The sequence below is a fragment of the Protomyctophum bolini genome (genome assembly GCF_963924005.1).
Source record: "Protomyctophum bolini genome assembly, chromosome: 7".
Taxonomy (NCBI): domain Eukaryota; kingdom Metazoa; phylum Chordata; class Actinopteri; order Myctophiformes; family Myctophidae; genus Protomyctophum; species Protomyctophum bolini.
In genome coordinates, this window is record NC_137868.1 from 30,662,413 (window position 1) to 30,734,501 (window position 72,089).

At 40.3% G+C, this 72,089-nt stretch overlaps 3 protein-coding genes across 6 annotated transcripts in view; 2 read left to right on the forward strand and 1 right to left on the reverse strand.

Moving 5' to 3' along the window:
* Window positions 1-8,805: 8,805 nt before the first annotated feature.
* LOC308318647 (aromatic-L-amino-acid decarboxylase-like) lies at window positions 8,806-29,172 on the forward strand (the record flags this gene model as incomplete). Its single annotated transcript, XM_080768272.1, has 14 exons — window positions 8,806-9,006; window positions 11,036-11,149; window positions 11,570-11,689; window positions 15,678-15,812; window positions 16,435-16,578; window positions 21,008-21,074; window positions 21,232-21,326; window positions 21,854-21,921; window positions 23,830-23,906; window positions 25,894-25,913; window positions 26,003-26,101; window positions 28,338-28,439; window positions 28,677-28,861; window positions 29,043-29,172. The coding sequence occupies 14 exons, from the start codon at window positions 8,806-8,808 to the stop codon at window positions 29,170-29,172; spliced, it is 1,557 nt and encodes a 518-aa protein (XP_080624398.1).
* Window positions 29,173-42,767: 13,595 nt separating this feature from the next.
* On the forward strand, window positions 42,768-60,110 carry entpd3 (ectonucleoside triphosphate diphosphohydrolase 3). 2 transcript variants are annotated; one of them, XM_080767651.1, is made up of 10 exons: window positions 42,768-42,910; window positions 48,621-48,756; window positions 50,556-50,673; window positions 50,859-51,018; window positions 51,167-51,326; window positions 51,678-51,905; window positions 53,400-53,663; window positions 55,874-55,990; window positions 57,432-57,569; window positions 59,832-60,110. In XM_080767651.1, the coding sequence occupies exons 2-10, from the start codon at window positions 48,646-48,648 to the stop codon at window positions 60,018-60,020; spliced, it is 1,485 nt and encodes a 494-aa protein (XP_080623777.1). In that variant the 5' UTR covers window positions 42,768-42,910; window positions 48,621-48,645; the 3' UTR covers window positions 60,021-60,110. The 2 variants fall into 2 exon arrangements, with proteins under 2 accessions (XP_080623777.1, XP_080623778.1); XM_080767652.1 differs by having other exon boundaries at window positions 57,438-57,569.
* A 5,782-nt stretch (window positions 60,111-65,892) lies between these two features.
* The window catches only part of rbms3 (RNA binding motif, single stranded interacting protein), a 142,434-nt gene continuing 136,237 nt past the window's right edge, over window positions 65,893-72,089 (reverse strand). For 2 of the 3 annotated variants that reach the window (XM_080768912.1, XM_080768913.1), the window contains exons 11-14: window positions 70,841-70,948; window positions 70,439-70,525; window positions 69,831-69,955; window positions 65,893-69,516 (exon numbers count right to left, since the gene is read on the reverse strand). In XM_080768912.1, the coding sequence (XP_080625038.1) occupies window positions 69,513-69,516; window positions 69,831-69,955; window positions 70,439-70,525; window positions 70,841-70,948 (324 nt within the window). In that variant the 3' untranslated portion in view covers window positions 65,893-69,512. Of the gene's footprint in view, window positions 69,517-69,830; window positions 69,956-70,438; window positions 70,526-70,840; window positions 70,973-72,089 lie in introns of all 3 variants that reach the window. The other variant, XM_080768911.1, reaches the window with a different exon arrangement.

The following is a 72,089-nucleotide window of genomic DNA, read 5'->3' on the forward strand; positions in this document are numbered from 1 at the left end:
GATGAAAAACGGCGTGCTATAGTATGCCGTACGATATGGGCTATAGCCCATGGTCCAAAATGATGAGAAACGAGGATAAAAAATAAATAAATTCAGTGAGTGTCCAATAATTAAGTACTCCTGTATAATGTTACTTGACATGTCATACAATTATGCCATATTATAAATAGATTATTGTGCATTATAGTTTTGATGTATTATAGGCATGGGCTTCAGAGAAAGCGTTAGCCGATTTCTCTCTGAATTTTGACAGCCTAGTCTTTGCTCTAAAGCTTTATTTTTATGAAACAGGAAATAAAGAAAATATCTAGTTAATGAATAATATTCAAATTAATAGTTTATTTAAATATAAACATGATTTATTTAAAAATATAGTCTGACATTATTAAATTATCATTACCAAATCAGACGTTCTCTCTACCGCAACTATATAGCGGTGTATGAGAATGGGTGTTGCGGAGGATGAGAAACTTAAACGCCCATTCTCTATGGCAATAGCACAAACTTTGGCATGCTACTAGTCCTACATACTTAAACCTACCAACCCAAGTCAGAGTGAGCGAACACATTTTCTTTCAATCTAACTCGATCTAACACACTGTTTTTTTACTATGGATAATCCAATAGCTATAATCAACAATATTGATCTAGGATCCAAAAGGTGTGTGTGTGTGTGTGTGTGTGTGTGTGTGTGTGTGTGTGTGTGTGTGTGTGTGTGTGACAAGTCTTTGTCACAGACACATAATGTCCATGTAGGGTCATATTGATGACCCATGGTATAGTCAGCTGCTCTTTGAAGCACTTCTACGCAGTTTTCTGTGATTTCTTGTATGTTCATGTTATTCATGTAACTTTCTTCCTCTACCCCGGATTCCATTGAACTTTGTTTCCTGCTCGAGTGCTGATTTTGATCTTACCATGATGCTTGCTCAGGGGATACATTGAATCTTGACAATCAGGTCACAATTCGTGCCAGATCCTATAGTCTCTCTGGGTGAGCCATGACCTTTGACACCATCTAAACGTCTCAATAGAAGTGCAGGATATTGCTTTCACTTAAAAAGTCCTTTAAATTTAGAATTAGCTTACCTTTTATTTCATTGAAGTACTTTACTGGGTGTTTTAATTGTGGTGCATACTATACTATAATGTATTGTCTTGTCTTTAATGTATGCTGGCCTGATCAAATGATTTTCCCGTGGATAATAAAAACACCTATAATCTAATATTCTAAATTCCTATCACACAAAGATTTGGCAGCCCGCTTCCTGTTGTAACTCTGAGGACCTCACCCTTATATGGGTCCCGGAACCCCAACGGACCCCAATGTTGAAAACATGCTGGAGAGCATCGTCAGAAGACGAGGAATGTGTGTCGTGTCCGTGGAGAGAAGGTCTCGTGTGTGTCCACATATCCTGCAGGTAACGACACATGATCGCTATCACATACAATATACGGTATGGTATAGCTGTTGTGAAATACACAACAACACACAACAACTAAACAAGTCCATGCTGAAGCTATAAAACACTGGTGTGGTCCAGGAGAACACACAGCTAAGGGAGGATTATCCAACGGGCCTGTTGGGCCCAGGCCCAGGGGCCCCTGACTAGGGGGGCCCCTGAGCTTGAGCGTCCGCATGACCGCGAAGAGGCTCAAGCTCAGGGGGCCCCCCAAAAAAGGGGTAACAGTGAATAACAGTGTCACACACGGTCCTTGTCACTGTTATTAACCCTAGAGGGGGAGTTGGTTTGGCCCAAATTGGCCGGTTAGTGTTCAGCTGAGCTGTCCCCACTTAAAGTGACAGGACCCATATTGCAGAAATATGATGAGAGCTGTTGCGATCTGTTTGCAGTTGTTTTCCATATTGTACTGAAAGGCATGTCAATTAGCAAACAGACAGTGATAGGGTGGGGTCACACTGTCACAGGCTTATTCATTTGTGTCAATAAAATAACTAAACCATCATGATACGGTACATTACTGCAAGTGTTTAAACCCTCAGTTTATGCACCTATGCACACAGCGATCTCTCAACACTCAGACACACTCTTCACCTTCCTCTAGTCTAGAATAGATCACACAACAACCCTCGCTGGCACAGCTGGCCTTTCAAGTCTTAATTCAATTTCTTCATAGACGGCGTAAGGTAAGTAATAAATGTTGACGTTTTGTGTTATAGTGCTGGAATATCACTATCTACCCTTCCATTTCTCAGCCAAGAATCTCGGAAGAAGATCAAAATAAATAATATATGGGTTAAACATATACATTAAAAATCTGGGTTTTAGTACAAAAACAGCTAAAGATAGCCACGGCCTGTATTCCTTCTATATGGGACGGAGCATACAAAAGATGGGCAGAAAGAGGTTTAATTACAATCAAGATTCAAGATTCAATAATTGATTTGCCATGTCAACAAGTTGATAGGAATTTGTCTTGGTTCATACTCAACATATACAGACAACCATAGATACACAAACAAGAAGGACACAATACAAAAACCAGCAGCATAGGAGATTACATTCAGTTTTTTAAAGTGCTATATGCATATTGCTACAAGTTCAGATGTCTAATGGCTACAGGGTAATCAACCAATTGTTTGATGGGAATGTATTTAAATCTCCAAGAGAGGTATGCTCTGCCACCAACCGATTTATGTAGATATTTACAAATTAGAAACTATATTATAAGAAATAAAGACTGGGACGCAATTAAAATAATACAATATGGAGCAACATTTGATTGAAATCTCTGAACACCAACAAAAAAACAAGTATCACTTATATATAAAAAATTAAGGTTAGATATGTCTGATAATACTCTTCATGTTAAGGGACAATGGGAAATGGAGTTGAACATTATAATAGAGGATGACATATGGGAAGATATATGTTCTGGCTGTCATGGAGGACTACAGAGCCAAATATGGAAAGAATTTGACTGGAAAGCGAAAATGAGGTTCTTTAGGACCCCTTTGACAGCCAGTACATATACCAACTCCACTGACAAATGTTGGCGAAACTGTGACATGATTGGTGACCATACCCATATATTTTGGGACTGTCCAAAAATTCAGACTGTTTGGAAAACAGAATTATATAAAATCTTTAAAAAACATATTTCACTGAACTCAAGGCCATCATTATTAGATATATATTAACAAGTATTCACGAAGGACCAGTGCTATAATACATATTCTGTTAATAGTGGTAAGAAAGATTGTGACACTTAATTGGATGAAACCCAACCCCCCTACTATGGATCAGTGGCAACAAAAAGTTAAAACAAATATATAAGATGGAATACATGACAGCCCAGTTTCAAATGAAGCTTCCTTACTTCAAAAGGAGATGGGAGTTAGTGGCAGAATATTTGGAAGCAGATTATACAAATGACGCTGCCCAGATACCCTAAATTAAAAACTAAAAATATAGATATCCTAAATTTAAAACCTCCCATATCACAGTGAAAAGTAAATGTGCATGTAATTATCCCCAAGGCACTCGCAAGGCAAACAATTTAGCCAGCCCCACTAAGGTGGGCAGACAGAATTTGGGGTGTCAAACCCCCGAAATGCAGCTTGAGCGTCCGCATGACCGCGAAGAGGCTCAAGCTCAGGGGGCCCCCCAAAAAAGGGGTAACAGTGAATAACAAGTGTCACACACAGTCCTTGTCACTTTTATTAACCCTAGAGGGGGAGTTGGTTTGGCCCAAATTGGCCGGTTAGTGTTCAGCTGAGCTGTCCCCACTTAAAGTGACAGGACCCATATTGCAGAAATATGATGAGAGCTGTTGCGATCTGTTTGCAGTTGTTTTCCATATTGTACTGAAAGGCATGTCAATTAGCAAACAGACAGTGATAGGGTGGGGTCACACTGTCACAGGCTTATTCATTTGTGTCAATAAAATAACTAAACCATCATGATACGGTACATTACTGCAAGTGTTTAAACCCTCAGTTTGCATTTATTTGGCTTAGTTTTTGTCTGTTTATTATTTTTAAGCAATCTCTTGCTGTAATTTCTGAATATCGAGGCCTATATGTCATAATTGTTATGCGTACACATGTGCAGACAGTATGCGCCATGTTGGACAAAAATATATATTATATAATATGCCATATGGCATACAGTAGGCGGATCATTTCTATATCCGCCTATGCACACAGCGATCTCTCAACACTCAGACACACTCTTCACCTTCCTCTAGTCTAGAATAGATCACACAACAACCCTCGCTGGCACAGCTGGCCTTTCAAGTCTTAATTCACTTTCTTCATAGACGGCGTAAGGTAAGTAATAAATGTTGACGTTTTGTGTTATAGTGCTGGAATATCACTATCTACCCTTCCATTTCTCAGCCAAGAATCTCGGAAGAAGATCAAAATAAATAATATATGGGTTAAACATATACATTAAAAATCTGGGTTTTAGTACAAAAACAGCTAAAGATAGCCACGGCCTGTATTCCTTCTATATGGGACGGAGCATACAAAAGATGGGCAGAAAGAGGTTTAATTACAATCAAGATTCAAGATTCAATAATTGATTTGCCATGTCAACAAGTTGATAGGAATTTGTCTTGGTTCATACTCAACATATACAGACAACCATAGATACACAAACAAGAAGGACACAATACAAAAACCAGCAGCATAGGAGATTACATTCAGTTTTTTAAAGTGCTATATGCATATTGCTACAAGTTCAGATGTCTAATGGCTACAGGGTAATCAACCAATTGTTTGATGGGAATGTATTTAAATCTCCAAGAGAGGTATGCTCTGCCACCAACCGATTTATGTAGATATTTACAAATTAGAAACTATATTATAAGAAATAAAGACTGGGACGCAATTAAAATAATACAATATGGAGCAACATTTGATTGAAATCTCTGAACACCAACAAAAAAACAAGTATCACTTATATATAAAAAATTAAGGTTAGATATGTCTGATAATACTCTTCATGTTAAGGGACAATGGGAAATGGAGTTGAACATTATAATAGAGGATGACATATGGGAAGATAATGTTCTGGCTGTCATGGAGGACTACAGAGCCAAATATGGAAAGAATTTGACTGGAAAGCGAAAATGAGGTTCTTTAGGACCCCTTTGACAGCCAGTACATATACCAACTCCACTGACAAATGTTGGCGAAACTGTGACATGATTGGTGACCATACCCATATATTTTGGGACTGTCCAAAAATTCAGACTGTTTGGAAAACAGAATTATATAAAATCTTTAAAAAACATATTTCACTGAACTCAAGGCCATCATTATTAGATATATATTAACAAGTATTCACGAAGGACCAGTGCTATAATACATATTCTGTTAATAGTGGTAAGAAAGATTGTGACACTTAATTGGATGAAACCCAACCCCCCTACTATGGATCAGTGGCAACAAAAAGTTAAAACAAATATATAAGATGGAATACATGACAGCCCAGTTTCAAATGAAGCTTCCTTACTTCAAAAGGAGATGGGAGTTAGTGGCAGAATATTTGGAAGCAGATTATACAAATGACGCTGCCCAGATACCCTAAATTAAAAAAAATATAGATATCCTAAATTTAAAACCTCCCATATCACAGTGAAAAGTAAATGTGCATGTAATTATCCCCAAGGCACTCGCAAGGCAAACAATTTAGCCAGCCCCACTAAGGTGGGCAGACAGAATTTGGGGTGTCAAACCCCCGAAATGCATAGAAAACTATGCTATCATCATATCAGTTCATCTATCTTCTCCTTCTTTGACCAACAGTATGCTAACGCAATTGCCCTTCCTGACACTGCCCTCTGCATTTACCCGGGCTTGGGACAACTTGTGCAACACAGGAAATGCTTTCTCGTATGTCTTCATGTGTTTAGACACAGTGGCCAGGTCTGTTTTGTTTGGACAACATAACTTGACCAACATTGGCTTTGCAACAATGAGTTCCATTTTCAGAGTTGCGTAGTCTGTTCCAGTTCTAGTAAGAGCATGCAAAGGCTCCAATAAGGTGGAGTCTAGAAATCTCTCAAAATAGGGTACAAGGCTTGATATGGCTGTCATTAGGTCTAAATTCTTCTTTGAGAATCTGTTTTTCATTTCTGAAATAGCCCTGTCGATAATAATCTTTTGAAAACAGAAAATCTACAAGCTCACAATCCGTCGCATCGTGAAACATGGTGAGGTTGTAGATTGGCTATTTTCAAATACCCAAAATGTATATAGGGCTGAAGTGGGTAATGTATGTTTTGTGATAATAATAATCCAAATCTACAAAGTAACTAGTAACTAAAGTTTTCAAATGAATAGTGTGAGTACAATATATATATATAGTACAAAGAATCCTGCAGAGTCAGCTTTTGAATATTTTGTCTGGATCTCTGCAAGAACCATGCTGGCTAATGTTGCAATTATTTCATTTTGAATACCCATAGATGTGTATGTACTGTAGCATTGTTATTCATGCTATTAGCAATAGCAGCTAGCTTATTATCCTTCGCTAAGGTGTACTCAAATAATACAAAATAAAAAAAGACCAGAAGCAATGTCATCATGATCATCATCAGCATCGCTGTGGTGAGTGTGGTCACATAAGGTTTATTTTGTTCCACGGAGCCCCAACTCGTTAACACAGAGAAACTTAATAACATCTCCAATGCTTTTACCATAGTACCGGTTCTTTTCAAGTGCTGTTTTACCTACTAGCCCTGGTCCAGGGTTTACAGCGAGTCTGTCAGAGAGAGACTCGCTGTAAGCCCTGGACCAGGGCTATTTTACCTACCCAGAATCGGCCTTGGTATACTGTATATACACAGTTACACAGTTATACACAGTTAGTTAAGCATAGAACACACACACACACACACACACACACACACACACACACACACACACACACACACACACACACACACACACACACACACACACACACACACACACACACACACACACACAATGTACATAGGAACAAGGGCCAAGGTGGTGACCCCCAGATGGCAACAGTGAGGAGTTTGACATCTTGGCTGAGGTACTGTAAGGAGACACCCTAGCCCCCTTCCTCTTCATCATAGACCTGGACTGCGCGCTAAGGAAGGCCATTAGCGGACAATAGCACAATCTTGGCCTCACCATAACACCAAGGAGGTCAAGACGACACCCCACAGTAGTCCTGACAGACCTGGACTACGCGGACGACATCAGCCTGCTCTCCAACCACGTGGAACAAGCTCAGGAGCTCCTGACCAGAGTGGAGGCAGAGTGTGCCAAGGTTGGCTTTCGGCTGAATGCCAAGAAAAGGAAGGAAGTCAAGGGCTTCAAGTACCTCATGGGTCAACTCAACAGAGCAAGATCTTAAAGTGATGAAGGCACTTGCATGGAGGGCCCTGAACCAGATTATGGAACTCCAACCTCCCCCGTCAAATCAAACTCAGCTTCTTCTACGAGTTTGTTCTCCTATACGGCTGTTGACATGTGAATCCCTTGACTCCTTCAAAACCGCTCTCAAAGGGCACTTCGAAAATGGCCCCCGTAAAATCTGAATCCCCCCACCCCTTTTCCCCTCACTGTACAGTATATGTTTCTTTTCCCTTTTTGCTTCCTTTATGATGAATTCCTGTTCTGTTCTGTTCTTTAAATATATAGAAAGTGTCTATTTGTACGTCTCTAAATGTTTTGATGAATTGAACATGGTGGACCCTCTTGTAAAAAGTGTAATGCTTAATTGGGTCGTCCACTCACAGTTAACAGACTTTGTATTGAGTTTGTGCTTGAAATGTACTGTAATTCTGCAAACTGTTAATACATATTTCAATCAATCAATCAAAAATGCTGGACTCTGAAGCCAACCCTGCAGATGGGCGCTACACCAGAATGTTGCGCCACCTGCGTAGAGTACTTTACATCATGCAGCAAGAGTACATACTGTATGTTACCAACAAGAATATGTATGATGGAATGCCAAGGGTGAGCCAGAAAATTGCAGCCAGGAGAATGAGACTAGCAGGACACTGCCAAAGACACAAAGAGCTTCCAGCCAGCAAGTTAGTGCTGTGGGAACCAACACGGGCACCAAATATACAAATACAAATATAAGTGCTTCTACCTGACTTAATTCTCCATGTATATAATATATACATTACAGTGCATTAAAGCTCCTTTAAGTCCCCTCCTCCTGTCCCACATATAAATGCCCTGGTACACCTCCACCTCTTCCTTGTCTGTCCCACGTATAAATGCCCTGGCACACCTCCACTTCTTCCTTGTCTGTCTCCGTATTGGAATGAGATGGGTGTATTTTGTTATTTTCCCTTTATAACAAAATAAGAATTGAAATTGCAAATTACTTGTTCATAGACTGAGGTGCTCAAAACACATGTCTCCACGTTAGTGCATTGACACCTCAGTCTATGAACAAGTAATTTGCACAATTAACGCAGAGTGAGATAGACTACACCTGTACACCTTGTACATATACCCTTGTTTAGTGATGGTGTGACAATATTTAGTTTGGTGTTTAGTGTTCTAGGGTTAGAATAGATTTCATGGGATTAGTCACAGTGATTGTGTTTCCACCATGGGCTAAAATTAATGCCAGTATTATTTTGCACTTAAAAGTGTGTCACAAAAGTTGTGAAAATAGCACGAGGCATTGTAAGCTTGTAGATTGGCTATTTTCACTATTTTAAAATGTTTTTAAAATGATAATAAAAACATACAAGGTTTCCGCTCAACAGCGATGATTTGCAATTAAATGACTGAATTGACCATAACTCTACCTGTGTGTTTCTAGTGTTAACATGGATGTAGCAGAGTTCCGTCGCAGGGGGAAGGAGATGGTAGACTATGTGGCCGACTACATGGAGAACATAGAACAACGTCCGGTGTACCCAGATGTAGAACCAGGCTACCTGCGTTCCATGATCCCTGCTGAAGCACCACTGGAGCCTGAGACATATGAGGATGTTATGAGAGACGTAGAGAGAGTCATCATGCCTGGGGTCAGTTCACTCTTTTTCTACCAGCCTACTTGGATCGAACAATGCAAGTAACACGTAATTCATTTTTCCATCTCATTGTGGATTGTTGAAAAATATTGATATTTACACACACACACACTTAATTCCTAAACTGACTGTTTGTTCTGACGCCTTCAGGCGTCTTAGTTAGGTCAATGAGTGTGATATGCATGCACAGTAAGTAGATCATTCATCGTTCTGCTTTGTGTATCTTTCCCTAAGAAAGATCCATAGCCAAGTACATAGCCTTGGGCAACAAAACCGTTCCCAAGCCATGGCCATAGATGAACACGTGTACATGGGCTGTACATTCAAATTAAATGCAGCTCTTTAATCAGGCTGCTTCCCACAGACCCTGAACAATAGTCATCAAGCTACTCTTCTTTGGTGTATCATGGTCAGATGTCCATGCAGCTCAAAGTGGTGCAGCCACGCTCTCGTCTCAGGTCCCACATCAAAGAGGCCAGCCTCTAATCATGAGGCACGTACATTGACAAAAAAACTATCTTTGCAAGAAGAGCCACAACAAACCCCCAGCCTGCCCTAATCACTGGTTATCAAAGAAAACACCCAGCCTGCCCTGCACGATTATGAAATTATGGACCATATCCGATTATTTGCAGGGACAAAAGCTCTAGAACACACACACACACACACACACACACACACACACACACACACACACTCCGATACCGATTCTGACCGGTTCCGACATAATACAGAGGACCACAGTAGAAACAAGCCTATAGGCCCTATGGGCTTGGCCCAAAGCCTGTTAATAAAGTATTCAATCAATCAATAAATAGCCTATACTCTTTCCCAAGTGTCTGTTTTCACAACTGAATGACTACTGAATGAGATGAGTACACAAATTAAATGTAAAGTTGATTTTACATATTTGATTTTTTTTGTTCTATACTAGAGGTATTAGACCCTTGATTTATATATTTAACTCATTGATGATTTTTTCATTTAATTACATTTTTGCTGTTGAAAACGTCTACAAGCTCACAAGGCATTGTGTTGCCACGCGTTGTGAGTTTGTAGATCCGCAATAATTATGTGCGGCACCGCACTCAATTAAAACAGATTAAGTGCCAGGGACGACAAGACGTCTCATTGCCGTCTTTGTAATGGATGCCAAGGACGTAAAGACGTTTACGTCCTTTAATTATTTTTTTATTTTTTTATTTTCATCCATATTTAGAAAATTCCTCTAATCTGGTGTACAGGTGATGACATGCACATTACATGCATAATAGAATTACAAATTCTTTCTTACTTCATAATGGGCACTCAAGAGTAGACTATAATCAAGCTTTACTGGATATGTGGCGCACAGCATACGGAGGGCAATTCTTTCAACGTAAAAATGCTTCATTCCAGTTCAGGAGAGTAAGGGGCAATTCTCTTCAATGCTGCCTTATGGTGTACCGGTAGTTCTTTCTGATTTGCAAACCAATCATACAGTATGAAAGTATGAAAACCACCTATTATAAAAATGGTCATGGTCCTTAATTGATTATGATTGGCTGAGCTGGCAGATTATATCAGCTAACAATTATTGTCTAAAAATGCCTTGTGAATTTTGAATTTTGACTGGTGAGCACAACGTTTCGGGTTCTATCCCAGCTCAAGGTGTTGCGCTATTTGCTACACCTATGATATACTATTAATAATTTTGTTATAGTTATTTATTTATTTTTTGTTCTTTGGATGTTTGTCGATGTACATTTGCACACACATCATGTGAAATTTGAGTTTATTTTAGTGCCTGGGCACCATTAATACAGCACAAGGGGAGAAGTTAGGGGTTAAAGGAGTAGTTCACCGAAACAAAAAAGGTTTTTGAGTCACCTACGTTTTTAAGTGTCTTGCTCACATTTTGGGCTGGGGGGGTGAACCTTTGAGTCCCAGCCAGGCGTCCTCTCTAACCACTCAGCTACTGCCGCCCCAACCAAGCTAATGTGACATTAACTGTATTTTCAATTGTATATAATTGTCCTTCTAGATCACCCACTGGCACAGCCCTTACTTCTATGCCTACTTTCCAGCAGCCTCCTCTTACCCTGCCATGTTGGCTGACATGCTTTGTGGAGCCATTGGCTGCATTGGATTTTCCTGGGTAACATTACTTTTATTGTATTACTTCTGTTTATTTCTGTATTTTAAGTTAAGATGCAGGTGAAAATATTTATAATGTTCATAGTCAAATAAATGTGATACGTCCATTACGATGCACAGATCTCTGCCAGGCCGGACAGCCTACATAAGTCTTACCCAAATATTTCACCTTGCTCCGAGTCCAGACTAACGTGACAGTCAAAGGTTATAACCCCTTCTGAACCACACCATTAAAAGACGTTCATTGTCACATGACTCCTATTCCTCCTACTGGGGGAAACATTCACCAAACATAGCAGATCTACAAGCTCTGTTTTTGGAGAAGAGATCTTAAGTAGAATGTGAAACAAAATACAGTACTAGAGACGTGGTTAATCTGGGAGGTCATTCAAGTCATGTTATTGGTTCATAATATGTTTAGGCTGCCAGTCCAGCCTGTACAGAGCTGGAGACTGTGATGTTGGACTGGCTTGGGAAAATGCTTCAACTACCTGAGGCCTTCATTACTGGAACCCATGGACAAGGTGGAGGAGTCATTCAGGTCAGTGTCTGTGTAAATTACTGTAGCACTGAGGGCATCAAAACCTAAAATAGGGTTAGATCCAGTATCTGCATTAATATTACACAGAAAAGTGGTTTAGTGCCGCGTTTCCATGATATCTGTAAAATATCAGAATCGTCCTTTGACATTTAAATCTTGCATCCTGTTTTGAGGTCCTATCTGGGTCCTACAACATTATTCACTGCCCTTTCAATTTAGTTTTTTATTTGTTAATTGTTAAGTGCGCGTGACGGCCAGGCTACCTGTTTCTGTAGTCCCTGCATTTATGCTTTTCATTGATTTCCCAGTGAGTCATCAATTACATTCATCCAAAGTGACCCTTCTATTTTTCTACTCTAGTGATGGAACAGAGGTGATGAGAAAGGGAAAATCTTTATTTTTCAACAATCCACAATGAGATGGAAAAATTAATTACGTGTTACTTGCATCGTTCCCAAGTAGGCTGGTGGCCGACGGGTACAGGTCTAGTAATAATAATAATAATAATGGCTGGGTTTCCCAAACGCATATTCATGTGATTGAATGCAGAGGGTTGGAGGAGGTTCATTTGAGTGTATGAACAGTTAAGAACAAAGAAGTGGATTACTGGTATCAGTGTCAGCAGTTGGACAAAAATGCAGGCAAGAGCAGGTAGAGCTATTTCATTGATGATTCATTACATTGAATTAACTAAAACAGAACTGCAGAACAGATGAAAGGATATTCCCTACCTTTCAAAACACAAAAGTGTTTATGCAAACATAATTGACTGACGCCAAATCTATTTTCAGCAGCAATTTGTCTTTTATTGATTTGTCCCGTCTCTCCCTGGTTCATAGTGCTAGATGAAATGGCAGGAAATTGACAGTCAGGCTGGGATCGTTTTGTGCTGCGAAAAGCTAATTATTGTTAGTTTAGCCTTCCATTGTGCGTGCGTGCTTGCGTGCGTTTGCAGGGCGGCGAGTGGCAAAGCATGAGAGCGCACACTGATGACAGATCATGGTCATGCGCTTCTATTGTCTCCACCTGCGTTGTATTTGTGTTTTGTGTCTTCTGTCTCTTTGTTGATGTGAGGATGGAGAGTGTGTGTGTGTGTGTGTGTGTGTGTTCTAGAGATTTTGTCTTGCTCCTGCTCTTATTAAGTGCATCTCACTATGGTAACATGTGTTAAGAGGAGGCGACTGGAGGTCTTAACACAGAACAGTACTGTATGTATCAAACTCATTTCAGTGGACTGAAACTTTATGATTTCCCATTAAAGTAACTAACTGCATTTGAAGACAGTGTGTGGGAGGTTTTTCATTTTGAAATTCCATCTGCTAGAGCTAGAAGTTTAACCTTTTCTGGGGCAAACATTCTATATTTTCATGAAAAAATTAAAATGTTCAAGCTCACAATGCCTCGCGTTGCGACATATTGGAAGCTTGTAGATCGGCTATTTTTGCCAAAAGGATATGGTGTAGAGGTAAATACTAGCAAACCTAGTATAGAGCCCTGGTGGATCCGAGACAACTAAGTATAAGTGTGGAAACCATTCTTCTAGCAACCAATAATAAATGTGCTACAGTACTTTGGTACAATATGCCATATCATCTCTATATATTGATAGACAGAGGCAGGTTGGAGGCGTCTGATTTAGTGTACTGTCGAACATACAGTATGTCGATCACATTCACCTTGCATGGCTGACTTGCAGGACAGGAAGTATAATTTGGTTTTACCGTAAAACGAGAGGTCTTAACTGTCTAGTGTCTACTATAGTCTAATTGGTTTGGTCCATCCATTCACTGCCACTGAGCCACCACTCTTCAATCTACATGTTTTGATGTATGACTTGATTGATTTATAAATGCTAGTAATGACATCCAACAGCTCAAACAATTCAGTCTAGCTTATTAATTGAATACTCTAAGAAATTGACTTGCTTTGTGGTAATGTCCTCTGAAGCCTCGACGGCATGCTCAGTTTGTGCTGTCATGTGATATTAGCTTGGTTGTACAATAAATGACTCATCGTAGTGGCCTTACTACCCCTCTGACTATGTGCTATAAGTGAATAGACAGGCTTTCTGTTGGGATCAAAGGCAATTTGAAAGAGAATAACAGGCTGATGTTGTAATGGTGTCGTATCTGATGCCATATATGGAGATGTTTGACAATTTGGTACAGGGGGGTTGCCATACCTTTTCCTTTGATGTCTTTGTCCTGAATTGTATAAGAGCCTGTTAAAATGTCTGTATGCTAGTGAGTTGCCCAGAAGCCGTGAGGCTGCTGGGTACATGCATAGCTCAGGCCATGATCAGCTGTACTCTGTACTTTGAGAATAAATGGAACTCAGAAACCTTCATTCATCCGTCTGCCGTCGACTTCATTCTCTGAGTGTTTTAGTCAAGTCTTTATGTCTGTTTATGGGCTACAGGGAGAGAGAAAAGCACAGTCTTCTCTTTATAGTTCAGATACTTCAATGGGCAATGAGGATACTCTGGGCTCTCTTTCATAGTCTCTGATGTATGTGCATCTTCTTGTGCTCCATAACTCAAGAGTTATGGGCGTCCTTAAAGTTAAAAAGTTGAGTGAGAGAAAGTTTGAGAACCACTCAACCACTTAACTACTGTACAGTAAATGGAACTGAGCCTGTTTTCCCAAGAGTTGTGAAAAGCTGGAGGCTGCACGATGGCAGCCCCTCAGTCAAATCTGGTCACAATTAGTATCATCGGTAACACCTGTGAAGGAAGTAGGGAGGGGGCCTGGAAGCTAGGAACAAAATGAAAGGAACGGACGTGAAGTCACGTGACTCAATGCCAGGGATGCGCCATGACGCTCATGGGTGGCAAATCTCACACCGGATGTTCGATTAAATACATGGCAGTTAATGTAGTCGTTAATGGAGCTCGTTGTTATAATTAGTCCATGCACAGTACATCTTAGTCTGTGTACTTGAACTTGAGATACAGTGTACTTGATATGGATTGTGTACTGCCTGTATTGTAGCTTACTTTATGGATAGGCTACGAGAGACATCTCAGCGCCAGCAAGGTCAACCTTGCTGCAGTAGTCATTATCATCATATCATGTCACATTTATATGTCTCATATCTTGTTGTCATTATGATCCAGCACTATATATGTTCCTGTTTGTGTAATAAACTTTGTGAACCTTTAGCGTGATACTGTCTTGTGTCGCGTTATTGTTCTCCCGGGCCCGCCGCCGCAGTCGCCGTACCGAAGGAATACTTCAAACGGATTTTCACACACACTACTTGTCTGTCAGAACCAGACGAGGGTCCAGTACTTTTACACTGTTTATGAACGATTGCGACCTTTGTCATATAATCGGTTCAGGAATATAAAAGACATATCACAAGTTGTTTTCTAGTAACATGCTTTTCGATGTGCACAGTATAGGTATCGTTTCTGTCTCGGAGGCATCACGAGATTTGGTTGCCAGACAGGAAACGGTGAATTACAGTGTACACAACACAGCGATTGATGTGTTATAGGCTATGTCTTCATTTATTTTCCAGAAGCGATTATTTTACAATGGTCTCAATCATTCAGAAATAGTGGTCGTTCACATGCTTGTCCACTCAGTTCCATTCCACCAGAGTTTCGGCAGCAGTTTGCCACAGAGTGCATGTGACGAATCTGCCGGCTGGAATTTCCTTTCATTTCTTTGTTCCTAGCCCAGAAGTAGGAAGAGTTCTTTCCAAAATGGCCACTGTACATATACCCTATTAACAACAGTTTGTACCATGTGTGGTTGAAGAAAAAGGAAACAAGCGATAACTAACAAAGTATTTGACTAATTGCTTTATAGTAGTTTGCTGTACTTTATACTGTACATTCAAATGTATCGGTAATTTACTTTGGGACAGAGGGAGGGAAAAAAAACGTATGATGCTGCCCTGATTACCATTTAAAGTGGCATGTGACCATTCTATGACTTCATTTTGTCATTTTTAATCATAATCAAACTCATCTTCCCCACAGGGCACGGCCAGTGAAGCAACCCTTGTGGCCCTGCTAGCTGCTCGCTGTAAAGCAGTCCGACGGATCCAGGCCTCTGAACCACAACGCACTGAGGGTGACATCATCTCCAAATTGGTTGCCTATACCTCTGACCAAGTAAGAGCAAAAGCACATCATAGAGAAACACCTTTACGTTAATGCAAATTGTCATTCACGTGACTTCAATCTAAATTTGGAAACACAAGCATTCACTGTTGAATGGTGGAACAACATGCAGTTGTCTACTTTTGTGTTTGTGTCTAAAACTCTCATACACAATAAACAATATAGGCTTTGGCTATCAGCTGTTCTGTGCGCATGCACACATGTATAGTACACATGTATAGCACACATGTATAGTGTGCGCGTGAGTGCACATGGGTTCTGTAACAAAAAATTAATCACCATTACACGACTGGACAGCAGTCCGTTGTTTATCTCCTCCCAGTTGAAGAATAATGCACTTTTCTTCCATTTTCCTATTTGACAAAGATACAGTAGGCTTTTGAATTGCATCAGCTTGGTTGTGCTTTTACAGTTTATCTCTACATATTTTGAACAAATCTATATAAAGCATACTATTTCCTGTTTACATTTTGGTTTAATGGATGAATTGTCCCATAGTTGTTACTCTGGCTGTAGTGCATGTCCAAAACTCTATATATATATATAACTCTAAAGTATAATGTTTATGAAAACATGCAATACAGCTGCAACTTCTTTATCTGTTACTCTCCAGTCACATTCATCAGTGGAGCGTGCTGGTCTGATAGGTGGTGTTCTCATGAAGAAAATCCCAACAGATGACACCTACACTGTCAAAGGAGAGGCGTTAAAAAAGATGGTGGAGGAAGACAAGGCAGCAGGACTCATCCCGTTTTATGTAGGAAAACAGTAAAATACACATTACACTTAGCCTACAGAAATATATGCAAGCACACATAAAGTATTATGTAAATGGCCAAGGCACACATACAGCATGTTAGCAAACAGGTACATGTGAACATGTGTGTGCCCGTGCACACAGTATCACGTTTTTCCACTATAAACCAGTCCTGAAATGAAAAAAAAAACCCTCTAGGCATTGAGGAGAAGTACTTAATGAGTTGTTTCTATATGATTTTGATGTGCTGAATCCATTTCTGCCGTATGCCGAGTGATACGGGTCACCGTGTGGTCAGAAATTGAGTAATTAGCATAATTAATCACTAAATACTGGAAATGGGCTATAATTCTGATAAATAATTGTGCTTAATGTGTTGTTTCTATATGATTTTGATGTGCTGAATCCATTTCTGCCGTATGCCGAGTGGTACGGGTCACTGTGTGGTCAAAAATTGAGTAATTAGCATAATTAATCACAAAAAACTGGAAATGGGCTATAATTCTGATAAATAATTGTGGCAAAACTGGGAAGGCAAAAGCTGTCAAGGCAGACAAACATCTTGCAGCGCCTCATCGCTGCATATGAAGCAGGACGGCCAGTTGACCTGAAGAACATCATGAGACATGAACTGTTTGTTGTTCCACTGTCTTTGGCTGTATTGCTCAAAGGCAATACTTGCTACGATCATGACTGCTGACATTGCATGCCCAAATCATCTTGAAGCCAGAGACCTGCAGGGTGGATCAACACTTATCATTGATGGTCAAGCTCTGGTCATTGCCACAGGAAAGCCACAAGGAGCTAAGACCGTTGGAAACTTTGCAGATGTCTTTGTTGGATCTGTTCTCCAAAGTGGAGCACAGTTCCAGCGAATCGATGTCTTGTTTGATCGCTACCACAAGCACTCTATCAAAAGTGGAACACAGAAACGGCGTGGAAGAGGCAATCAGGAGACCATTTACAAGCAGTGATTTGCCACTTCCTGAAAAGTGGGTGAACTTCATTGCCCATGAAGAGAACAAGGCAGACCTTCCTCACTTCCTATCTCCTTCTGAAAGCACCAGTCAACAAGACTGTAGTTGCTGCAGGTGGCTTCAGTGATGAAGAGAGAGTTGAAGCATCTAATGCAACCATTGACACAGACAGCTTGGAAGGTAAGCATGAAGAAGCAGACACAAGAATTGTTCTTCACTGCATTAAAAGCAGTGCAGCGACCATTGTTGTCTCTGCAAGAGACACTGATGTCTTGCTACTGCTGATCACCTTCTTCCACATGATGCCATGCCAACAAGTCTGGATGAAAGCAGGTACAGCAAAGGCAAGAAAGTACATCCCGGTTCATGCAATAATCGAAAAGCCGCAGATGGAAGAACAGGTCCTCAAGCTGCTTCCTGCTTCCTTAATTACTAAACTTCTACATCTTTAACACAGAAAATCATTCATCACCTATATCATACAGAAACATCAAATAAAGTATCGCATTTGATCGAGATTTGTCAATTATTGTTATTGTTATTTCTTAGTTTTGGCCCAGTTATTACAAAGTTGTGCAAATAATGACAAAAATGTGTTGAAAGATTAATTTCTTGATTTTAGAATTATTTATTAAAATTATAGCCATTTCCAGTTTTGTTACTATGCTAATTACTCAATTTCTGACCACACGGTGACCCGTATCACTCGGCAAATGGCAGAAATTGATTCAGCACATCAAAATCATATAGAAACAACACATTAAGTACTTTTCCTCAAAAATGCCTACAGGCTTCAGGCTTTTGGCATTTCCGGACCGGTCTACTATGTCCACACAGTCTTATTCACCATAATCTGAAGCACAAATAACCTTGGTAGAAACAACACATTAAGTACTTTTCCTCAAAAATGCCTACAGGCTTCAGGCTTTTGGCATTTCCGGACCGGTCTACTATGTCCACACAGTCTTATTCACCATAATCTGAAGCACAAACCTTGGTTATTTAAAGTTATTTAAAACAGGAGGCTCTGTTTGCAAAACAGAAACAAATATTTATTCAATAATGGTGAGGGAAAGGGATGGTGGATCAAAACTGTAACTTAAGTTCTTCCTGGCTGGGGTCTTTGTTCTTTGATGGGAGCCTATTAGCCTAAGTTTGGTGGGGAAATCAATCTTTCCCTAGCAGAGTTGGAGTATAAAAGCAATAAAAGCTACAGGCTACGAGAGCTTTTATTGAGAGGGAAAAGGAAGTTGCTCCTGTCTGTGGACTACAAAACAATACTACAACATGACGTAACGATATCATCCGCTCCCGTCCCGGATCATATGGACTTTTGAAACAGAGACCAGGCTTTCCTCCGAGGTGGTGGAAAGCCTGGTGAGGCGAGGTTAATCAAGTGCAGACGGAGAGCGCCTGCCCCGCCCCCTGCTATTAATTTCAATGGAAGTTACTCAGTGGCATTTTTAAGCACCCGGGAGAACGCTCTACTTCCGCATTTTCCAACCAAATATTGGTTGGCAATAGGGTTTCCTCGCGCTAAATACACCCACAGGGACACACAGGGAAGACTTCTCCCCAACACGCGCAATCGTGCATACTAAAATGATTTGCGAAGTTAATGTGATAAAATGAACAGCAGGATAAAATCTGAAAAATATTATCTGTCTATATCAGCAACACACAGATGTGTGTCTTGCAATGACGGGTTGCGCATGTGTGTGAGAGTGTGACATCCGCTGGCGGGGTGTGTGTGTGTGTGTGTGTGACAGTATTTATGTGAGTCCCAGGAATACACAGAATTCCCCAGGGAATGCTTTGCGGACCACCGACCACTTGCCTAATAACATTAATTCTGTGCCCATCCCAACTTCCCAAGCTCATCCGTTAACAATTCCCTCCCAATCAATAATGTGATCTATTTCATCGCATTACCCACACTGTATATCATTTGGCGTTCATATATTAGAACGGTAAGGACTAGTTTAAAATTAATGTTTTTCAAAAATGAGTGCCGACCCGTTTGGGAAACAGTGACATACAAAACCTGTCTCTGTTCAACACAATGACACCCTTCCCTCAGGTGGCTGGTGAAGCTGAGCATTTATAGCCTGTGAAAGGCTGTTATTTGTAGCAGGCAGCCTGCTCCTGCCAAACCTAATGAGAGTGTATCTGGTTAGATACAATAGTCCCTGTCACACCTGGTGTGTGTAGCAGGCTACTAGTGATGTTTTACCAGTCTGTTGTGGCCAGCATTCTGCTTTATGCAGTGGTATGCAAGCTGTTGTTGGCCTCCGAATGGAGAGCCTGCAGTCAGTCGCAGAGAGGAGGATCGGGGACAAACCATAGACTGTAAAAAATATGGACAAAGCGTTCTCCGGGTCTAACATGAACGTAAAATGAAGCCTGTCAGTCCTTGTTATTGTAAGTCGCCATCTTTCTAGATCCGTTTTGGCCCAGCTGGCCATTGGCTGGCCCAGACAACGAGGCGGGACTTCCCCCCCTTCTTCTCCGTTGGTTTTTATTTTGACTCGAGTGGGAGGGGACTGTAACGGTAGCCACGTCCCTCAGAACATACGCGACTTTATGGTCATTTTTTTAATAAATGGGACCATAATTTTCCAAAAAGAATATTATGACATTAGAAATGAGACTTTAAACTAGTGACTGGAAGCAGAAAGTATTCATGACCATGTTTATTAAGGTAATACAGTCTAAGTGAAGTTGGGCCCAAATACATGGACTTCTATGGGGCTATGGGTTTTTCTGGGTCCAATGACAGCGCCACAACAGGCCATTATATGAACTTTCAGGAAATCCCGATTTCCTCAGTGGCTTCACAAAATATCTGTCTGACTGCCCCCCTGGACAAACTGAACTCCATGCTGGCAAATCCCTCCCACCCCTTTTATGGTGTGCTGCAGGATAGAGTGAGCACCTTCAGCCGTAGGATCACACTACCCCCGAGAATGCATACGGAGCGATACAGACTCTTTCATGCCAACTGCTATATCAGACTATACAATACAAATGCATAAGAACTGACTCCCCCAAATGGCATATGGTCCTTGGTGGTCCTGGTCTTGTGTGGTTATGTCCACTTGTGTCTGTTGTGTTGTTCTGTTTGTCCAGTAGTTTTAGCTTTTTAGCCACATTATGCTGTTGTAACACTTCAATTTCCCCTCGGGGATAAATAAAGTACATCTCATGATCTCATCTCATCTCATCTCATTTACATAAATGGGGGGAGATTATAGACTTCATTTTCACATGCAGGCCAATGAGCAAAATTCAATGTAAATATCTGATGTTATTGTGATTTTGTAAATAGATTGCATTAGTTTTGCTATCTAGACTAGATAACATACTGTAGACTAGAAAAGATAACATAATTGAAAGAAAAAGTTAAAATAATTTGCAATTGATTTCCTGATTAAGATGTTTTTATCTTTCAGTACTGTGCATGTCTCGGCACAACTAATTCATGTGCTTTTGATCACATCACTGAACTTGGGCCCATATGTGAGTAGAATTTACAGAATGTGAATGTGAAAAATATTGTAACAATACTAATATTAAATACCGTAATGTCTGCTTTTGTGATCCAGGAAAAGGTTATTAGGTCCTTAGCAACATTTTACTATTGTTCCTTAACTGGGCTGTCCTTTATCTATTCCAGGTAATTCAGAGACAATCTGGATGCATATTGATGCAGCATACGCTGGGAGTGCATTCATCTGTCCTGAATTCAGACATTTACTGAACGGTGTTGAGGTGAGAAAATACAAAAATTAATTCTGGAGAAAGTAGGCTACATACAGTAATAGTACATAATAATAGTGATATAATATTAGTTAGTATATGGACTTCTTAGAATTTCTCTTTGGTATTGGTCAACATTTGTTAGTGAGTGTTTCCAAAAATACTGGTGCTAAATTACTACTGCCCTTTTGGGCATATTATTAATGAAGTGTGAAGTGAGTAATAATCCAAAGAGTCAGTAGGACTATCACTGTCGATTTTTATGTTGCTTTGGTGGTTTTGTCTCCTCATACTGTAGCTGAACGCTGTGTAGAGCAGTCATTTCCTGAGGCAGCATCAGAAACCGTGCTGCTTTTCTTCTACAAAGAAATATCACTGTTTATTAGACACACAGATACGTTCAAACCACGTTTGAAGAAGGTAGCGTGTAAAGGAGAGAGGAATAGGCATACTGTAGAGTCACTACTGTACTAGTCATTAAAATGTAATGGAACAAAAGAGTTTTAAAAATGATTGGTTGCTTTGTTTTGTTTTTGAAGTTTGCAGACTCTTTCAACTTCAACCCCCATAAATGGCTTTTAGTCAACTTTGACTGCTCAGCTATGTGGTAAGTTGACTACCTATCACACAGTAAGCTTGAAAATGTCTCATCCAATATGGCGAATGTTACAATACAATACATTTTCAAGAATATAAAATATGAATTACGAGTGCACAAATTGTTTTTACGAATACAAACTATGAAATACAAGTGTAAAAATTATTTTACAAATACAAAATAATATTGGCATCAATAGGTTGACCCATAATAGGTTTACCCATAGACGTGCCTAGACATTCTAAGGGTCAGGAGCTCAAGAAATAAAAGTCCACTCACCCCACTGACACCTTATGCCCAACCTGACTCGCCCGCCATTCAAAATAACACGTTGTGTTCATATTATGTTTGTATACTGAAAATACACTATTGATAAAAAAACCACAGATTTTACATGTTTTCATGAAAGTAATGTAGTCAGTCAAGTTCAGTTGTTTCTTTCAGATAGAAAGCTGAATTTTTAAACCAGGAGTCCAGGACCTACGGTAACACTGCACTGTAGTCATGAGTCATTACAAACAGACTCCCATCTACACCTGAGTCATACAGTACAAATAGAACTATGCCTCCCATCTGCATATATAACAATATAACTTCCTATCCCAGATAAATTGCTAAGACAGTATCAGGACACTTGACACACTGGAAATTACTAATATACTGTAGTGGCAAACTCGATAGTCATTTTGTTGTGGCATGAGTGTTATTTCTCATTCTAATGGTACAATACAGTACAGGATAGGGTACTTTAGTATTGACCCTCTCATAATGATCACATGTATGTTGATGTGACAATCTGTGCTACAGGGTTCCTAGAACTTACAGCTGGAGGAGACTCCTGTCCAGTACAGGCTTTAGACATGCCTCCTGCAGGAGACTTGACTCACATCTGAACCCATTTGAATTGGGATTAGGGATGGTTGCCCCGATTTGGGGTTAGGCCACCCTAAATGTGACACTAGGGCGCCCCCTAGCTGCTTATAATATGATGTTCACATGATCGGTAACTGCCAGGAGGCCACAACCTGACCTGCCCTGGTGGAGACCTGTGCCCCGAGGGGCACCTTTTCTAGTTTTTACTATTTTGAAAAACCTTTTAAAATTGTTCAAATAGCTCACAATGTGTTGATGTAGATCGGCTAGATGAGGTATTTTAAAAGGTTTTTCAAAATAGTAAAAAATTGCAAATAAGTTTATTTATAAGGGGTAAGGGTTGGCGCAACTTCACAAGATAGGGCCCTCAGTGTCATGCAAAGACATAATATACCTGCAAACTGGAATTTAAGCTCCCTTCTTTACATTTGGATCAATGTTGTCTTCCCCAGGCATCCCACTGAGCAATAGTTGGCTATTAGATGTCCGTCTAAAAATGGGTTATAGCTGATCTAAAAATCTATTTTAAAAAAAAAATACTAATTATATATAGACGGTCTATATAAAGACGGTATATGTTGAAATTATGTTGTTTCAACGTCTAATCAAAGCCTAGACCGTTAAAACAACTTTCATTTTAGACAATTTATAACCCATTTTTAGATTTAGATGTATTTAGATGATGACGTCTAATAGCCTGAAAAATGCTCAGTGGGATTTAAATACTTGACTATATTGTTGAATACCGGCCTATAGTATACAGTATATCACATAGATATGTATACTGTATATGATAGGCATATCAGCTAGTGTGATTGTGAAGGTGCACAGTGCTCAACCCCTTATAGTTCCCGTACTTAGTTGCAGACAGATATATCAATTGCTGAACATAGGCAGCACATACACTTCCACAATAGCAATGAAAAATGTGCAAAACGAGAGAAGAGAAGTAAGCTGCAAGCTGTAAGCAGCTAAGTTAATTTCAATGGTAGGCTATTGCGCCTCTCTTATTCTGTGAGTGAGACATTGTTTTCTTGTCCACAGGGTGAAGAGGAGATCTGACATCATTGGGGCCTTCAAGATGGACCCCCTCTACCTCAGACATGAAAACCAAGAGTCAGGTAGTGTTATTATTTTAAACATTGCCATTTAAGATAAGATGTCATCCCATCACTAGTTGTGAACAATAGATGAAATGGGTCTAAATGAGGGGTCCCTTATAATTTGGTGTTGCTCATTGGTTTGCAGAGCAATAACATTAAAATATTAAACAACTACTTATGGATTTAGCAATTAGCACCTGAGGAAATGCATGTGTGTACTGTACTGTACTTGTGAGCATTATGTGCAGTATATAGCCTAATCTAAACTACACACATGAAGTTGAGTGTAGGGATCCGGGGAGAGAAAAAAAGAGAGAGGCGGGGGGTGTGTGTGTGTGTGTGTGTGTGTGTGTGTGTGTGTGTGTGTGCGCGCAGGGGGGAGATAGTCGAGACGGATAATTAATCAGTGGATCTGTACATCACATCAGCTTAGTCAACCTTACAATCTTGCCACTTCAACTTAAGCCCACTGACAAGCCAGATTCTGAGCTGAATTAGTTTTAAAGCTACAATCCGTAGGTTTTATGTCCGTTGGTCTCCCTCTCCCAATAGAGAGGTAATTGCAACGATGTCTGAACTACAGTAAAGATTGTGGTGGATCTTATATTGTGACAGCAATAAATCATCTCGTACTGATATCAAGTATTGTTTTTTCTGTTTGTACTGTATGTACAGTATGTTTCTTTTATTGCATCATGTGTTCACTTAAGATCACAGAGTCACACCATAATTAGCCTGACAAACAGACAAAAGCACTCTGCATGTCACAGTGGCCCTCGTTATACAATCTGAGCAGTCCAGGCTAATTAGAGGTTAGCAACTAATAGCACGGGGCTCAAAAATAAAGAAACAGGCTATAACCACAGAGATCTACTGAAGCATGACAGTGATTTCTAAGTGGTGGGAATAATTATACAGGTGAGCCTCAGTTGGAATGTATACAGTGGAAGCAATATAATAGACTAGCGTTTAGAAACGTAGATAAATGAAAAATACGTTTTTCACACTTTTAGAGTCATCAGGGCATACCAGGGGGGGAAGTCAGACAGATATTTTGTGAAGCCACAAGGAAATCGGGATTTCCTATAATGGCCTGTTGTGGCGCTGTCATTGGGCCCAAAAAAACCCATAGCCCCATAGAAGTCCATGTATTTGGGCCCAACTTCACCTAGACTGTATTACCTTAATAAACATGGTCATGAATACTTTTTGCTTCCAGTCACTAGTTTAAAGTCTCATTTCTAATGTCATAATATTCTTTTTGGAAAATTATGGTCCCATTTATAAAACAAATGACCATAAAGTCGCTCATGTTCTGAGGGGCGTGGCTACCGTTACAGTCTATGAACGGGATCCCCCACCCACTCGAGTCAAAATAAAAACCAACGAAGAAGAAGGGGGGAAGTCCCGCCTCGTTGTCTGGGCCAGCCAATGGGCCAGCTGGGCCCAAACGGATCTAGAAAGATGGCGACTTCCATTGCAAGGACTGACAGGCTTCATTTTACGTTCATGTTAGACCCGGGGAACGCTTTGTCCATATTTTTTATATCAAAAGTCCATAAATATCAAATTCAAAATGATGCAAGTTGGAAATGCATGCCCCACAAAGATATTATGTCTGTGTCCCTTTTATGCCCATATATGAAGTTCCATGTCAGGCATGCCCATTGCCCAAATATGAAGTCATATGCAGACGTCAGAATGATGTCAGAACAGGCCAGCTCCATATATGGACCCTGGGCAGGGGCCCTGTCCAGAGCCCGGGGCACAGGGCTTTTTGGGGCGGTTCCGGACAACCGTGCGTCCGACCAACTACATACAAGCTTATATGGTTAATCAAAGCTATAATGTATTTAGCTAACTAGACCTGTTCCAGTCGCCACCGGCCTACTTGACATCACCAGTGAAATGGACAGATTTAATTGTTGACTGATCTATGATGCATATTATGAATATTTATTTAAGCTTTGCATGTGTGACTAAATCCTTATCTCTCTCTTCACAGGTGTGGTCACAGATTATAGGGTAAGAGGAAAAATAGTTTATTTAGTTTTCTCCAACATTAAAATATGTTGGGACTAATTTCGCGTCTCCTTTCCTCTCCTCTCACACAGCATTGGCAGATTCCAATGGGTAGAAGATTTCGTTCATTAAAGATGTGGTTTGTCTTCCGCATGTATGGACTCACAGGCTTGCAGGATTACATCCGAAAGGTGGGATACCAATTCAGCTTTTTACTCTCTCTCCTCTAATATATAATGCCATTATGTTTTTCCAATGTATATCTGTAGTTCCATTGCTGTGTTATAAGTGATTGCACAGGGCAGGTGATTGCACAGAGCAGATAGCATTTTATAACTGGGGGGGACATATTTGGGGCTATCTGTGCACACATTTTTTTATGAGGAGGGGGGGATATCCCAGAATTTGGTTCTCCCAGTCCCGGCAGAGTAGTTCCGGAGCAACGGATTTTGTGGCCTTGCTCATTCCCTGATGGACTGATGGAGGGTAGCTACTGGGACGTAAGTCGGGATTTGATCAACCCCGGCTGGGTCGCCTGAGTGAGGGGTATGATGTTGGTAGACCAGAAACCCCGTTGACCTCAGGAAACATCACTGAGGATACGTCTCAGGTGCATCCATGCGATGTATTTTCTTTTTATTTCTTTTTATTGGCTCATAAAAGCTTCATTTTTATAAACTTAAAAACAACATTTTCATTAGATATTGGTCAAAAGTTCACATGTAGAAGGTTTTGTGCATTTTCATCAAAAACCCATGGAGTAGATAGATTTTAACTTTTTTTCATATAATTAAAATGGTGGGAGATCTAAAGGTCAGAGGTCATAGGATAGGTCCCCTTACCACTTGTTCCCTTAATTAAGAATCAGTTCGTAGCAACATACAGTGCCCTCCAGCCATACCCCGTGTCTACATCCATCTATCAAAATAGATAAAATAAAAAAGTACACATGCTTGTTTGGATATACTATGCTGCTGGTGATTGCTAACATGATTTGACATCTCTTGCATTCTGTATGCTTAAGGAAACACTATTATTTATTTGAGAACTCTTTCCATTTTCTAAATAGGGAATGACAATGTTATTATATATCTATTTGATGTTACAGTTCAGTTTCAGGCCCTCTTAGAAAATAATTTGCGGCCCACCCATCTGACCACTTAATAGCTGCCGTGTCAAGTGAACCCTTGGGTGTTTTGCCAATTATTTCGGGGCCCACTTGCAATACCTTTTGCAGCCCACCAGTGTGTTAATAACCATCGTTTTAGTACTTTAAACATGAACATAGCGCTGACCTTGCGCACACACGCACACGCACACACACACACACACACACACACACACACACACACACACACACACACACACACACACACACACACTGTAGTCTGTGACACACACACACCCCTTGAATAAAAACATGCCTCCTTTGTATAACTGTACAATAATTACAAGCAGTGATGTGTATAGTTAGAAACTCAGCGTGAACTGTTCTTTTTTTGACCATATCATTTCATGGTTATTAGACACATTATATACTTTAAACTTTTCAGAAGTTCTGTCTAATTTGTAGAACAAGTCACACCATATCAGAGCACAATGTTGCCATCTAGTGAATATAAAAGGAACATACAACCTTCAAATCTGTTAATACTGATATTGTTTACATGAATATCAGATCAATTCTCAAATGCCATGATACAAAAGACGTTCTTACTTCTATTTAACAAAATGATTATTCTTCATAATAATACGGTACTTGTTTCTTAAGGCAGTAGGTTATGTTATGTAACTTGTAGCATACCTGTACAATAAGTTACAGTATGATAACATTATTTGTATAGCATACCATTCTATCGTTTAAGCCAGTGGTTCCCAAAGTGGGGTCCGGGGACCCCCAGGGGTACCTGAGGGAGTTCCAGGGGGGACCCATCTATTTTGTTCATAAAGTGTCAAAGTGTTTAAAGCAGTGGTTCCCAAACTTTTTCATGTCAAGGACCCCCAAATTGACACTACTTAGCCCGTGGACCCCCATTTGAAAAGATATGCCAGGGACCCCCATAAGAGAAGACGTACACATTTAGACGTCTACATTTAGACGTCTACATTTAGACGTACACATTTAGCGTCTACATTTAGACGTCTACATTTAGACGTCTGTATACATTTAGACGTCTACATTTAGACGTATACATTTATTTGTTATCCGTGTTGCGAGGATGAGGGGGTACCTGGAAAAATATCTACCCCAAAAGGGGTACCTGGTCCAAAAAGGTTTGGGAACCCCTGGTTCTATTTTATTGTTAGCATTGTGTGTAACTACTGTATTGTATTTGACAAGTATAAATCATGCCTAATTTATGGTCTATATCATGCAACAAAGTATAAATCATGCTTGAGGCTTAGCTTGTTTTGTTCTGCTTACAGCATGTGGGCCTGGCCAAAGAGTTTGAGAGCTTAGTGAGATCAGACAAGAGGTTTGAGATTTGTGCAGAGGTTGTCATGGGACTTGTCTGTTTCAGGCTGAAGGTAAGACCACGTAATACATTTTCATAACTTTTAGATGCGTTTTCACTTCTACAAATAAGTATATTTTATTCCAACCTTGCCATGGCCTTGTTTGCATAAAGTATTACAGATACTGCCAATCCTTGCTGATGTTTCTAAATGAGTGTGAATACTACAGTTCAGTATGTGTAGACAATTTTCTTTCAACATCCCTTTATCTTATTACCTCCTGTCTCATCCTGCCATCACTCCTCTAAGGGCTCCAATGAGCTGACGGAGGCTTTGTTGAAGAAGATCAATCATGCCAAGCGGATCCACCTGGTACCATGCCAGCTATCCGGCCGCTTTGTCTTACGCTTCGCCATCTGTGCCCGCACCACAGAGTCACACCATATACAAGAGGCATGGCAGCACATTACAAAGCTGACCTCTGACCTGAAACAGTATTGGAAAGGCTAGTCTAAACAGGTGGGTTTTCAGGGCAGTTTTGAAGGTTCAAATGGCAGGCCGAGAGGTGTTTCTGAGGTGAAAGAATGCTGTTTTTATGATGTGGTTTACGTGAGGGAGGAATGAAAGAGTAGGGTTGAAAATAACACCTAGGTTGCGGATGTGTGTGGTGTGGAGATATGAGGATGGAGTGATTGATTGTGTGGAAGGCAGCACTGAGGTCGAGGAAGATGAGGATGGAGAGGGAACCAGAGTCGGCAGAGGATTGGGTGACCTTGAGGAGAGCAGATTCAGTACTGTGGAGTGAATGGAAGCCGGATTGTAATGTTTTATACAAGTTATTGTGGTTTAGGTGGATTTTGATTTGGTTGGCAACTGCTCTTTTGAGTATTTTAGTGAGGAAGGGAAGGTTGGAGATGGGCCAGAGTACTATAGACAAATAACAGTTTAAATCAAAATGTTATTCTGACCCCTCCACAAAAAGGCCTAGTTGTACTGACTCCTGACCCCTTATCCATCATTCATACATTATCGATAATTAGTGTGGACTTAAACTGTTATTCGTCTATAGTACTTGTTGTTGGGGTCGAGACCGGGTTTCTTGAGGATGGGGGTGGTGGCAGTCACCTTGAGGGCAGGAGGGACTGAGTGATGGGAGGCAGGCTATGACTTGTGGATGGGATTGGGTCTAGGATGCTGGTGGAGGCTTTCATACGTACATGATTGAAGTTATGGAAGAAAGGTCGGATGTGGTGATTTCTACAGGTATCTGTGAGTTAATCTGTGAGACTTCACTGATTGTATTGCATTGTGTATGTATGAGTAAATCTAAACTTTTATTTATTCATTTCCATCAGTAAATGTATGCGAGTAGGATTACTGAACTATAGCTTTATAGCTACCATGTGTCAGAGTGAGGGATTATGAATTTAGAACTGAATGTTTGGGAGAGATTATAGATGATATCTGGTGTATACAAAGAAAGATTTGTGGAGGATTTTAAAATATTCTTTTGGTATTTTTCATTTTCATTAAAAATATTGTTTGTGTTGAAAACAAATGCTGTGATTGTAAAATGGTGTCTTATAAACCCATGAGGGTTGGGCACATTGTGTGGAGGACACGGAAATAAAGTAATACAAATCAAGCATACAAAAAAGTATATATATACGTATAATAATATACTAACTTTGTTTTGTGTACTTGCTCTCCAATGCCATTGTCTACTGGTCACAAAGTTATATGGGTCACCAAATGTATCTCAAGTCACATAATTGTTGAACTGGTCACAGAATGAAATGGGTCATAAATCATTAATGACAGAATAGTTGTAGCCAAATAAACTTCACGACTTGTCTCTCTGGGGCTGCACTGCAAAAGAAAATTATGAAAATCAAGCTTTTCAACATGTTATATATATGTTATATATATATATATTGTTATATTATTTATGTGGGATTTAGAGGTACAGTGAAGTAGGTTAAAAAGTGGTGCCCGGCCGTGGGGCCTCTACAGCGGTGCCCGTTGGGAACTGGGAAATGCAGAGGGTAACAGGTACGGTCACAGCTCGGTGTGGCGGTTCTTGTATACTTTATTTTGTTTTACTGAGAATAATGTTAGAAATAAGTTTAGGATTAGGCATAGTTTTACTGGGATTAAGTTTAGGAATAGGGTTAGGTTTAACCGTTTAAGGCAAGCATAATTTACTTACAGTAGATTACTTTAGGAATACCAGACAGCGCTGTTGCGCCGGCTGTACGCCCGGGGCGAGTTGTTTTGTATTCATGCAGAGTACCTGCAGGCTACTAGGTGGCAGCAACAGTGCCCATGAACTGTTTTTTGTGAGTTGTAGCAGCATGGACTTGACCACAAGAGGATCGATTCCATTGGTGCAGTATACTAGTTGTTACAGAACAGAAGCGGTCTTTTTACCTGCAGTACAATAAACAAATTAATTGAAAATGTGTGCAGTACCCACAGCCTCTGAAGCTACACACATACATTGGCATACTGTACCACAGTAACCTAACCTGCCCTTTCCTTGCACAACCCAGTGTTTCTGCAGGCTAAAGTAGATATAGCCTGTTTACTGTATACTGTAACATATGATATCCTGAACTATGTGCTAGTCTCCGTGTCTATGCCAGCGAACGGACACATTCTAGAAATGTTAGCAGAGAGTTTGAACGCAGCTAGAGTTGCATGAGCTGTGTAGTGCATCTGTTGGAAAATATCAGCTAACACTCAACTTGATCACTGTTTTAGTTCTAAAATGTTTGTTCTATTATTGAGGGCTAAACTAAACAAATGTAAATCAAAAACAGTTTGAAGGCTAGGGCTACACTGAACTACAGTGCAGTGTAGACTGCTGTAGCTTCCTAACAGTACATGGTGGCTGCTGGTGTACTGCAACTCTTCTGCTGAGCTTACTGGTGAGTAGGCTAATACGATTTCTGGCCTTTCTTTGCTGTAGTTGTGTGTGCAATATTTAAAAAAGAATATGTCCCATATGTAAGTTATATCTGTACTAACTGTTGACTGGGCTTTTGTGATGTAAACATTTTGATCAAGTCAATCGTAGCCAATCATGATGTGATATGAAAAACACAAATCGGTCTGTTATAGCGCCACCATGACATTTCAAGTGGCATTTCTTTCTCGGCCTAGGCCTAGTGGGACTGTGCAGAATTTCACAGAAATCGCACACATTGTGTTCAAAATTAAAGACTCCTGTAAACTGTTTGGACTTTGGAGTAATATATATATATATTAGCTGCTCACAGACAGACGGATACACACGCACGCACGCAAGGACAGGGTGCAAAACGTCTCTGCACCATGCCTTTGGCCTGGTGGAGACAAATATTTGTAAATCTTTTTTTAAAGTCATCCATCTTCAGGTTTGACAAAAATCATGTTGACATTTGAACCATTGCAATGAATATACCAGAATGTGCCTGGAAGTTTATGGTTTATATATTGTCAATTACTTCCATGAGAGGGGGAGAGGTGGTGGAGTTAGTTGCTTTAGCAGGCAGTTTGAGTGTGTGTGTGTGTGTGTGTGTGTGTGTGTGTGTGCGTGTGTGTGTGTGTGTGTGTGTGTGTGTGTGTGTCAACGTACGTAGAACAGAGTCCTCCAGTCAACAGTCCTGATGCTCAACAGACCGCTTTAGACAATAATACTAATTAAGTATAATTATATATTAATTATAATGATAATAATCATAAATCCAACCCAACCAAATTATGATTCAACAAAAACAAAATTATGAAATTATTTGATCAACTTCAATGCTTGCTCTCTGGCGCTATACAAACACCAGTGCAGAAAACAGACACCTTTGCAGAATATTTGACTATGGTGGCTAATGTACAGACAAAGTGCACATGATGCAGCCTGGACATAACATAAGAGAGACTGAGAGACTGTGCTATGCTATGCACTGCAGTCAAGGAGTTAGAGAGAGCTTCACTTTTGACCACATAAATATAAAGATACAAGAAAATAAAAGGGTGGAACCCAGGCAATCCCCTACTTGTTGGGTGAAAAAGACAGTTAATGGTCAATAGAGTGTACCGTTAGCATTATATACTTAAGTGTCCTTGTGGTCTTGCCTTTACGGGAAGGACTATAAGAGACCCCAAGACCAGGACAGCGGAACACAGAAATAATGCACTCAATGCAAGAGCATCACGATCCACTGGCCTTACACTTCATAATCAATAAAAAATGCTGATGTGCTTATACTGTACGTTATGTTATATGTTGCTTATATGTTTGGCCCTGTGCATTTATTATACTGTTATTTTCTTCTTTCTTAGGTATGCATTTTCCCTAATTTTAAGCATGTTGTTTATGTTCATGATTTGCATCATCTGTATCTACTACATGTAGTGACATGATCACACATCAGCAGTGCACCCAAGCGGGTTCTGGTGACTGATTTTGTCCCTATAATGCAGGAGAGGACTATATTTTTATTTTATTTCTTTGCATATTTTGAAATTAAATTAAAAACATGTAATGATGTGCCCCTCATGCATTAAAAGGAAAATATCAGTGATCAGAAGCGGTGAGGTTGAAGTTGAATGGGCTTACAGTACAGTATTAAGGGCGGGGTGTACAGTGTCACATCCACGTTTGGATGGGGAATCAAAGTTCAAAACCCTTGATTGATTGATCTTGATTGATTGAATACTTTTTTTTAACAAAAGAAATATAAAGATTTATACAAAAAGAAAGAATGCCAAAAGGATAATGCAAATAGCCCAGGGCTTATTTCCATTGAAGTCTGTGGATTCCTATTCGATTCATTGAGACCTAACCTAAACAAAGAAAGTAAACGTGAATTGAATTGGGTCACAATGACGATTCAAACACACAAAAGAACTAGCTACTTGCTAAGCCAAACTGCAAGAGCAGAACAATTGTAAAGAAAAGAGCTATAGGGCTCACAACTCCAAACTTATGATTAGGACTCGATTGGCTGTGAGTTGGCATGAGTAAAGTTGATAATTGGATGGATGATAATGGATAAGCATTAATGGATGATAATGGACGAGCTGTTTTCTCCACATCCAATATTAGAGGTTTCATCTATTATGTGAGGCTATGACTTTTACATACATACACTTTCACTTAAGACATTGTAATAAAAAAAACATTGCAATCCAGCAGCCATCACCAAATAATTTAATCTCAAGTCACGAACGAGTACACCAGAGACCTTCTAGATCACATTACATGACAAGTATTAATGCTTTATGTTGAACTGTACTCTGATTGCTGGTAACAGTAATGTTATTAGGATAAGTGTTCCCCCTTTGTAATTCAATAGTGGCAAAAGAATGTTACTTCACAGCTTTAATGATAAGGAAGGGCTGCAGCGTTGCATAGTGATAGAGGTGGGGGGATGGGGGGAGATATATATATATATATATATATATATAGAGAGAGAGAGAGAGAGAGAGAGAGAGAGATGGATAGAGAGATGGATAGAGAGAGAGAAAGACCATTATCCATTATTATTATTATGGCAAAATACTACATTTCTGTGGGCTCAGAGTGCTTCTGTCCTCTGTCCTAATTGATCTTGCCACAACCTGGCCACAACATTTCCTCTTGGGTCTGTGGCAGAGATGCGTACTGTGGGTAGTTCTTCAGTGCATTCTGAAAGCTTTGGGCTAGTCATATAATAGCAATTACTTTTCTGCAATATTGTTTATATAGAATTCTCAAAGGAAATGCCTTAATGTTTTGATGGCAATATTTCAACAGTGTATAGCCTGCTCTCGCTCTGTACACTACCATACCACGCAGCCCATTGGAGAATGCTAGTGATTTAACACATTAATTGCTTATGGCGTCGTATTAATTGCTTATTCCGTCGTATAAAATCCACCGGGAGCTGCTTCTGACAATATTCTCCATTCTCTCTTTTTAATGATATAAAGCGGGATCACTGTAATCCTTTTTTTTCTCTCTTTTTTTTGGATCATAACGGTAATGTTCTGTCCTCATTTCTAACATAATCAAGCATCTCGTTTGGAATATTAACGTTTATAAAGAGACATTAGACAAGGTAGCGCGAAGTAGTAATAGAATAATTCACCTCCTAGTTTTGAAAGGCAGGGGCTTGTCAGAGTAAAATCTGCCTATCTACTCTATTCTGAAAACTTCCCTGGCAGTAAGACGGTTTTAAAATGTGTTAATCATATACTGTACTGTATACCCTACAAAGGTCTGGTCTGTATTAGCAAACATACTCTCACTGCCTTTTAATTTATTTTTGAGTATTATCATTGTTATTGAGCCACAATGAGGTAGTGCAGGAATGAGACAGACACGACTTGGACATCTTGAAGTTTAGGGGGAGACAATACACATGATACAGTAGTATGCCAAATTACCTTTTAGTATGTCCGATGGCTTACTAGTTACTATACACAGTGACCTTAGTATGTGATAGGCATACTGAATTCAGGCAATTGAAAATAGCATAGCATACTGTGAAATAGGCTATAGTACGTTATGTGGTTTTGGAAACAACTTCACAGTAGATCTACGCCGGTACTGTTCGCAGTGAACGTGTATCTGACTGAGGGGAGACATTATAGAACCTGTCTATCCGAGAAACTTAACTTGAAACACACAAGCTAAAACAGGAGCTCTAAAGTCTCATTCCCCTCCTCCTCCTCACGAACAAATCTAATTGACATGGCACTGTCTTTCCGGTTCATTCAGACTAACGGGTGTCAGATCTCACACTAGGCAGCTAAAAAAATCCTTAATCGGAACCCTAATTCACTTTTACTGTCTCTGTCAATGTATTTATGGTCCATAAGGACCACCCACACATGTGATGGAGTCGAGTCGATTTCCACAGCAGCCGCATTTATAGTAAATGCACATCTGCTGTAACACTAAGCTGCCTTTGTGCGATAAAATGTCTACGGATATACTACAGTAGATGTAGTTGTTCTGGGGTCACTGTTGCTCCATTAAGAAGAGAGAATGATTTATGTTTCTCACTCATGCTGCTTGAGGACCATGAGGTCTCTTTAATTTGGTGTGTGGCAGCAGAAAGCACAGTGAAATTATCATTAGCTAATATTAGTAGGTCACTCAAAACCATCAGTCTGATGATGTTTGTTCAACTGCAAAGGCAGTTACATTATTATATAAGTACGGACATGCTGGTACATTAAGGCTATTTTATATAAATGCTAAATGGTCACAGAGTAGTCATAATTTACGTTCGTTGCATGGTGGTTGCTGTTAAAACTGGGGCGGGTATGGGCTTCTTTTTATCAGGTACAGTGGTCATACCGTGGGAATTAATATTACGCTGTCATCCGTATTTTGGGCCATGGCTCAGCGGTCCAGGCACCTTGGCTGGTATTCCAGTCTGGCATTGCGCCGTAGGTTCGACTCCCGATCCTGACGGCCTTTACTCCATGTCACCCCCTGCATCTCTCTCCCCACTTAAAATCAAAATAAAATAACATATTCACAACTCGTCGCACTGCGTTGTGATTTTGAATATAGTGAATATTTCACTATTTATTGTATGACAAAGTAGGGCTTATTAGTTAAGAAAATGTTCCACATTGAACCCTGTAAGAAAATACCAAATGGAACTCTGGAAAATCTCTCCACATGGTGGTTTGAATGCACAGGACAAAGTATAAGGCTTTAAGAAAAATTATGAAATTGCACTCTGGGGAAATAAATAATAATAATTGAATCCTGGAAAAGCTGACAACATTGGTGTGAATGTACAGTAATATGCTGCCCAAGTGCTGTTTGGGGTTGTTTTGCACATTGATGGAGATGGGTTGCTCATGCTGGCTAATGACTCACACATCTAATGTGGTTTACCCCCTTTTCCAAGAAAATAGAGCCATCACTTTGATACCCGCTTTCTCCTCAACACATAACCAGTTCTACGAAGTGCCGCTCCAACATCATAACCGTGGTGTCAGAGGTGATGTCACCTCTGACATCTCGACACTATAAATATACGCCTAGCGGGTTTACCAGTTAGAATTAAGCATTAGGAAACAGTTTTGACTTTGACTATTGACTTATAGCCCGCCACAAGATATCCCATTTCTATCCCTTACTACTGAGTGTTGTAATAACTAAGTACTGGACCCTCGTCTGGTTGTATACTACAACACTGAGCTAAGGTGGGATCTCTCTGCAGTAATTCTCAGACCAGATCAAGCCCCCTTGACTTAGGGCCTCGGTTACAAGTTCTCATATTTCCATAATTTTACAAAAGAAAACAATTACAGCCGGGTGTGTTTTGAGATGTTTCTAAACAGGACTGTGGGATTTGTTTAAGTCTTAATTAATTAAACCCTGCCTGGTACTCACACAGGCATTAATGGTAATGTTTGATTTTGGCTATGGAAAGGGGGCAAACAACACAGAGCATTGTGTATTTTGTCAATAATTGTGCTATCAATTTATAAATGCACCATGTCTCTGTCTGTATGTATGTATGTATGTATGTAGTACTGTATGTGTGTGTGTGTGTGTGTGTGTGTGTGTGTGTGTGTGTGTGTGCTGCCAGTACTGTTGTAATCCACGTAACTCGAGAACCGTTCGCCCCTCCGACTTCAAATTCGACACACGCATTCCACACCAATACAGGGAGTGCAGTGCCCAGTGTCGAGTCGGTCAGACCCACGGTTGTCCAGAACCTCTGCCCGGGCTCTGGACAGAACCTCTGCCCGGGCTCTGGACAGGGCCTCTGCCCGGGCTCTGGACAGGGCCCCTGTCCAGGGTCCATATATGGAGCTGGCCTGTTCTGACTTCACAACACTCCATATTTGGGCATGCCTGACACAGAACCTCATAAACTGGCCTGTTCTGACATCACAACACTCCATATTTGGGCATACCTGACACTCAATATAGAATAAAGGGACACAGAGAGAGACATACAGAAATCTCATGAGCATAAAAGGGACACAGACAGGTGGGTGGAACAGGTACTCTGCATTTCCCGTTGTCCAGAACCAGCACAAAAGCCTCTGCCCGGGATCTGGACCTGATAATCACCCCTATATGCGCATGCATAAAGTGAGTGGCAAATCGAGTGACGAATCGAGTGGTAAAGTGAGTTCAACATTGTTTAACGTTGTTTTATACAATCAGATAGAACTTTTCTGTTTGGATGTATGGGCTGTCAAAGGCCAGAAAGTAGTTTTTTGATACTGCATTCCTGCATAATTTCCGGGTATGATGATGATGTCACACGCATACCCTCTATATCTCCATATGGATCTGGCCTGTTCTGACATCACAACACAGGCACGGCTCTAGTCTACATAATTCTAGACGTCTGTTGTTGCGTTGTTATGGCATTCCCTCCCACAAGAGTAGGTTGTTTCTTTAGTGTCCAACAACCTAACTGATCATCATTCCAGGTGTGAACATGTTGGCTAATTATAGAACCCAACAGTTCATCCATGGCTGTTTCCAGAACAGCCATGTAGATAAGTGGGGTAGCCAATTGTCTGTATAGTGTATATAAATTAAATCTAACTAGCACATCTGGTTGGAGGTGGTCTCCCTACTCGGTCAGATAGGACACCTGTAGGTTGACAAGTAGTGAAGCTCATACTGTATTATATTGCCTCCTAATGAGCAGATAGGAATTTGGCCTCTACTACTACGTTTGAATCCTCGATAGGACATTAAGTAAGGTATAGTAGCAGCTTATGAGCGAGTATCACATGGGAGGCAAAGTAGACCAGAAGCGTTCCAAATAAAATGGGGGAAGTACGGGGGGCGTGAGGTACCTGGTTCCGGGGCCAGGTTGCATAGACGGAGGGGTCCCGGGCCGACTCAGGGTCTCAACTCTCAACCCACTTTGGCCTTTAACAGCCAAGGAGATTAGGCACGTAGGTGTGAGACATAAGATAATGTATATAGTATCCTGTCACGTAAAGCATGTTGTGAACAGAGATAAGTAAAGCTTGATTTTGGTCAGAGGTGCAATATTTTTTGTAATTTTAGTTTTTTGCTCATTTGTTCTTGTTGCTCTGATTATCTGACCTCAGCTTTGTTATAAAATGAAAAAGCAAAATAAAAACTGATTGATAGTAAAAACTATAGACTTAACTGTTTTTAACTAATTATTTAATAATTCTCAACAAGAGGTTAAGCCCAGTCCATACCAATGATGCGCAACGCATCTGAATTGACCCGTTGTGGTTGATGCAGTTTATGGGATTCTGTTGCACAACTCAATACAAAAACTGTTACTGTGGACGACACCATAAAGCATTACACTTGTTTACAATAGGGTTCACCATTTTCAATTCATCAGAACATTTAGAGACGTACAAATATGAAATATACACTTCTATATTAAAAAAATAGGATCATATAAGGAGGTAAAAAGGGAAAAAAGGGAAAAGGGGGTGTTGGGGGGACTCAGACTTTTACAGGGGGCCGTTTTGAATTGCAGACGTCCATAGGTGCCCTTTGAGAGTGGTTTTGAAGGAGTCAAGGGGTTCACATGTCTTAATGACTGTTGGTAGGGCGTTCCACATTTTGGTGGTATAGGAGCTAAATTAATTTAGTCCCTTGTTTGTGCCGAATCTGGGTTGCACATGGTTTGTTGAACTCCCTCTGGTGTTGTGGGTGTGGACTACTGGACTTCGTTGACATTAAGGAAGTATTAAGACAGCTACATGGTTACATCATGGGTACATGGTTAGCCTGATTGTCTGACTGAAGCGTCCTGGAGCCAGGCCAGCAAGTGGTTGCAAGTGGAAGCAGTTGCAACTTGATGTATTGTTGTATTGTTACAAGTCATTGTTGTGGATTGGGTTTAAGGACAAGAGAAATAATTTCCATTAGTTCAAGCGTAGATTAGAAGGTCAAAGGTTATGTTCTGGAGGGACTACTCAATGTAAACATTTTTCATTAGCAATTTGGCACAGTCTGAACCTGTCTTGTGAACTTTAGTGACCTAATTGAGTCTCACAAAAGCACCCCGGTGCACTGAATAATTACCCCCCCCCCCCCATCCCCCTACAACAAGCCTCACTATAGACGAATCCACGGAGGGGTGCCCTGGGATGTCCACCATACCGAAGTCTGGTTGTCATGACCCAGACTAGGCATGACCCAGACTGTACGTTTTGCACCCTGTCTGTGACATGGGAGCAGTAGGGGTGGGATGGGGGAGACACCCTCAGTTTCATGAGGAGGGGGGTGGGGACGTACTCTACACTTTTGAAAAAAATGTATGGCTCCAGATTTGCATTGAAATCCGCTAAACATTCACGAAAACCCACGGAAAATCCACAAGTCGGGCCGCAAATCAACGTGGAAATGCACAGGCTGAAATAACAAAGCCAATGGTGAAGTTCAATTTCAAAAACAGCAAAGCTGGGAAAACTTACAGAATGTGCTATACCTGAACTACAGTAGCAATTTCAAGGTAACCCACTGAGCCCAACAGGTGAACTTATGTTGAAATGGTGGCACTTGGAATAGTTATAGGGATAGTTTTCTTGGAATAGTTTTTTGGTATATCCATCTATTATTCCAACTCCTAGCGACTGGCAAGAATAAAAGCAAACAGGGACCAAAACAAAGCGATGCTGGAAAAAATTTAACTACCTTACCGGAATAATTCAGACCGGATCACACAGGCGAACACACGGTTAAGCTCACGTTAGCACATCATTGCTGCTTCATTCACAAACCCCCTACCGTATTAACTTGTCATCTATAGCTACAGTACACAGAACAGAAGCCACACGGTTATTAGACCCTGTCTTGTTTAATCTAATTTTACCAATACTTCCTTAATGTCAATGAAGTCCACACCCACAACACCAGAGGGAGTTCAACAAACCATGTGCAACCCAGATTCGGCACAAACGAGGGACTAAATTAATTTCGCTCCTATGCCACCAAAATGTGGAACGCCCTACCAACAGACATGCAAATCCCTTGACTCCTTCAAAACCGCCCTCAAAGGGCACCTACGGACGGCTGCAATTCTAAACTGGCCCCCGTAAAATCTGAATCCCCAACCCACCCACCCCTTTGTCCCCTCACTGTATATGTTTCTTTTCCCTTTTTACCTCCTCTATGATGATTTCCTGTTTTGACTATATAGTTGTGTATATTCGTACGTCTCTAATTGTTTTGTTGAATTGAAAATTCTGTCCCCGAACATTCAGTGTTCGAACCTTCGCTCGTTAGGGTTATTTATTTTTAACTCGAAAATATTTCTCGGCGAGAATGCGATATGCATAATAAGAGTACTATGTTCATGTTGTGTTTACATGTTTAGATGTTATTAATAATCAGGGGGGCACACAACCGATGCACCAGTGCGCATACGTCGTCAAAATGTTTTTCTGTGCGTAGATCAAAAGCATGCAAGGCGCATTTTGCTGAGACAGATATGTAGAGAAATCGGACAGGCATTCAAAAGGAACTCAAATGGGATGTTAATGTCCTGTAAGTAGACGTAGAAATAAAACTAGTGTTGAGTAATCATTACATGTGGCTCTTAATTTGAAGAGGAAGTTAGTGCACAGGAAGTCTGTTTCAGTTGTAAACAAGCTACTATGACTCTTTCCCAAAGTTACGTGCTACCCCCAGTAATTAAAATGATAAAGAAGTCACTGTGTATAGTAGCTACCTTGACATTAATAAAAGTCATCAATCATTCACACTGCAGGCAATTGCAGCACTGGCTATGTGGATAGTGGATACAACATTTATGAATATAAGCAGTCAGAAATCCTTTTGCCAAGTAGGCTCTGGCATAATATTTGCATATTCAAAGGATTTGACATGTTCATTCACTTTAGTAAAAGGCAACAAATAATTAGAAACACTATAGAAGTTAAAGAAGGGCATAAATATGGTGTATATAACACCGTCCATGTGTTTGTTGTGTTGCAGTATTCTGGAAGCCTGACCTTCGTGCTTTGATCAGTCACTTCATCCTAATGTAGGCCTACCTCATCCATGGCTTAGGAAGTGGGGTCAAAAGTCAATACATGAATCAAGAAGTCCCAAAGTCAACTTCAACTTCAAACTTCAAGAAGGTTTGGTTGGCTGCATTTTTTTTTATTACCCATATACAATACTGTACTACTAATGTGAAATAAATGTTACTATTTCTGTCACAGCAAGCATGTAAGCAGCATGGATATTTAACAGTTTTGTGTGTTTGTTTTGCATTTGGAACTTGTCCACTTGGCAACTCTTGCATGTATGTCCACTTTGGAAAGGGGTGCACTATTGTGATCCTTCCTAAGGCCCCCCCCCCTCCCTCTATGTGTTTGTTCTTGTTCTTGAGTTTCTTTGCCTGATTGAGGGTACATTCCTTTACTAAATGCTGGCCTGTAAAGCCCTTTGAGGCTGTAACTGTGATAAGAGCTACATGAATAAATGTTAGTTGCTTGTGAGGCCATTTCAGTACAGATTAAATATAACATACTGCCTTCATCCCGCTAACCAAGATAAAACAGTATCAAGGGATCCATACATCTGTCTGAGACTTTCTTTTTTACTTACTGTTGACAGCACCTCGGCCAATCCCCTTTTCTTCTCTCTCTCTCACTCTCATTCTTTCATTCGCAGGAGAATACCCAGGGCCTAAACAAGAGCAACAGCTGTGTGATCTCTAGCTTAAACAGGGAATGCATGCATGCATGCATGCATGCACACACACACACACACACACACACACACACACACACACACACACACACACACACACACACACACACACACACACACACACACACACACACACACACACACACACACACACACACACACACACGGTGTGTGTGTGTAGCACACGCACGTTCACGCCATAGGTACACACACGATGGACTCCATTTTCGTCCCCGCTAAACCCCTTATCCCTAAACGTGTCAATGTAGATTAGCTAGTTGAACTATTCAAAAATGTTTTTCAAAATAGTAAAAAGAGGCAAAGAAGTTTAGGGACAAGTGGTTTAGCGGTGACGAAAATGGAGCCCTATGTGCCTATAAAGCCTATATGCCTATAAGCCACGTAAGTGTTGAGGAAGAAAATATTTACAGCAAACAAGGAAAAAAAACTTTGTTTGGTATCTTGTAGATGGCAGAAGACCTCTCTTCATCTTGTTCGTTCATGCAGAAAACGTTTCCTTCCAAAACAGTCCTGTGAATACAGTAGTGACTTTTGCCTTGTTATGCTTTCCCTGTAGACTCTACAGGGATAACATAACAAGTGTAGAGGGAGTGGTGAAATATGGGGTGTGTATGTGAAGCCCCTCCTTCATACTCTCCCTTCCTCTCTCCCTTCCCCTCTCTCTCTCTCTCTCTCTCTCTCTGCCAGGGTACAACACACCACTCTTGGCCTAGCAGGCCGATCAATGAGGAGCATACAGCCTTCAGCCCCTTCACACTCTCTCACTCCTTCCCTTCATTGAGTACTCTGCCTTCTTCTTCCTCCTATAGACCCTTACCTAGCAGCTGACCTACCCCCCAAACTATTTACGGTAAGAGGAATTACCTCTCTTTCTCAGTGCGTGTCTTTCATTCTTTCATACAAAGGAAAATATACTAAGGTTATGAATGAGTTAATACCAGTTTGGTCAGTTTAGTTTGGAACAATTGAGCAACCTTCACCTGTATTGTGATTTCTTTTTTTTTAATGGTGTTATATTGTGGAATTAATATCATATTTGTCCATCTCAGTTGGCTGCTCCTAAATGTATTAACAAATTAAACAAAATAAGTCATTTTCAATTGTAGCTTGTGCAAATATGTGCTTGTGTCATGGCAATAGATATTATGCATCATGTCTTTTACTTTATGGTCCAGAAGCAGTGTAACTTCAGAGAGCATTTCTGGTTGAGTACTTGAGTGCCGTCTGTTCATATCACAAAATGTGATGAGGACATCACATTTGGGCAAGTGGCTATGGCCGAATTTAGCCCAAGGAGTGTTTTTTATTTCCGTGCAAAACTCAACTCAAAATTCAACCCCTGAATTTACCATGATCCAAATTTTATATAATACTCTAGTATTTTTAATATATTTGGATGTCCCTAAGGATAATAAAACCTTGAACAATTACTATTGCAATTTCTTTTTGGTCAAATCTTAGATTGACTGGCCTATTTAGACAGCGTAGCCATTATTAGTCAGATTAGTTCACTGATTTTTTGTATACACTGATAGAGCCTAAATACGTAGCTCCTTATAACATTTTATTTTAAAGCCAGTGTTGTGCCAGAAATAATGATGCACAGCACTTGACACACTACACAAGCGCCCTTACCATCTCAAGCAACCCAGAGCTAGCAAGAAACATGCATTCTATATGCATTAATGTTAAGCATTAAGCTACGTACCTCCTGGCTGGCTAGTTAAAGGACCAGTTAAACTCAAGATGCAATAGCTTAATTGCATGCTTTTAGAGGACTCATGTTTCTTGGGTATTTGCTCTGAAGTCTGAACCCTATATTGATCTGTTTGGACGGATCAAGAGATGCACTGTCCATTCTCAGCAAATGATTAGCATAATTATAATCGCAGTGCTAATTGCAAACACAATTAAGTATAATTTAGTGGTAAAATACATTTCTTCTATGTTTTGCTCTGTTCATAATCAGACTGATTCAGATATGCACCATAACTTACCATTAGCATTGCCCATATATACTCTGTACTGTATATTATACTGTACATGATTTAGCTATTTGTATGGCTAATTGGTTTTCACTAATTAAGCTATTGCATCCCTATAATTATTGTCTCCACCAGGCCAGATGGCTGAAGAGCCAAGACTGGAAACTAGTGTTGTTTGTCTAGTATCCGCCTAGAACACTTGAACCGTCCACCTGAAAACTTCATAATAATAAATAATTGTCCTGGATAGTAAAATAAAAATAATACATAAATTATAATTATAATAACAGCAATGGGCAAACAAACCTAAACATGATTTTTGAACAATATCTTATACCAACAATATAGAGGCGTTTTGAAATGTTTACAAACGACATCATAACCTTGTTATAAGTGGCGGGTTCAGTTGACCAAGCCTGCATCTGTGAAAGACATCAGACAGAGAATTCATACGCCTCATTGATCCCTGTCTAATAGCTCTTGACCCTTTAGCATCAATAAAGTTACCACTGGCATTGCTTTGACAGCAACAATCTGTCATTACAAAAACAGCAAAGCCTTATTTATATTGTGTATTGTATATTGCTCTTAAGTGAGTTCAGGTGAGGTGACATACGTAGTGTCATAGACTCATATACAATGGCTAGATCAATATTTGGAAGCCGTTTACTTTTCTTATTTGAAGAATGACCGAGCAAGACAGAAAGGTCCTTGTTACCACACCAATTTACAGAACTAAATCACACACAACATATTCTATAAGCTGAATCAGCCTCTTGCTCATGAATACCAACTGGTTAGGAATCTCATAATAACACTTTTGACTTGGCAGAGACCAAAAACAGTGATGTAATTGCTATATTTACCTGCTCTACACTGGTGCAAGGTTGTAATCATACTCTGTTGCAACCATTTATGTCGTCATTGTCAAAAAAACTGTATTTTCTAGTGATGTATCATATCATACAGCAAACGCTGCAGACAATTTGTACAGACACAGATAGAAATGACAAAACTATTACATAATATGACATGACTAAACTTGCAATCATGCTGGGGTGCCTCCTGGAACAGCAGTAGTTTAAAGGAAACACCATCATGTGATAAACTATGTCATGTGCAGATTGATACACCTGGAAATAACAGGTTGGGAGGGTGTACAACATTGTTTTTCTACAATTAGGGAATTAACCACATGAACCTAAGCATCCCTATTCTGGGCAGGTCATAATAGGTAAACATCTGATAAAAAAATCACACCCGTGTGAACTGAGTTTTTCAATTCCCCCCCCCCCCCTCCTATCTCTCTCTATTAGCAGGCACAGCACTATCTCTGTTTCTGGCGCCCCCTACTGGTACTAATAAGATATATACTCGTGCTCATGGCCACATTAGACATTGCTGGTTGTAGGAGTGGTTGCACCACTCAAAAATAGCAGAACTATAGCATACAATGTGTTAAGGGTTTGTATAGAAAAGGAGGGGGAAAATGAGGGTTCCCAGTATAAAACCCCTTGCTTGCTTTTTAAGCTTTTTCAGTTACAAATACATAATCATTGTAACTCAGGGTTCACATGCCCTTAATTGTCTCTTTTGTTTTGTTTTATTTTATTTTAATGAGAAACTTTATGAGACAGTTTTCCTCAAATGTTCATCATCACCTGCAACCAAAGCTTTTAGCATGATGTCTCACAGATGGTTGGCCCCCTTCACACAAAAACATCAATAAAGGCATGACTTGTTAAAAACGGAGCTGACTGAGTGTCAGTGAAGGTTGCCAGCTGTATTACCGTATGTAACTGTGTAAGGAATTGTGCTCTTGCACCATTGACTGTATATGACAGTAAATTATTGCATTTTTGCCCTAGGCTATTGCCAGAGACACATTTTATAGAAAGCAACCCTTGTCTTCTAGTTATATCAGTAAGTACAAGGACAAATTAAGTAATTTGTGGGACAAGATTGGACTATAAAAACCTTCTGAAGGCACCATTTGAGATCTCGAGATGATGGGTACGTTTACTGTAGCATAATAACGTAGCCACCGCCATGCTTCTAGCATCTAACCTAGGATCTAAGGGCTTTCAAAACAGAAAGATTTGAGCAGGAAGTGAGGTCACTGAAGATCAACATTTAGGTCATGTTAGCAATTGAAACCAGATGTTGATCACGTCACATTTGTGTGGTATAGCTAAAATAAATGTAGAAACATTTATCAGTCCTGGCTACATACTTTGGAAGCCAATCTTAGCCAATCAGGATGGACTATGAAAAATCCAACAAAACCGTTTGGTGTAATGGCTAGAGATGTGTATCGATTTGCCATCGTTTGGACAAAATCTATAGGAGTAAGTAATATCAAAAGATGTGTTTTGCAAAGATCTGCCTCCTGGTGGCGCTATATGGCAATATATGGGTGGCGCCCATATGAAAGATGTGGGGCAGAGGTTCTGCTCTGGCATCCAGGGAGACAAAAAGCCCACCAGCTATCTTTCCCTAAAGAAAGTTATGTTGTGATTGAGTTATGTTGGGAATAGGATACTGTACATAATGTGTATTAAACATAGTTTAGTATCTATCCAGATACCAGTACTGGAATGCACTTTCAATTTAGATACCACTTAAACCATATATGACAATGATCCCCAGAGGTTTATGCTTGGTTCTTTTTGAGAACCGGAAATATCAATTCTTGCCTTATGGCCAATAGTTAAAGACCCCTAAAAACAATAGGTACAAGTTCTCATTCATTCCTACTTCCATTCATGCCTTCAACAAGGGGAGCAGGAGGACGTAGCTGTTTAGTTTCAGGGGTGGGTGGTGAGGATGGTTGTTGTTACACTTTATATTTAATATTATCTGAATCTTGTGACAATATACAGTACATGTCTGTATATTGTGGTGTTTTTATAGGGTTTTTTTTAATTATCTGCTGTAAAATTAAGTATCCAGTTTGGGACATACTAATAAACTTGACCTTGAGCTTAACCTTTTGCCTTCTGTGCAGTATGCACATAATCTCTTTGATGAAAATATATCTACAAACTTACAACCTGTCCGTTTTGAGATGTTTTCCTTTTATGATATGCTGAAAATAGGGTTCAAGTGGTTAAAGTAAATGAAACAACTTAACTGTAGAATTTACAGAAACTGCTGAAGAAATATCATTCTATATGACTTACATGTATGTGACGTGTCTGCATTTAGACTTAAACAAATCTGATTTCAGTCTAATGTGACACTAATCTGATTCAGGCTAGATTTGGCTGCCAGTAGTAGGCTACAGACAAGAAGTTGTTGAGTATACAATACTGATTAATTAATCTTACACATGGTGTTACAATCTGATTGTGCATGCCACACACCAGCCTGTCCCTCAATGCATCTGGCCATTTCCAAATGGGAAATGTTCTGATAATTTGCGTAATTCAGCACAACATTCAGAAATGCTTTCACCTTTGCTCGGATTTCGTTTGATACATTTAAATCTTTCAGCTATGACCAGTGGTTTGGGGTTCAAAATCTTCAAATGCTGTTTCAAAGTCAATACAATTTCCGCAAAGGTTTTGTCAGCTGGCTTTTCAGGGGTTAACAAGCTCCATAGCAGCCCATATGTCTTGGCAGCAGCAATGTCGTTAGCAGTACAATAACTCCACTCTTTCAATATAAGTTGCCCAGTCTTCAGCACCACTGTCAAATTCTGTCATTATAGTTACAATCATCGCCATCTTTTTTGTAAATCACTCACGTGTCCTTGGTTTGTTTTGTTTATGTCCAAGCAGGCTGTGCAATCTGCACACACACCCTTTTCTCTGTGTCCACTTAATCTTCACTCAAAGTCACTCGATTTTCCTTCCTCCAAATTCCAAAGCTGGCATTGCAAACGTTCTTCAACAATTAACGCACTGCAGGTTCTTAATTCTCGTCGCCAATTTGTTGTGTATGTGGCCTATGAACACAACTAATAAAGAAATAAAACACTGGAGAAGGGAGCTCAGGTTTTCATAGTAGGCTACTTTACTGGTCAAAGCCAGAACTGACACACATCAATCAAGGTTATACAATGCAGCTGCAGGACCAGGGGGGCAGTCAGACAGATATTTTGTGAAGCCACTAAGGAAATCGGGACTTCCTGAAAGTTCATATAATGGCCTGTTGTGGCGCTGTCGGGGCCCAAAAAACCCCCATATCTCCATAGAGGTCCATGTATTTGGGCCCAACTTCAGACTGTATTACCTTAATAAACATGGTCATGAATACTTTCTGCAAACTAAGAGCACCTAGCACAAGGCAGAGTGGTCTGCTACATAAAGTAGTCACTGGAGAAGCAATACACTACAGGATTGAAACAAAAGGGAGACACAGGCACAGTTAAGTGTATACAAATATATTTATTTAAAGGTTAACTACTAACTTAACTACTAACTTACATAAATATAACATGTCAGTAAATATGAATGACCATCAGTGTGTATAAGTGTATATGTGTGCAGTGGTGAATTTCCATGATACATTTGATACATAGTAATTGAATACATTTTTCTAAGATGTTTGTCCATTTTCTCGTCTCTGCAGCGGGTCATTTTCAAAAGAAAAGAAAATGGCGTCCACGTGTCGAACAACAGTGGTTGTACTTCTGCTTCTGGCCAGTATTGCTGCCATCATTACTATTGCTGTCATACAGGACAAATGGAAAACATACGAGTATGAGGTGAACACACACACATCATACACATGCACTGCACTCACAATCTCATCTACACATTCTACAGGCATGCACATGCAGTGAGACAATTTGGAATATACTGTAGTGTAGAGACTCAACTAATCCACCTGAATCATCACCTTCAATGCACTACAACTTTAGCTGTGTCTGCATCTGCAGATATTTCTTCCATCTGTCAGTATTTTCTTCTCTCACTGTGTTTGGGATGTTTCTGTGTGTCAACCTTTCGGCAGTGCTGTATAGGTGTGCTAATTGTCATCGAGGCCAACTTTTAAAATGTTGTGTTTACAAATCGCAACCGACAAATCCTTCTTGCTATAACTCTAAACAGGTTTGAACATGTGCACAGACACAAATTCACACTCTGACACCGATGCGGCGATGCACACACACACACACACACACACACACACACACACACACACACACACACACACACACACACACACACACACACACACACACGTACACAGGATTTGAGCCCTTTATACCTTTCATTACATGTAAATGATGGCATGATGATTTGTCATTGTAATGATTTCATGAGCTATTTGTTTATAATAGCTATTAAACTGCACCACGAAACAAGACAACGCATGTTGCTTAATACGCATAAAACGCATGCATTCAATTAAACAAATGCACACCTACATGCGTTCATGCATACATGTGTTCCTACACACGTATACTCACACACACACACACACACACACACACACACACACACACACTTCCTGTCTGGTAATATGAAGCCATGCATTAACCAGATGTCTATTGTCCATGACAGGGGTCAAGGCCTTGCTGCAAACAGCAATCAACTTGCCTTGCACTGATGTACCCTGCGTGGTTGAACTGCGACCTTGCAGCAGCCCACCCTGCATGTTTCATCTTACCTTCTTGGCAGCTCTATAGGAGCAATTACAAGATCCTGACAGATCTTTGATGGTTCTTACTAATCACAGTAACGGGCAGTGGTGGACAAAGTACTCAACCTCAGTACTTCAAAGTATAGATACTCTGACTCCGTCAAATATATTATTCCACTACAAGTGAAAGTTGCTCTGTCAAATTTGAACTTGAGTTAATACTTTATGCTTGTAAAAATACGTATTCAAAAGTAAATCTCACAAAGTATTTATTCTTTTTCGTATCGATGCAAATTTTACAGAAATCTTAAAAATATCAATAACTAGGAAAGCAGTTCCTGCAGAAACTGCGTGGGCTTGCTGAAAACCCGCAATGTACAGTAAAAAAATTAATAAATCTGAAAAAGTTACAACCCACAATCAAAGTAGCAGATTTACAAGCTCAAAACATTCAGTCAGATGTTGATGACAAGGGTCCCTAAAGAGAATATTCTTCAGAAGTGCATTCATTAAGCTTAAAAGAAGTGATTTCTGAATCAGTTCTTTTTGAGAGTGTCAGAGTATACAGTATACTAAGGTTCTTTTACTCTGTTCACAGTATTGACAAAAACAACTCATTTTCAAATATTCAAAAATACTCACTTGAAGTTAATTGCACTTCCCTTACATTTTGCCACACAGCAAAAACTCCACTAATACTCTACTTTTGAGGATCTCATGCTTGACTTGAGCCCATTTTAAAGCCACAACATCCGGCCTGTTTCAAGTTCCCATCATTGCATGCATGCATAAAAAAACACTACCTTAAGGTGAGACAGGCCACATCTTCCATTGGCACAAGGTGGACGGTGATGTGTGTGTTGATGTCTCTGCCAACTTCACCTTTCCTTTGTCTGTTACTCTGTTTGATCTCTCCAGTATGGCATTGTGATTGACTCCGGGTCGTCCCGTTCCAGCGTCTACCTGTACCACTGGCCTGGAAACAAGCAGAATGACACAGGAGTGGTGGAGGAAAAGTTGAATTGTAGAGTTGAGGGTGAGTTATTATAAAAGGGGATGAGAGCATACATTGTTGCCGGAGTAAGTATGCTGAGCTCAGCTGAAGTCATTACTAGGCAACGTTTAAAGTATTCCTTTCAAAACAAAGAGTTGACAAAATAATTTACGCTATATATATATATATTATTATAATTGGATTTCAGGTTGGCATTCTTTCTGCAGGTGAAGGCATCTCGGAGATGAAAGTTGACCCAGAAAAAGACGCCAAATCATGGATAGCCTTCCAGAAGTGCATGGATGAAGTCACCAAAGCTATCCCTGCCGAGAAACACCAAAATACATCCCTATTCCTCGGGGCTACTGCCGGCATGAGACTGCTAGAGTAGGAACGAATCTGACTTCCTGTTTTTTCACACAATACTGTATTGATTACTGAGGGGAAATGTTTTTGTCTTCTTATTATTATTACTATTATTTATTTGTCTTTTAATTTTTTTGCTGTCCACCCTGACCTTTTCTGTCTGCCCCAGAGAAGAAAATAGGAATAGGTCGGATGAGATCATCGCGAGCCTTGGAACATACCTCACATCTCTTCCCTTCAACTTCATGGGTGCCCAAATCATCACTGGACAGGAGGAAGGGCTGTACGGGTGGATCACTGTCAACTACCTCATGGGGAACTTCTTGGAGGTAAGAAAGAGATGAGTTGGATTTTCATAGACAATAAAGTAAACGCAGACAAGGCAGCTTCAATGCTTCATACCTTGCTTGTGTTCACAACTTTACTTACTCTTTCTTTCTTCTTCATCATGACAATCAATACAATACACCGTTACTCATTAGGGCCCCCTAGTCTACCTCAGTGCAGTGTTCTTTCAGACCATACACAGTATATCAAAAAAGGTCTTCAGCCTTATGTACCATGTGTAGTATTTGTAACAGTAATAATAATAATAGTACTATTTTTTTATTTAAGAAGCACTTTCCCAGAAACTGATTTCACCACCACCATGAACAGATTCTCTTGCCTAACATTTGCAGAAGCATACGTGGAATGCCTATATCCATCCCAGCGGAGCAAAGACAGTAGGCTCCATGGACCTAGGTGGAGCGTCCACTCAGATAGCCTTTGTCGTGCAAGACGACGCACAAGGAGAGGACTATCTTCTGGTTAATTTGTATGGCTACCCCTACAACGTCTACACACACAGCTTCCTCTGTTACGGCAAGAACGAGGCTGAGAAGAAGGTTATGGATAAAGTAGTGAAGGTACAGTATGGAGCAAGTGTGTTCTGATGATGCCCTTCTTACATCCGACACAACACACACACACACACACACACACACACACACACACACACACACAACCCCAGGTTGGGAAGCAGTGCTGGAGTAGCCTGGCTTTTTGCCAACGGCTGATTCGGTCTGGCTTATTAGCCAGGCTAGTGCTGGAGATGTTTTCCTCATCTTGGTTTGTGCGTGCATGCGCGAGCATGCGTTCGTGCGTGTGTGAGTGTGTATGAGCGCACTAAACTCCATTAACGCCAATTTGTGAACATCGCTGTCCCTGAACTGCTAACAGGCAAAGTGAGACCCTTCTAGGATGCATTATGGCATTAACAGTATTGATTAGTCCGTCAGTGACGCCTGAGGGAAAATGCATTATTTCTGCATGGCTCTTAAAGCTAAAATCAGTACGTTTTATGTCCATTATGCTGTTTTAATTGCACCGACATGATGACATCTGAATTACAATAAAGATGAAAGCACATCTATTGTACAATCCAGTGTGCCGTCTGCTCCTAGAAACTTTCTTGACATGCACTGGCTACAGGGTCTACATTTCTCAATGGAAGAGTTGAGAGAGCACATCCAACCCCTGCCGATGTATTAGTTATATTAAAATACGGACATATGGAGGAAAAACACATTCATGAACTGTTACCAAACTGACCAAGGCAAACACCAAGACAGTAGCAACATACTGTATAACATGACAGATGATTAAAAAGACGGTCTCCAGAGATTGGTTCAAGTGCTCGCTAGAAGCAAATGAACGTAAACCTACAGAACCACGCAACCATAAGGTTGCATCAGATGCGGTGCTTGAAGAATGACAGGCTTCCATGTTGAGAGAGGATGTAACCTACTGTATTGCAAGATCATTTGCCTACAGCAAATAGCCAAGATAGCTGGATGGACACCGCATAGACCTTTTCATCGTCATTGCAAAACGTCAGAGGGTTTTTGTCAATGAACAGAAATCAGATGTGGGCAATAGAAGAACACACTGGGTACAGGGTGCATACAGAGTCCAATAAATGCCATGAAGTTCTAATGTTCCACTTGAATAGCCTCATACAGCTTGGTTAAAATATAAATAACAGTTTGTCTCAGATTGTAGCTTTAGGTAAAGTAGAAATCTGGTAGGCCTAATCTGGTAGGCCTAATTGTAGGTGGAAGGATTCTTTAAAAATCACACTTGGGTGAAATGATGGGCGCCCACTGTATTTATATCAGCCAGATAACGTCTTACATTGTAATTTACTGCCATAAACATTAAAGTCCATGGACTTGGCTGGCACAATTATCATAACTGCCCTAAACAAACATTAAAGGACAACGTTTTTGAACTGCAGTCTTGGTGTGTGCGACCCACTAACGTTATTTCACTAAAGCTTTTGCTCAATTCTAGTTTTCGTAATGTTGTTAGTTTTAGTTATCCATAATAAACATGTTCCTCTCCTGTCTTCACACCTCCAGCTCTCCTCTGACCCTTCCTACGTTGAAAACCCCTGTTACGCCGAAGGATTCAACATAACGGTCAAGGCCTCATCTATCTACGACTCAGAATGCACAACCAAACCAAAGGACTTCAACCCGAACCAGGACATTTTCATGGTTGGAATCCCAGACTCAGACAAGTGCAGGAAGATAGTCCAGTCCATATTTGACTTCACTGCCTGCTCTGGAGCCAACTGTTCCTTCAATGGAGTTCAGCAACCACCGGTCACTGGGGGCTTTATGGTAAGGCCTAATGTAGAACCACCGGTCACTGGGGGCTTTATGGTAAGGCCTAATGTAGAACCACCGGTCACTGGGGGCTTTATGGTAAGGCCTAATGTAGAACCACCGGTCACTGGGGGCTTTATGGTAAGGCCTAATGTAGAGGTTATCACTGGGGGCTTTATGGTAAGGCCTAATGTAGAACCACCGGTCACTGGGGGCTTTATGGTAAGGCCTAATGTAGAACCACCGGTCACTGGGGGCTTTATGGTAAGGCCTAATGTAGAACCACCGGTCACTGGGGGCTTTATGGTAAGGCCTAATGTAGAGGTTATCACTGGGGGCTTTATGGTAAGGCCTAATGTAGAACCACCGGTCACTGGGGGCTTTATGGTAAGGCCTAATGTAGAACCACCGGTCACTGGGGGCTTTATGGTAAGGCCTAATGTAGAACCACCGGTCACTGGGGGCTTTATGGTAAGGCCTAATGTAGAACCACCGGTCACTGGGGGCTTTATGGTAAGGCCTAATGTAGAACCACCGGTCACTGGGGGCTTTATGGTAAGGCCTAATGTAGAACCACCGGTCACTGGGGGCTTTATGGTAAGGCCTAATGTAGAACCACCGGTCACTGGGGGCTTTATGGTAAGGCCTAATGTAGAACCACCGGTCACTGGGGGCTTTATGGTAAGGCCTAATGTAGAACCACCGGTCACTGGGGGCTTTATGGTAAGGCCTAATGTAGAACCACCGGTCACTGGGGGCTTTATGGTAAGGCCTAATGTAGAACAACCGGTCACTGCAGGGGGCTTTATGGTAAGGCCTAATGTAGAGGTGCAGCACAGAGCACACTGCTGCGTTTTTCGGATTTAGGTCCTTGCAGACTGCATTGTGTGTTTTTAGGAAAAACTAGAAAAAATGGCGCACCCAAAATTCTATCTGATATTCGGGTCAGAAAACGCAGCAGTCTGTAAAAATCTTTCATTGAACTAATCGATTTAATTGATTACATATAATTTCTAAATCTATAATTATCAAATAATATGAAAATAAAATAGCTGATCTACAAGCCAATGTGCTCCCATGTGTTGTGAGCTTATATTTTCACTATTTTTTGCATGACACCGTTGTGCAACATAAGGTTGATCGATATATAGGTTTTCTTTAATATAAATTGTTATTTGATTAATTGAAAAAGTCAATGACCGAATAATCGCTAAGAAAATAATCAATAGTTGCTGTCATTAATTTAAAGTGAGAGGGAGAGAGCGGGAGAGAGAGCAAACAAGAGAGGGAGAGAAGTAGAGAGAGGGGAAAGGGAGCCTATTTCACCCAGGCAATAACATCCTGGTACAGAAACCTTAACGTCAGCACAATAAACCAAATATAAAATAAGCTAAATCTAAAGGACACCTAAGGATACAAGAAGCATATTCAATCGGGGTACCTGTTATTAGTGCAATGATGGAGCACAATCTTGTTAGCTGACTGGTCTCCTTCTTTGAAACGCCAGCGATTCTCAAGCCACTAATAGCAAGTTTATGGACAGACTGCCAGATATCACTGGCATCGACACACACTCACACGCGCGAGCGCGCACACATGACATAGCAAAAATAGCCAATCTACAAGCTCACAACGTTGTAGTGCGATAATGGCATGCCCAAAAAAACCAATGTCAGCGCATGGTTAAAATATTGTACTCTCATTGTCTCTGTGAAAACACACTCTGCACTTGCTCACAGTGTACACATGCACAGCCACACACAGGCACATCAGGACCCTGGACAGCACCAATGCATTATGTGGCTTATTTCCACTCTATTATAGCAAAAGGCCGATGCACACCTCAAAAGGCTGGTGACAGGTGCGTAGGGCAATAGAGCATATGGACAGGACAATATCCAATGTCTGTCCTGATGAAGGTCTAAGGCAAGCAACTGAAACGTCACCCTAATAAAGAGCAACATTGTTTTGTGTCTGACAGCGGGACCTCTTCTTTTCTTTCAAAGATACCCTTTTCATTATTTCCATTCCAGACAGAGATTTGAATATGAGTGGGAGGGACATGGACAATACACGTCCGTGTACATACAAATATTATGAGGAACAACAAAACAAAACTTAACAACTTAAACTGGAGATATTTTCTTTAAAGACAGTATGCAGTATGTTTTAAATGATTATTATTGGCCATAATAATTAAGAATTTAAAAATGTTCTCCCTACAGGCATACGCTGGATACTTTTACGTTGCTAGGGCTCTGCTCAGCAGCATACCTGGTACCTCAGAACTTGACCACTTCATTGCAAGCACAAAGAAACTCTGCCACACACACTGGACAGTGGTAAGTTTAATTATTTCTCATCGTGGCCTCTCAGTTTGTCCTTCTGTCCCCCAAAACATGATCTGCCCTGACGCCACAATGGCACTTAACCACTTAAACCCCTGCTTCCGGGTTGATTTGTGGGGAAGGCTTTCACTGAAAATAGCAGATCAACAAACTCACAACAGGACACCTTGCGTCGCATTGTGAGCTTGTCGATAAGCTATTTTGAGCTAAATCTTTCCCCACAATAACACAAAACAGAAAAGACACTATTGAGCCCATATGGGCTTTAAGTGGTTAATGCCCTACACACACTGCCCCAGTTGATTTCATTGTTTTCTCCTCTGTCCCTTTCCTGTCCATACAGTTTTTAAACACCAGACTTGTTGGGATTATGAATTCTTATCGAATCAACCCCTCCCCTAACCCCCACCTTTATCATACAACAATAGCTGTGGGGGCGAGGCTTAAGTTCAGGTGGGTGGTGCTAAGGTGAAAACCAGGTATACTTAATGAACTGGTGGGTTTGGCCACATAAAAACATAATTTTTATACTTAATCTGTACACTTTTTTAAAAAGATCTTCCCCCTATATAATCAGAATATGTGATGATGAATTTGAATGCCAAAGGCCAAACGACCTTGCCCCTAAAATGACGAAATTCTAGGCCTGCCAGAACTTGAAGAAAGACCTGAGTAACTACTTTTAGTTCAGTTCACGCTGGTTCACTAGACAACAATTGAAGAAAACCTTTACTGTCTAATGTTTATTTTTCTACATGCACACAGTCATTGAATAATTTGCAAAATTACAAAACAGTGTGGAAGGAGACTATAATGAATCTATGAGAGATTTCACAACTTCCTAGTTAAATAGAGGAGAGCATTGTGTGTTGTACTATTACACATAAACTTCCATATTGACACCACAAGACCTCACTGATACTGTAGTTGCGAACGCAGATCATGTCTGTCTGTCTGTCTGTCTGTCTGTGTGTGTGTGTGTGTGTGTGTGTGTGTGTGTGTGTGTGTGTGTGTGTGTGTGTGTGTGTGTGTGTGTGTGTGTGTGTGTGTGTGTGTGTGTGTCCGTCCGTGTGTCCCCCCTTTGTGCCCATGGAGCTGAGTGATTTGTTTGTGATTGATGCAACACACTCCATATTTGGACGTATAGCTGCTTTGGGGAGTCCTTATATGGTTAAGGCTAAAAACTTAACTTAAAAATAATTTAACTTAAAAAAATAATAACTTCAAAATTAATCTTAAAAAAACCCAAATATGTACGAGCTGCGTTCGCTTCCCGCGTTTGCGCGTCTTACTGGTGTACTGTAGGTAGAACTAGTCATGGTTATGAATGAATATTTGCCCAAGTTAGTTCAGAAATTTTACAGTACATGGACATACAGTAGTGATCATAAAATGATCAATATTGTGTACATATGTTTGTTATTGTGTCTTTCAGCTGCAGGAACAAAAGAATTGGGTGTCTCCAAAACATCTCCAGACTTATTGTTTCTCATCTCACTATATTTTGACCATACTAAAAGATGGGTACAAGTTTAACGAAGAGACCTGGAAAAACATTGACTTTGAAAAAGAGGTAGGTGAAGGACCACTGGGAAGAACACCATGCTTTCCTAATTGCTTCCCTTTCTTGCAAACAAAAAAAAGCTGTCATTTTCTAAATATTGTTCTTTTGGTAACTCTACCTCAATTATGCATTCTTGATGAATAATAGGACTAATTAATACATTTAAGGTACATAAAGCTTATAGGCCTGGGTCAGTTATGCATGTAGAAATAGACAAATAGCAATGGAGACATGTTTATCCCCTTATGGACTGAATTAATTTCTAATGATAAAAAAAACATTTGTGTTTCTGCCATCAATCAGATGCTAGTTGAGATACTCAATTTTAATTTAGCACAAACAATAGATATAAATGTAGGTGCCAAATTTGGCACAGTAGGCTATTAGGGTTATTACACTGTTATACTAATTACACTATTCACTATTTTCACTATTGCACTTATACACTATTTCACTATTACAGACACAGTTACTACTATCTCTATTATTGTGATGCCATGTCCTAGTCCCTGATGGGTCAAATTTGTTTGCTGGTGTGTATATATTTTTTAGGACAACTAATCTCAGATTTGTGCAGTAAGTCATACACTGGCAGCCTAGAGCCATGTGCTGTCACTTCCTGCTTTTTCAATTATTTATTCTCGTTTATTCTCCAAACCACTTGATGGTGCCAAAGTGCTTCCAGTTATACCTTGGCATGTGCCAAAACTGACCCAATAGGCATTGACAGCCTTCCTTTTCTACATCGCCTATATTTGGCCATTAACTGGTATGTGCCAAATTTGACAGTATTTGCTGTGTTTCAGAGAGAGTAATGGATTAGTTTACATTGGTAACATTTGTAAAGAGTATTTGTGAGGTAAGAAAGTTCCAAATATACCGTTGAGTGAATATTACAGTACATATTATGAAGATGTTTGACACATATAGCCTATTGTGTACATATACTATGTTTGTATGGCACACCACCTATTAACATCTTCATAATGTAATATCATTCATCAAGTGGTGTAAAATTGGTCATTATAAGTGAATTATACAGTACCTCACAAATATGTTTACTTTAAAGCAACCTCTAAGCACTAAGCAGTATTACTGGTGCGTAACATGATGATAAATAATTTAAACATATACTTTCCAAACCTTTTAGCTCAAGACCCAAAAGAGAAATTTGTCATCCCTGAAACTAGTCAAAATATCTACAAGCTCACATGTCGCATCACCTATTTGTAGCTATTTTCAGTTTTCTCACTACTTTTTAAACTTTTTTTATGGAATATTTTTTATTTTTGTATTTTTAATGACATTCCTTAGATTATTTTTTGTTAGGGCAATTATAGGAAATGGAAAAAAAGGACCCATACAAATGGGTCCCGACCCACTGTTTGGGAAACTGTTTTGCTCTAACTGTATGTGCATGAGTCAGCCCTAGATCATCCATTGGTGGTATAGCCCCAGAGGCTGACTGACATATTCCATCATCCATCTATGGTATATAAAAATGTCAAAGGGAGAATGAAAAGCTTCGGTTATGCCCGGGGAGATGGAACTTCCTTCACAAGGGAACTCCTCAACAGAAGGAGATTCCTGGTTGGTGAGATTCACACCATCATATAGTAGCTCTTTTAAACTGTGACTCACCACTGCCACTGTTTCCAGAGACGAGTTAACCTTTGAGACTCAATCATTCAAAACAAAAGGGTTTCCCTTGATAGCTGGCAGCAACCCCTGATTTCCGAACTCCATCAACAAGTGAGTTACTGTGCACTCGTGTCATGGCTGTGGGGTGTCTGTTAATGACACAATTGGTAGCCACTGTACTGTGAAAGAGGCCAACATTGAGACTTTACAGGGATGCTAGATGGCTTTTCTGGTTCATATTTGGCCTCAGGGCTTCGGCTAGTAACTTCAACATGAAAGGCCTAGTACTTGACAGTTCTCTTAAAAGCAGAAAGCTGTGTAGAAGACGTTCAATATGTCACTACTACAGTATACACGCAACTGAGAAAGGCGTTGCTTTCATTACAATTTTGTGCACCACATCAAATCTATGGAGGCTCCTGTCTGTTTGAAAACTGCTGTCCCTAATCTATTTTGGTTTGGGATGTCATTATAAGACGAAAAATGACACAACCTTCGAAATAGCAGATTTACCAGCTCACAATGTGTCACATTGTGACCCATTTAAGAGCCTGCAGATCTGCTATTGCAGGGAACAAAAAATAAATTACAAACTAATTTAAACTAACCATGATTTTCTTTTCTGTGCAGGTGAGGAATACCAGTGTAGGGTGGAGTCTGGGTTATATGCTGAGTGCCTCCAATATGCTCCCATCAGAGGCCAAGGAGTTGCTCCCCATGTCCAACCCGCTCTATGCTGGACTCATCTTCCTCTTTTCAGCGCTAACCATCATTTCTGTCGTTTTACTCTTCATCAGCATTGTCCGCTACTGCTACTGACCACATTACACATTAGGGACAATTACTAATTGATTACTTTGACTGAGAGACAATCCCTATGTTCCCCACTTTCCTTAGGGTTGGGTCTAGGGTTAGGGTTCAGTCACACACGCACACGCACGCGCGCGCACACGCACGCGCACACACACACACACACACACACACACACACACACACACACACACACACACACACACACACACACACACACACACACACACACACACACACACACACACACACACACACACACACACACACACACACACACACACACACACACACACACACCTTTCCATAGACAATGCATTAAACCTATGCCGCTTTCTCAAAACGTGGCAGTGAATGTCCGCTGCTGGTGTGAATTCAGTAGAAGTCCATCAACGGTCACTCTTTCGCCCAAATCTAAAGCACAACAGATTGTCCACATGATGAGGCAGGATAACTAAACCACAGCTATTATGTACTGTCTCACAGGGATTCACAACCTTTTTCATTTCAAGCACTTCCTGATTGATATGCATCAGGCCACAGACCCCCATTTAATGTTTGTCTCTGGGACCCCAATGTATGCTGTAAACTCTTAAGTGTTTATGTAACTCTCTGAGAGTGTACAGATGGTTTGTTCCATTTTGTACACACAAACCATGCCTTGATCGTTTTACATTGTCCATCCTGTCCTGGTCAACACTTTGCCGGTGCAGCAACCATGGCAACTTCAGATCCTCTCAAAGTTGTTGCTGTATAAACATGGTTTTACAACAAAGGCAGGACTATTTACATCACTTTAAGCCCCATCTCAGCGTCGACTGAGTTGCATACTGATGTGTGGGAATCGGTTATAATCTATGTACTTCGAAAGCACATATAGTCCTTTACATTTGAAAGCAAACGCTGACTAGGATCACCACTGGATCCTAGATATAAAGTGACTTAAAAATTCAGATGCTGAAAACAGTCACAGCTTGGGGCAATCGTGTTTGTGTAATTTTGCCTTGGAAATGGCATACCCCGCTACAGACCACCAGGTGAAATGAAACCTCAGACCTGCTTAAGAAATTAGCTTTTGCAGTGAATTATTGGAATTATCTTATGCTTTGGTAATGTAAACGTATGTTTTATCATGCCAATAAAGCCATTTGAATTGTATTGTATAGGCTCAGACAACACAGCTCCGGAATCGGACAGAAGGAAAAAAAAAGATATCTCAGCTGGTATAGCAGACAATCACATACGTTGTTGTTTCTATCGACAACTTATATATGCGTCCACAAATTTGACAGTGGATAATTCCTTTAATTATGGTGTGACAGGTTCAACAGACTAATGTTTCACAAAACACACTTTATTTTCACCAGTAACCATACAGGATCACATAATAGATCTCTCTCTAGATCTCACAATCCTGTAGCTATAAAATAACTTTCACAGAGGAGAGCTGTCTGGAGTCTCTGGACAGTGGCTCTCCCTGAATGTTTGTGGAGATGACTGATTTATCCTGTTGTGCCTCGATTTCCTTGTCGCACAACTGCGCAGCCACACCCACAGTCCAGTTTGACTCAGACCAGGTGTGACTACTTAAATCAGCCATTCTCCATCTACCAAAGCCTAAACCGCTTGTGCTTATAACCATAGACATAGAAAGGTAGACGGGGCGTGGGTATCTCGAGAGGAGGCAAGCTTTTGTGACGCACACGGAATGCCACACAGAAGCTTCCGTATGCGTCACAGAGCGGAGTAGGCCCCAAGGGGCCAGCTATGCACTCCAATGTTGAAGCGCTGGGCCCTAGTGGTAAGAGGAAGGACTGCAGGCGGACCCGTGGATTCTTGACGAGGAAACCCCGTGCAACCGAGCGCTCAATGTTAAAGCCCAGCTGCACTTCCGCATTTGGACACCAAAATTTGGTGTCCAAATGCGGAAGTGAAATGCTGAATCAGCAAATAGACGGTACTTCCGGCAGCCTTCCGGGTGCTTCAAAACGCCACTGAGCAACTTCCACTGACATGAATAGCGGAGGGGGCGGAGCTCTGCGCCAGTTTAGTCTCTATCCTTTTAATACTCTATGAGTAGGCCGCAGAGGCAGGTGCGGGCCTTTTCGTACACAGCTCTTAAGAGGCAGCCGCGCAGAAGCAACTGGATGGAACTGGAACTAGAAGCTGGAACTTGCCAGGCACTCGGATTTGTGAAATAAATCGTCTTTACAGCAGTTTTTGACCACGACAGAGACTCGCAAGAGTCTCAAGGAAACTTGAGCCATGAGAGGCACCGCTGAGCGAGAACGTTGCAAAGTTCAATTGAGCCGACTCACTGTTCGAGTTACGACCCGATAAGCACAGAATCATGAATCATGTTTTGGGGTCAAAGTGGCTACTGGCCACTGTGGCCAGTCACAGCGTGTCCTTGAACAAGAGCACTGGCCAATCACAGCGCCTCCTTGCACAAGCAGTATACTGTAGGCTTTAGGGATGATGTGCATGAACCTAAGCTATTTAAGCCACTGCCATGCAACAATGTTTCGGTCTGCACGACCGAAACATTGTTGCTTTAATTAAACTTCTCTTGAACGTGCACTGCAAGTGGCAGCCTATACGGTTTTGTAGCCTAGGCACCAGCACCTTTTTTCACCTGCAGGCAGCAGTTATAAAATGTTAGGATATAGAGAGCAAATAATTATTATTTCACAATTTGGCTTTGGATCTGAGATTCTGTCATGGTTTAATTTAGCTTTCTTGGTTGAAGGGAATCAATATGCGAATAACTAGTCAGATTCCGCTTTCTCCTTATCTGTATCTGTTACTGTCTTCCACTAGAGGGGGATATATTCTTCTTTTAAAGTCAGACTGTTACAGTGATTGGTTTACATATCCCACACACACACACACACACACACACACACACACACACACACACACACACACACACACACACACACTGCACACGCTTTCCATATATGCACCAAATTGTACCTCTTTGTAAAAAGCTACAATATAATATGAAGGACTAGACGTCAAAGTCATATGCAGCACTGTTTATGATGTAACATTCCAGGACCTTGACAATTCCAAATTCAACATTGGCCTCACCCAATACCTTTAGCATTGTGTGTGTGTGGTGGCATTGATCAATGATTGATGGACAATCATATGTACAGAGGATTACAGCCATGCAAAGTGTGTCCCTTATCTTCTGTAGACTAAAGATTTATACTACCAAAAATGTTGTGGTGGAAAAAGTACTTTGTTTGTTGTAATGTTTTACTTAAGTAAAGGAATGAATATACAACATTGTAAAAAATACTGTGTTACAAGTAAGTGAAAGTCTGTTATTCAAAATGTACTTGTAGTAAAGTTGTAGTAAAGGTTTAAAAAAATATCGGCGTCAAAATATACTTACTTACTGTACTTACTACTTAGTACAAATAGTAAAAGTGCTCATTGTGCAATGCATTGTGAGCTTGTAGATCTATTTTCAAATGGCCAAAATGGTTAGTGTGTTTTGTAATAATCTACAGTGTCTAACTGAAGTGTTCAAAAATGTATGGAGTCAAAGTATAAGGACTGAGGTAATATATTAGGGCGCTACATACTCAATAGCTAATTTGAAAGGATATCCTTCTTTGATATGCCCCCAAAAATGTATGTGAAATATATTTAGCACAAAAAAACCCATTTGGAATGCATGTCTCATTCTTAAAAGAAAATTGGGTGAGTATCTAAAGAACTTTCGGTGTTTAACATGTATTGTGTGTTATCAACAAAAGAGGGCAAAGAAATGCATATCCTGCACATTTCTCACTGAATGTTGCATGATAAAACAAAACACCAGATGTTTTAAGTAGGAAGTATGCATTATTCTGTACAGTATGTTCTAGTTCTTGCAGTCACATTGTCAATGGTGTGGTGGTTGGGCCTGGGGTGATGTATGTGTTTAATCTGGTACGCCAGCCCAGGCTACATTACTGTACAGCAGGGATACTCAAATAGATTTACCTGTGGGCCACATTACAAAAATGGCAAGGGGCCAGGGGCCAGTAGATAAAATTACGACATTAATGATACTTGATAACTTCTCTCTTTCAATTGCTTTATTTTCGCAAAATGTATCAAAGTACAATGTGCATGCACACAATATGTAAATAAATAAATGTGTTACATTTTCTTGCATAAACACAAAGAGCTGTTTCCATAACTGCACAAATTATTGCACATAACATGAGTAGCTGTTATAATAACATAATAACATAACATGAGTAGCTCTTTGCCTGCCTGCCTGCCTGTCTGTCTGTCTGTCTGTCTGTCTGTCCATGAGTAGTTATTTGTCTGTCTGTCAATGAGTAGCTGTCTTACTGTCTGCCTGTCTATGAGTAGCTGTCTGCCTGCCTGTCTATGAGTAGCTGTCTGTCTGTCTGCCTGCCTGCCTGTCCAATTGTCCATGAGTAGCTGTCTGTCTGCCTGTCTGAGTAGCTGTCTGCCTGCCTGCCTAATTGTCCATGAGTAGCTGTCTGTCTGCCTGTCTATGAGTAGCTGTCTGCCTGCCTGCCTAATTGTCCATGAGTAGCTGTCTGTCTGCCTGTCTATGAGTAGCTGTCTGCCTTCCTGCCTGTCCAATTGTCCATGAGTAGCTGTCTGTCTGTCTATGAGTAGCTGTCTGCCTGCCTGCCCAATTGTCTATGAGTAGCTGTCTGTCTGTCTATGAGTAGCTGTCTGCCTTCCTGCCTGTCCAATTGTCCATGAGTAGCTGTCTGTCTGTCTATGAGTAGCTGTCTGCCTTCCTGCCTGTCCAATTGTCCATGAGTAGCTGTCTGCCTGCCTGTCCAATTCTCCATGAGTAGCTGTCTGTCTGCCTGTCTATGAGTAGCTGTCTGACTGCCTGCCTGTCCAATTCTCCATGAGTAGCTGTCTGTCTGTCTGCCTGTCTATGAGTAGCTGTCTGCCTGCCTGCCAGCCAGCAAGTTGGTTAACAGAAAATAAATTGTTATGGCTGAGTAAAATAAAATACAATAAACACAATTTGCCTGAAAATAGATTACCCAGCTATGACCTTTTTCATGAAAAAAAATGAGTAGTGATATGGCTGACTGAGTAAAATAAAACAATCTACCTGAAAATAGATAGCTATAAGTGAAGAGCAATTTCCGCAATTTCCGCAATTACCATTTCCGCAATTTCCATTTCGGCAATTTTCGGCAATTTCCATTTCCGCAATTTCCGCAATTTCCATTTCCGCAATTTCCATTTCCACCATTTCCGCAATTTCCGCAATTACCATTTCCGCAATTTCCGCAATTTCCACAATTTCCATTTCCGCATTTCCGCAATTTATACAATTAATAATAACAATTAAAGATCACGAATGAAATAAAATTAGATCCATTCATTCTTCATGTATTACTCAGATCTAAAACAGTGAGTTTTAGATCTGAACACCTTGCAGATTTGAAAATGTGCATCTTTAATGCAAAATTATTAAAACATGATGAAGGGGTGATTCAACATTATATTTTTCCAGTGGTCATTAGACTATACTACCGGTATGTAATTCATAGACCAACTTATATAATTTATTTAACACTAGTCGAAAATTCCAAGTAATGAGTGAGTAGCACAGCTTAGGTAGTTTGTGTATAATATATTTGTTCTTAATATTATTAAGAACAAATCCAATAGGATTCGTTCCAAATTCAGATTTTTCAGAATCCTACAGGATTTCTTGGCTATAATCATATAAAAAAATGTTATTCGAATAGAATTTTTAACAGAATGTTTCTATCAGAAATTTTTTGACTAGGGAATTTACTTTCTTTCATATTTATTTTTCACTAGTGTGGCTCGCACAAACTCAATTAGCACAAAGTAATTGGTACACACATTCTTTAAACAATTTTTATTGAAAGATTTGTTTAAAAAGAAAACACAAAGAAAAAGACATTTCAAACTACAATAACATCCACTTGTTCTACAGACACTCTCAGAATCACAATTTCAAAGACATGGGAGGCATATGACTGCAACAAATAAAAAAATAGCATCATCAAAGTATTTCTGTTGCATCTTCTTTTAAACACCTGTACAAAAAGATCTCATAAATATTACTTTTGTTCTCTCTGTATCAGTTTTCTCTCTCTCTCTCTCTCTCTCTCATTCGTGCACGCGCAATAATTTATTTTCCAATAGAGGTTTCACTGTTTCTACATGATTTTGGTTGAACCATAACTTTAGCATGCTTCTTTATTAACGTCTCTCCAATACCTTCCTGCCAGGGTCAGATGGGCAAACCTCTGAATGTGTGCCCTCAGAGCAGTTGTTGCTGTAATTATAACCATACTCTGACTGACAGAATATGTACACAGCAAAATACTTACATTTTACTCCAAGCGCAACTCTCACAGTTAAACTAACTCTCTTTTTCGGTGTAGACATGCAGTATGATGGGCCATGTACTGTTTAGTAGGCTACTAAACAATACTTCAGAATTAAAGGAGCCTTTCAGTACACATTTCAGTACATGTTGAATTACATTGTGATTGCACATATTGGCATTTGGCATGAATGTCAAGAGGAAACATGATGTAAGCATTAAAACGTTATGCTACTGTAGTTGCACTGCCAAGTGGGGAAGTCATAGGCTAAGAAGTGCATTCTACAACAGTGATTCCCAAGCCTTTCTGGATATGGCTTGAAAATCTTGAAGCATTTGCGGTCCACCACTTAACAATTAAGATCAAATGGGTGGGCCGCGTGCAGTTTCAGTGTTTATTTTATTGATCATCATTCGATTGTGTTCTGGCTTGGACCTAAGGTAGTAGGCTATACTTTAAGTTCATATTTATCAGTATCACGATGAAAACACATTTTTCAAGGTTTTAAACTAAAAATATCATGTCAATTATACATTAGCCAATTATTTGAGGGCCCATTTGCAATACCATTGTGGTCCGGCTGACAGGTTGGTGTTCTATAGGAACTTTACAATAATTTCCATAATCTAATCTAAAATCTTCCAAACTGGCTTTGAATGTGTTGTTGCTGCCCCCTGCTGGGCAACTTGTTCCCACACAGATGAGGCAAGAAAACCTGGCTCCTCAATACTGACCAGATTATAGCAGCTCTCACAAAGTCAGTCCTCAAAAAAGGCAACACAGAAACTAAAATATATGTTGTTGTTTCTTGTCTTTTTCCTCATAGAAGATGATGATGTCATACAATAAGCTGAAATGCATTCTGAGTAGACCTTCAGTTCAAAATAAATGCCCTTTACTTATAGCCCACAGACTGTAACACAGATCATTACCCTGCTCACATTTTAAATGGCTTGAGTTTGGCAAGACAATGGCATAACAATAATGTTGCTTGGCTGAGGTTGAAATAAAACAATGCATGGACATATCAATGTTCCCAACTGTTGTCCAACCATCATTACATCACTGTGCGATATTTTGATAGAAATACTATGGTTTAATTGAGACACAACACCATCAATAAATATATGTGCTAGCTGTTTTCTCTCCCACCTCCTTTCAAAATCGTTTTGTCAATGTCTCTAAGTTAATGACTCTAAACTCAACATAAAAACTGAAGCTCCTCTCCCTGAGAGCCTCCCAGATTTGTTAATGACACCTCTTAAACAGTGATCGGGGTCCCCCAGTGGTCTAAACTTGGTCCTCTACTTTTTTCCCTTGACCACAAATCTGTTTGCTGAAAATAGCCAATCAAATGATTCCCAGAATGATTCCCATTACTGCGCACCCCATTATCACTCACCCCATCCCATTTCTGCGCTCCCCCATATGCGAGATTATCCAGCCCAAGTAGTTGGTGTATATGAAGAGGAGAGGGAGAGCTGATTTATTTTGTTACAGAACGTATTATTCTGATTGTTGAGGCTGCATATCGCACAATGAGGCTTTAAGAAAGTTAGTTACATTGCATTGTCTTACATAGCATTTTCGATGAGAGATAGATCATGACAGTCAAAGTAGCTAAAACCCCAAAAAGGTGTAGTGTATGTGTATCCCTTCCTTTCCATCTGTTTATATTTAAAATAGAATAGTGGGTTGTATTCACAGTTCCTGTGAACAGTAACAGTAACACTGCTCTATGAGCATTAGACCATTGCCAAACATTTCTATTCTATTCATTGTTGTGGAACGTCACCAAGTGTGAATCATAATTATATGGAAAAGAAAACACATGCAAGCTCCAATTTCCGGCAGTCAAGGCAGGTGTGTGCATTTGTGACATATATTGTCTGTCACTTCTGAATTTTTCCAACACACACTGACAACATGACAAGCATGAAAAATGTCAGCATTGAATTTAAGAATAATAATAAGGAAATAATATTCTATTTATTCCCAGTCTTTATCCATCTTTGGTATAAAATGTGCCACCTGTAGGCTGTGTGTATTTAACAACAACTAACAAAGACAAAAAAATTGTGACAATTTCCCTAAAACTATTGCTTTTGCACACATTAGTTCTTCTAAAAATTCTATACTTTTTCCTTATCAGATGTTATCTGTTTTGGGTTTTTCTGTTTTGTTTTTTGTAATGAGACAAGCAAAGCAGGCAAAACAACTATTTTCTTTTGAAGCTCATGAAGCAATTGCAAGTTTCTTTTAAAAAAATGCCATGGAGAAACATGTTTTCTTCATAAACAAATTATAACTGCATTTACCATGAAGCAGTGGCTTCATTATTCCCACCTGTTTCCTTAAAGGAGATTTATTTTACCCACACAAGTTGCAACCTACCACATAATTTAAAATCTTCATACAAATACAGCCGCATCTTTAACCTGTACAGTGATATTTGTAGATTTAATCTCTGATGATCTAAAAATGTCCAAAGACCTCTCAAATCATTGTCTTTTTTTTCTTCTTTTTTTAACGATTCAAGACAATGGAAAAATCCCCTCCCCCCCAAAGTCTGAGAAACTTAAGGCAATAAAGATTTAAGAAAACATTTATATTCTAGAAAACTACTAAACTCATAAAAACAAGGAAAATAAAGTAGCTTAATACCAAAGGAAGACAACCTGTTTTATTTTATTTTTATTTGAAGTCTATAAACTTCCTTCCTTTTCTAATAAAAAAGTTTGAAAATCTATCGGCACATTCAAATGTTCTTTTATTCCCATACAGTTTATTGTTTGACTTTTGCTTCAGTCTATTCTGTCACGCTCCAATTTTATGGTGACAGATAATAAAGTTGCAGTTCAAGTCCACTTGAGCTTAGCCTGCCGTCTTTGCTTTGTCCTGTTTTTGTTTCTCAAAGACACCGAGTAGAAAATACAACTGTAATATTTTTTTTCCTTCGTGTTTCTTTCTTTCCTCTTTTTTTGTTGGTGCCTGTGCAAAGTGGAAGCATTCTCTTCTCACTGTCGTCCATCTAGCTCACCTTCTTTTTTGACTCTCTCTGTGTCCCCATGGCGCCTCAGTGCAGTCCCCCTCTCTCTCAAGGCAGTGCAGCTGTAACCCTCCCATCGTCTGCTTATCTGAACGAGACACAAGAGGAAGACAAATTCAGAAAAGGCCCACTTCCAAAAGGCAGACAAAACATCCCATGTTTACCAGCAAGATGTCTCTATTAGATGTCTATTAAGTTCTATTCACCATTTTCAGACGGCGGACATTTTGCTATTAAGTTAATGAAATGCCAACACATTGGGGTGGCATTTCTTCCCAACCCACACATATGACATGAGAGTTATGTCCACTGTGCGAATATAGTCTATACTTAGTAAACTTGACCATGGTCAGCTCTGTACTTGGTCCAGAGCTTGGTTTGGAGCCACTATCCTAAACATACTTAGTTTGTTGGTAGGTGTAGGCTGTAGCATGGTCCCCTGTGTTGTCCACTGGTAACGGCTGCTGTCCACTGGGGTCCTGTGAGGACGGAAGGGCTGGCTGTGGAGAAGCTTCTGTCAAACCACCCTGACACAGAAAGAGCAATTTATTAACCCTAGCATCCCAAATTTGGACATGGCATAATTGATGAACATTTGTGAAAATATGTAGCTTGGCTATGCATTTCCGAGGATAGGAGGTGATCCCAGCCAACAAAGCAAATAATGATTTAACTGGTTAAGACGAATCAGATAGATACAATAGTTGGCTGTTTAAAACAAGCCCTTTCACTTTACATCAGTGACACATAAAAGTAAATAAATTAATGAATAAATGTATGAATGTATGTATGTATGAATGAATGAATGAATGAATTAATTCATTAATGGATCAATCAATCAATCAATCAATCAATCAATCAATCAATATGTGTTTCATCATACATGATTTGACAGTTGAGGCGATGGTACTGTATGAGAGTAAAGTCAAATTGTTTTGTAGTAGACTTTTACCGCAATGAATGCCATCAAGGCATGCTCTGCAAACATGGCAACATAATTTTGTCCTTACTTCCACTGTGATGGCGGAGGCAGGCACTGCAGTGTACTGGGGAATGTAGGTTCCTTGCATAGGTGCAGCTGCTGCAGCAGTCATGTACTGCAGGGGGGGGGGGGGAGAGAGAGAGAGAGAGAGAGAGAGAGAGAGAGAGAGAGAGAGAGAGAGAGAGAGAAAATCATAACAATAGATACAAACTTTGAGTAGTGGAGATTAATTGGCTGATTTTTTCATTGGCACATTGGTCTTTTTTCCGAAATTTGGTTTGGTCTATGGGCACAATATGACACACAATTCATTCCTCTATGAGGACACAGTAGCTCACAATTCCATTGGGAAATGTAATTAGCAATGGGTACACACTTTACGCAATTTCATATGAATGTTATTCAAAAAGGTTTAAATGGGGAGACTCACAGTGCCTGTGGTGCCAAGAGACATGTGATTCATCTGCTGGGCGAGAGGAGCCATTATACTGGAGGGCTGGAGAGACAGACTGGGCTCCATGGCTGCTGTCACAGCACCCTGTGAATGGAAGGAAGTCACAAACTAAACTGAAATTAAACATCAAAACAAAGGAAAGGAATGAAAATAATAAACAAAATAAAAAAGAGTTGCATAGAGAGTCTCTGAGATGAGGAGACAGAGATGGAGGGATGGATGAACTGGCAGACTATGTCAGTGGGGTTGATTACAGCAGCCCTCTGCTGAACAAGATGGAACAGGCTATTAGTTAAATGAAGGCACAAGCAAAATGCACAGAAAACTACTGGGTATCGTAGGTGTGGCAGGAGTGACTCTGCAGTAGCAGCAGAATGAACTGCAGTGAAAGTTTCTTTGCATTTTGGTGTTGACTTCCAAACTTTGTATTGAGCCGAAGTCCTTGTCAAAGTCCTACACTCTTCTTTTAACTAGGACAGCAAAACTGCTTGTGGGAACGGTGTTAATATGCAAATGCCCCATGTGCCCTGCAGTTATGTGTATCATTCTCAGCCTAAAACCTTGGCAAACCTTTTCCATATTCACAAGGGGGCCATTTTGCTCTTATACGTCACTTCCCCTCCGAGTTTCTTATACTGTATCTGTTTAGCTTACACATGCGTGCCTCAGCAATGCCTCCACCGCATGAAGACATTCAGTGTGAGCCCCCGCATCCTCAGGCTATTGTACAATAGCACCATTGAGTATAGCGCCGCCTTCAAACGGAAAGCATTAAAGAGTGTGGTACAGATGGCCCAGCACATCATCAGACATGAGCGTCCATCGCTCCAGGGAATATCCAAGAAGCGGTATGTAGCCATAGCTGAGCGGATCACAAAGGACACTTATGACTCCAAACACAATCTGTTCACACCAGTGTTGGGGCCACGGCCAGGCAAACGATACCACCAGACTTCTGAACAGTTTCCACATGACAACCATTAGGTTGTTCAACAAGTGCTGAGCCCCACCCAGTGCTGATGACACAGGCCACCCCACCGTGTTATTTCTTTGGGTATATAAGACGTACCCATGACAGTTACAATGTCATAATGTTTGATATCTCTGCTAAACGACGTATATGCACAAGAGACTATTATGGACAAAAGTCCTTTTGAGGGCCTCCTATATACAGCTGAACTCTTGTCACATTTGCCATTGACAATGAAAGGAGAATTTACGTCAT

What these genes read in the sequence shown, in the direction of transcription:
- entpd3 (XM_080767651.1), top strand. Translation starts at nt 48,646, where the DNA reads ATGGCGTCCACGTGTCGAACAACAGTGGTTGTACTTCTGCTTCTGGCC. An exon ending in GCCGGCATGAGACTGCTAGA is followed by an intron (nt 51,019 to 51,166) that starts GTAGGAACGAAT and finishes TGTCTGCCCCAG; the next exon opens with AGAAGAAAATAGGAATAGGT. An exon ending in CGGTCACTGGGGGCTTTATG is followed by an intron (nt 53,664 to 55,873) that starts GTAAGGCCTAAT and finishes TTCTCCCTACAG; the next exon opens with GCATACGCTGGATACTTTTA.